Raw genomic sequence first — 72,089 nt, 5'->3', positions numbered from 1 at the left:
TCATAGCAGAAGTGAATAAGGTAAATTGCTGAGAGTCTCTAGAGCGAAGATAAGCACCACAGATTGTCTCCTTTTGAGAGAAGAATATTGGGGTGAGAAGGTCACAGTGATCAAGCCCCATCAGGTGATTGACTATTAAATTCAGTAAACTCTGCCATTTTCTTATCAACTTCTCAGATCTCCATTAAGGAAATGTCTCAAGGGAGAGAGACAAATAAACCACAGGGAAAGTGACTTGAAATAAGGCCAGCTCCAGGAATAAATGTCCACTTACCAATGAATCTGAAAATAAGAACTAGCCCTACAATATAAAAACAGTTTATACAAAATACAAGCAGGTTTAGTGTTGTTTAAATTGTTAAAAATGCATATAAATACACACACATACAGACACACATCAAAGCATATAAATTTAATAACAATGAAAGGTGTGCGTATGACAAAGATGTTCCAGTCAGAACTAACTTGACTCCAGTTTAATAATTTACAGTAGTACAAAAATATCCTCATGATTGAAAAAATGTCTGAATGGAGATTGCTAATTTTTTCCATTTTGCCACACCTTATATCCCTAAACTTAATTTGGAAATACGTAAGCAGACTTTTCAACATTTGGAAGATTTTCAATTTCATGGAGCATCTTTAATACAGCAGCATTCTAATGATCTATGAAACAAAATAATTCTACACTGTTTTATTCTAACATTTTCAATGTAAAGATTTTAGAGAACTAGAAAAGAGCTCTCATAAAGAAAAAATAGTTTTTGGTTTTAATCATTTGCAACATTTTACAGTTACTGTCATATAATCTAAAAACTAAAATTTGGTAAATGTAATAATGTTTCATAATTAAAGTGTATAAATTGGATATTACATTATTTATCAGTGGATTGATTTCTAAAGAGAGGTATTACTTAATAAACTCAATAGTCTTCTTTACACTAACCTAAAACTATACTAAAATCTAACCAGCTGTCAGTAAATGTGCAGCTTTCTCATGTTTTTGTAGCTTCATTATATTTTGAAAGATATATGGTGTATAGCTCTTATATGTATGTATGGAATATCCTTCTACTTTTCTATTGCTCACTCTACATGAGGGTTTATGATAGTTTTTAATTTATAATTATACTCCATGTGCATATAGTAATCCAGTTACAAATATTTTCATGTATTTTGAGATCCTGATTTCCTATTTGAGAAAATAATTGTAAATACAGGTTCTTGTAATGAAATTAACTTTTACGAATCATTTTAAACAATTTAATTAATGGAATGGTGAGATAAAACATTTCTAATTGCTGGGAAAATTTGAATGACTCTTATATCCATTATTTTGAGCAAAAGATGCCAGATTAAAATAATACATTTTATATGATTTCATCTCTATTTAAAAATTTAAAAAACAGTGCTGTTAGATATTAGAGTAGTATTTGTCTTGTAGGCTTGTGAAGTCTGCTGAGAATTCCCCTGTGAGCTCTGAATCATGGTCATAGTGGCAGAGTCTCATTGAATTTAAGAGTAAGGGCCCAGAGGCAGCATCTTAGCTCTTATCAGTCCCAGTTTTTACTTAAAGAGGTTTACAAAGCTCTCTTCTTCCACTGAAGCCAATTTACCTGTCCTGGATAGAGGTCAGCAGGCCCACTAATTTCATCTACTAGCACCACCATCTTTTGCCCCTGGCTTTCATTCTAATTGTTTGGTAGCATTCTGATTATTTTTATGAAAGTTAGTTACAAATATTCAGAATTAGCTTCAGAGAGTCAAAATTCAGTAAGCGCTGCATTTATAAGGCATGCTCTTATTTTCATGTATATTTAATAAAGTTAAAAATTTAAGTATCAAGAATAAATCTATTAAATAACTTATAAGACTTCTACATCAAAAATGACAAATCATAATTGAAAGAAATTAAAGAATGCCAAAGTAAGTGGAAGGTTATATACAACTGTCATGGCTTGGAAGATAAAGTAATGGAAAGATGCCAGTTCTCTCCAAATTGACATTTCACCCAATAAAAATCCTAGCAGGTTTTTCTATTGAAAGTGACATATTTTAACATTTATGTAGAAATGCAAATGTCTGAGAATAGTCAAGACAACAAAATGTAAACTTGTAGATGTTAGAAAACTATAATAATAAAAAGTGTGGATTTGACACAAGAATAAAAAGATAGGCAAATGGAACAGAATAGAGATTTCAGAAAAAGGTACAGCAATATACTTGGTCTTGATATGTGACAATGCTGGCAACCATTCAGGAAAAAAAAATTACAAACATGTCTAAACAATAAAAATAATTTTTAAAAATTACTATTCCTGAGAGGTGGAGCTAAGATGGCGGCGTGAGTAGAGCAGAAGAAATCTCCACCCAAAACCACATATATCAATGAAAATATAAGAAAGACAACTCTTCCTAGAATAGAGACCAGAGGACACAGGACAACATCCAGACCACATCCACACCTGCAAGAACCCAGCGCCTCATGAAGGGGGTAAGATACAAGCCCCAGCCCCCCGGGACCCGAGCACCCCTCACCCCAGCTCACGGCAGGAGGAGAGGAGTCGGAGCAGGAGGGAGAGGGAGCCCAGGACTGCCAAACACCCAGCCCCAGCCATCCGGACCACAGTGCAGACACAGTGCATGCATGGGGTCCTGGATACTAGGGAAACAGAGCAGGAAGACCAGTGAGCGGGTGCCTGAGGCTGGTGACAGAGAACAAAGAAACAAGAGTGGCCATTTTTTTTTTTTTTTTTTTGGTGAATGCTTTTTGGAAGTCTTAAAGGGACAGGGACCACAATAGTAGGGAAAAAGGGCAGCAAGACCGGTGAGAGGGTGCCTGAGGCTGGCACCTGAGGAAAAAGAAAAGCGAGTGGTTTTTTTTTTGTTGTTGTTGTTTTGTTTTGGTGAGTGCCTTTTGGAAGTCTTAAAGGGGCAGGGTGGGACACTTAGTCCAGAAGTAGGGAATCTGGGTATCTCTAGGCACCCTAACCCCCTGCATAGCAGGGAGCAGGGAGGCCCCTTACTGAGATAAATAGCCTCTGGCAGCTCCCCCTCCAACAGGGCTCCACCACTTTGAAGCAGTGGCCGGAGACAGGCCATGCCCACAGAAACAGAGGAGATAAACTCCATAGCAGCCGGGCAGGAAGCAGAAGCCCTGTATGCTCACAGCTGCCCAGCACAAGCCACTAGAGGTCGCTGTTCTCCCAGGAGAGGAAGGCCACAAACCAACAAGAAGGGAAGTTCTTCCAGCTGTCACTCATTCTAGCTCTGCAAACTATTTCTATCACCATGAAAAGGCAAAATTACAGGCAAACCAAGATCACAGAGATCACACCAGAGAAGGAGACAGACCTAACCATTCTTCCTGAAAAAGAATTCAAAATAAAAATCATAAACATGCTGACGGAGATGCAGAGAAAAATGCAAGAGCAATGGGATGAAGTTCGGAGGGAGATCACAGATGCCAGGAAGGAGATTACAGAAGTGAAACAAACTCTGGAAGGATTGGTAAGCAGAATAGATAAGATGCAAGAGGCCACTGAAGGAATAGAAACCAGAGAACAGGAAAGCATAGAAGTTGACATAGAGAGAGATAAAAGGATCTCCAGGAATGAAACAATATTAAGAGAGCTGTGTGACCAATCCAAAAGGAACAATATCTGTATTATAGGGGTACCAGAAGAAGAAGAGAGAGAAAAAGGGATAGAAAGTGTCTTTGAATAAATAATTGCTAAAAACTTCCCCAAACGGGGGAGGAAATAATCGAACAGACCACGGAAATACACAGAACCCCCAACAGAAAGGATCCAAGGAGGACAAAACCAAGACACATAATAATTAAAATGGCAAAGATCAAGGAAAAGGAAAGAGTTTTAAAAGCAGCCAGAGAGAAAAAGGTCACCTATAAAGGGAAACTCATCAGACTATCGTTAAACTTCTCGACAGAAACCCTACAGGCCAGAAGAGAATGGCATGATATATTTAATGCAATGAAACAGAAGGGCCTTGAACCAAGGATACTGTATCCAGCACGACTATCATTTAAATATGGTGGCGGGATTAAACAATTCCCAGACAAGCAACAGCTGAGGGAATTTGCTTCCCACAAACCACCTCTACAGGGCATCTTACAGGGACTGCTCTAGATGGGAGCACTCCTAGAAAGAGCACAGAACAAAACACCCAACATATGAAGAATGGAGGAGGAGGAATAAGAAGGGAGAGAAGAAAAGAATCTTCAGACAGTGTATATAACAGCTCAATAAGTGAGCTAAGTTAGGCAGTAAGATACTAAAGAGGCTAACCTTGAACCTTTGGTAACCATGAATTTAAAGCCTGCAATGGTAATAAGTACATATCTCTCAATAGTCACCCAAAATGTAAATGGACTTAATGCACCAATCAAGAGACACAGAGTAATAGAATGGATAAAAAAGCAAGACCCATCTGTATGCTGCTTACAAGAAACTCACCTCAAACCCAAAGACATGCACAGACTAAAAGTCAAGGGATGGAAAAACATATTTCAGGCAAACAACAGCGAGAAGAAAGCAGGGGTTACAGTACTAATATCAGACGAAATAGACTTCAAAAAAAGAAAGTAACAAGGGATAAAGAAGGACACTACATAATGACAAAGGGTTCAGTCCAACAAGAGGATATAACCATTCTAAATATATATGCACCCAACACAGGAGCACCAGCATATGTGAAACAAATACTAACAGAACTAAAGGGGGAAATAGATGGCAATGCATTCATTTTAGGAGACTTCAACACACCACTAACCACAAAGGATAGATCCACTGGGCAGAAAATAAGTAAGGACAAGGAGGCACTGAACAACACAGTAGAACAGATGGACCTAATAGACATCTATAGAACTCTACATCCAAAAGCAGCAGGATATACATTCTTCTCAAGTGCACATGCAACATTCTCCAGCATAGACCACATACTAGCCCACAAAAAGAGCCTCAGTAAATTCCAAAATATTGAAATTCTACCAACCAACTTTTCAGACCACAAAGGTATAAAACTAGAAATAAATTGTAGAAAGAAAACAAAAAGGCACACAAACACATGGAGGCTGAACAACATGCTCCTAAATAATCAATGGATCAATGAACCAATTAAACTAGAGATCAAGGAATATATGGAAACAAAAGACAACAACAACAACACAAAGCCCCAACTTCTGTGGGACGCAGCGAAAGCAGTCTTAAGAGGAAAGTATATAGCGATCCAGGCACACTTGGAGAAGGAAGAACAATCCCAAATGAATAGTCTAACATCACAATTATCGAAACTGGAAAAAGAAGAACAAATGAGGCCTAAAGTCAGCAGAAGGAAGCGCATAATAAAGATCAGAGAAGAAATAAACAAAATTGAGAAGAATAAAACAATAGCGAAAATCAATGAAACCAAGAGCTGGTTCTTTGAGAAAATAAAAACATAGATAAGTCTCTAGCCAAACTTATTAAGAGAAAAAGAGAAACAACACAAATCAACAGAATCAGAAATGAGAAAGGAAAAATCACGACAGACTCCACAGAAATACAAAGAATTATTAGAGACTACTATGAAAACCTATATGCCAACAAGCTAAAAAACCTAGAAGAAATGGACAACTTCCTAGAAAATTACAACCTTCCAAGACTGACCAAGGAAGAAACACAAAAGTTAAACAAACCAATTACGAGCAAAGACATTGAAACGGTAATCAAAAAAGTACCCAAGAACAAAACCCCAGAGCCAGATGGATTTACCTCGGAATTTTATCAAATACCCATTCTCCTTAAAGTTTTCCAAAAAATAGAAAAGGAGGGAATACTCCTAAACTCATTCTATGAAGCCAACATCACCCTAATACCAAAACCAGGCAAAGACCCCACCAAAAAAGAAAATTACAGACCAATATCCCTGATGAATGTAGATGCAAAAATACTCAATAAAATATTAGCAAACCGAATTCAAAAGTATATCAAAAGGATCATGCACCATGACCAAGTGGGAATTCATCCCAGAGATGCAAGGATGGTACAACATTCAAAAATCCATCAACATCATCCACCACATCAACAAAAAGAAAGACAAAAACCACATGATCATCTCCATAGATGCTGAAAAAGCATTTGACAAAGTTCAACATCCATTCATGATAAAAACTCCCAGCAAATTCGGAATAGAGGGCAAGTACCTCAACATAATAAAGGCCATCTATGATAAACCCACAGCCAACATTATACTGAACAGCGAGAAGCTGAAAGCTTTTCCTCTGAGATTGGGAACTAGACAGGGAAGCCCACTCTCCCCACTGTTATTTAACATAGTACTGGAGGTCCTAGCCATGGCAATCAGACAAAACAAAGAAATATAAGGAATTCAGACTGGTAAAGAAGAAGTTAAACTGTCACTATTTACAGATGACATGATATTGTACATAAAAAACCCTAAAGACTCCACTCCAAAACTACTAGAACTGATATCGGAATACAGCAAAGTTGCAGGATACAAAATTAACAGATGGAAATCTGTAGCTTTCCTATACACTAACAATGAACCAATAGAAAGTGAAATCAGGAAAACAATTCCATTCACAATTGCATCCAAAAGAATAAAATACCTAGGAATAAACCTAACCAAAGAAGTGAAAGACCTATACCCTGAAAACTACAAGTCACTCTTAAGAGAAATTAAAGGGGACACTAACAAATGGAAACTGATCTCATGCTCATGGCTAGGAAGAATTAATATAGTTAAACTGGCCATCCTGCTGAAAGCAATATACAGATTTGATGCAATTCCTATCAAATTACCAGCAACATTCTTCAATGAACTGGAACAAATAATTTAAAAATTCATATGAAAACACCAAAAACCCCAAATAGCCAAAGCAATCCTGAGAAAGAACAGTAATGTAGGGGGGATCTCACTCCCCCACCTCAAGCTCTTCTACAAAGCCATAGTAATCAAGACAATTTGGTACTGGCACAAGAACAGAGCCACAGACCAGTGGAACAGATTAGAGACTCCAGACATTAACCTAAACATATATGGTCAATTAATATTTGATAAAGGAGCCATGGACATACAGTGGTGAAATGACAGTCTCTTCAACAGATGGTGCTGGCAAAACTGGAAAGCTACATGTAGGAGAATGAAACTGGACTATTGTCTAACCCCATACACAAATGTAAACTCAAAATGGATCAAAGACCTGAATGTAAGTCATGAAACCATAAACTCTTAGAAAAAAACATAGGCAAAAACCTCTTAGACATAAACATGAGCGATCTCTTCTTGAACATATCTCCCCGGGCAAGGAAAACAACAGCAAAAATGAACAAGTGGGACTATATTAAGCTGAAAAGCTTCTGTACAGCAAAAGACACCATCAATAGAACAAAAAGGAACCCTACAGTATGGGAGAATATATTTGAAAATGACAGATCCGATAAAGGCTTGACGCCCAGAACATATAAAGATCTCACCCGCCTCAACAAACAAAAAACAAACAATCCACTTAAAAAATGGGCAGAGGAACTGAACAGACAGTTCTCCAATAACGAAATACAGATGGCCAACAGACACATGGAAAGATGTTCCACATCGCTAATTATCAGAGAAATTCAAATTAAAACTACAATGAGATATCACCTCACACCAGTAAGGATGGCTGCCATCCAAAAGACAAACAACAACAAATGTTGGTGAGGCTGTGGAGAAAGAGGAACCCTCCTACACTGCCAGTGGGAATATAAATTAGTTAAACCATTGTGGAAAGCAGTATGGAGGTTCCTCAAAATGCTCAAAATAAACTTACCATTTGACCCAGGCATTCCACTCCTAGGAATTTACCCTAAGAACGCAGCACTAAAGTTTGAAAAAGACAGATGCTCCCCTATGTTTATCACAGCACTATTTACAATAGCCAAGAATTGGAAGAAACCTAAGTGTCCATCAGTAGATGAATGGATAAAGAGGATGTGGTACATATACACAATGGAATATTACTCAGCCATAAGAAGAAAACAAATCCCACCATTTGCAACAAAATGGATGGAGCTAGAGGGTATTATGCTCAGTGAAATAAGTCAAGTGGAGAAAGAAATACCAAATGATTTCACTCATCTGTGGAGTATAAGAACAAAGGAAAAAATGAAGGAACAAACAGCAGCAGAATGACAGAACCCAAGAAAGGCCTAACCGGTACCAAAGGGAAAGGGACTTGGGAGGATGGGTGGGTAGGGAGGGATAAGTAGGGGGGAAGATGATGGGGGTATTTAGATTAGCATGCATAAAGGTGGGGTGGGAGAAAGGGGAGGGCTGTACAACACGGAGAAGACAAGTAGTGATTCTACAGCATTTTTCTATGCTGATGGACAGAGACTGTAAAGGGGTTTATAGGGGGCACCTGGTATAGGGGAGAGTCTAGTGAACATAATATTCTTCATGTAATTGTAGATTAATGATAACAAAAACAAAAAAAAAAGCAGTTGCTGTGTGGGACCTCCAATAAGTTCTTCACAATGGTATAGAGGGCATATGAATGGGTGGGCAAAGGGTCTCTTTTTGTTTATACAGAGGATCAAAGCCTAGTTTGGCTTCCCAGAAAATGAACTAGGTTACAATATGAAGAAGAAGTTCCAACATCAACATACTCTGGAAGAGTCATTCCAGAAGATGATCATCAAAAAACTTCAACAAAGATCCTGGCGCTGTTGCAGTCGTAGCTGCATTCATCCCACTGGTTCCTGGAATTTCCATTGGAATGAAGAAGGAGATATCTAAGCTGGCCTGTGCATACAGTAAAAAACAAATTTGACTGGATCTATACTGCTGGAACTCAACCAAGAATTAGGAGAAGTGCAATTGCCTTGCTCCAAAATCTTGAGATTACAGACTATCTACAGTTAAAAGAATGTATGGGATGTGAACAGTTCCCAGGAATGTGTTGTTTTAAAATTGTCTGATTTCTCAAACTATTCAAATTCAGTTAGACAATATCCATCATATCATAGATAAGTTTTCACAAATGATTAGGGTGCCTAACTGGTTTTCTTGGTTTCACTGGAGATGGCTGGTAATTGTAGGTCTGCTTTGGTTATGTATCTGTATTCCTATTATGTTAATGTGGGTGCGCAATTTAATTACTAGTTTAAAACCTATACATGCTTAAATTACTCTACAAGAAGATATGTCAAAGAAATAACCAATCTTCCCATGTTTTCTTCCGTCTGCTACTTCTATAGTTTTTCTTCTTCCTTCCTAATTAAAATCCTTAAATAGAATTCATGCCTCATATCAAATTTACCAAGTATCATAATTCTTCCAAGTGGTAAAGATACCTCAAGACAAATGTTGGGCATACAACCCACAGGGCATAAATCTTCAAAGAAATAAAAAGCCAACCTTTTCAAACAATAAGGCTTCTCTCTCACTTACCAACTTTACATTTCCCTGTATGGCCCCGGAAGATGACTGGTTAGCCAGAGACGGGTAAGATTCCTCAAGGGAGGAACAATATAAGACAGGCACAGTCGCAGGGGTACCAACAGGTGAGAAATTGGGGATCAACGGAGGTGAGGCTTAGAACCTCACCCCCCCTGTTTTGAGAGAAATCATCTGCATCTGTGGATGTTTTGTTGCCCTTGTCCAGCTTGGATTAATACTTAGCCTATAGGCACACACCTGATCATCTACACTTGCTTTCTTACAGCACTAAACTATGTTTTCTACCTTTATCTACCTACCACTTCAGCATTTTATTAAAAAAAAAAAAATAATAATAAATAATAATAATAATAATAATAATAAAAATAAGAGAGAAATGTGGGATTCACATATAAATCAAGTGTAAAAATCAAACGAATATTCATATTTGACCTGATTGTTTATAGTTCATGATGCGTGGTCAAAACCGAAAGTTTCTGTGATGACTGCCCTTGTGCTGTTCACCATGTGGGAACTTATTCACTATGTGGGAATTTGTTCACCATGTAAGAACTTGTTTGTTGTGCTTCAGAAGATTGGAGACTGATGAGAATTGGACTTGGGGTGGATTAATGATTGTGCATCGAGTCCCCTGTACAGAATTTTATTGTTGTTAACTGTTAACAACCATTTGATCAATAAATATGAGAGATGCCCTCTCAAAAAAAAAAATTACTATTCCTTTCCTCATTCCATAGTGATACAAAGTATGATTTAAAAAAAGATTGTCTGGCATTATATCACAACTGCATGAGAACATGCTTTCATTAAGTGTACAATTTATATCATTTTTTACTGATGTTAGTTTTCAGGGCAGAATTATTTTATTTTAGTATTTTTTATGCCTTAATTGCAAACATAGTTTCTTCAATTCAGAATAACCTACATTATAACTTTAATTTCTTACTCTGCTGAATTTAGAGAAAGTAACTTTAATTTGATGAGATAAACAAACGACAATAAAAATAAATACATAAGGTATATTTATGTTACCTTAAACTCCAGTATATCTGAGTTTATAATTTGAAGGAAGTATCAGATCACATATCCAGTCACTCTACGAATAACTTTTTCAATGTATATCTTGTAGGAAACCTAGGATTTTCTCTCCCCCAAGTGCCCTCAATGCTCCTTAACACTACATTTCATCTCTAAATTACCAAAATCATAAGTTGAATAAAAGAAAAAATTACTAAGTACTGAGTATGAACTTATGAACAAGACATAATTTAATGACTAAAATGAGCAAGATTAAGTTAGTGTTCATGTCATGTTTTGCTTTGATGCAGACCCATAAAGCCTTTTCAGCAAACATGCTTTTATTTTTAGTGCTGTTTGTTAAGTATATGATGACTTTGAACTTCTAACGGATTCAAATTACTATATCTGGCCAGTGTTTTTTTTATCTCTTAATGAATTTTTTCAGTACTCTTGCTATAATCTTAAGTGCATATTTTCTTTAAAGAGGTACTGTTGAAATGTTAAAAAAATGTATTTTCATCATTGAATAGCTTATTGATTTTACTTTATGACTAGTATTTAAGCAAAACGGAAAAAATAAATCTATGTGCTAAGTAAATTTGACTAATCTATGTTTTTAAAGCAAAGGTAAAAGACAATTAAATATTTGTATGTACTAAAGGTTTTACATCATACAAGTGACACTAAAGAGATAATGTTACTCAGAGTGATCTCCCCACACTTTGTCCTTAAACTGAGGAAAATTTCCAAGTGTATTTATTTATGTTTTCAGATGGTCCTGCCCAAGCAAGACACAGTAGAAAAAAGCTTATTTGTTTGCCAGATGCCTAAGATCGTAGTAATTGACTGGAAATAGTACCCTGTCATACCTTACTAAGCAGAAATGTCTGTACATCCCAGGCAAAAAATGTAATATGTGAAATGATGTAGTTTTGGAAGGAAGTCTGATATTTTGGGTAATAAAGTTTAATACCACATGTAAAAAGGCATGGGGAAGGGGAGAGAGGGGAGGAAAAAGAGGGAAGAAGGCCAAATTTCATGGGTACAAATTTTTAAAGAACTTCTTGATGTGTCATTCTAAGAAACGAAGACATCTTCCATACGCAATAGGGACCTATGCAAGATTTCTACTAGAGAAAGAAGTTGACCAGGTTACAACTTCTGAAAGTTAATTTGTAGAGTTGCAAAGAAATCTGCATCATGCTAGAAGATGGCTAAATACACTCTGTACCCTTTTCACCCATTTTTTTCTAGGAAATGGCTATGTAGTATAATTTTTATCTAGAATCCCTACAATATCCTTAAATTGACTTGAGCTTACTAGAGTCTGTAAATAATTTACCAGCCCTATGTGCCTAAATATAATTAAAATGCCTAAGTTTCCTACGAAATGTATTTCCTCTGTAAAATGCATCCAAATGGTATCCCCAGCATTTCATAATATTATATCCCCTTGTAATCATTTTGTACCATCTTCCTACATCATCCCAAGGTTAACTCCTTTTGTTATAAAAATTCTGCAGTTCACTGAACTAATCCTCTTTATTCCCCATATAAAGTGGGATTAAAGTCCCATATATTTTCCTAGTAAAAGATAGTATTTGCTTTTGCTGTGCCTCAGCAAGGATATACTAGAACTGTCCAATTCTGGCAATGTTTGTAAATCAGCAGCTATAGAAGCACACAACTGCAAAAGTTTCAAAAGAAAAGCAGTGACATTTAATCTGGCCCTGTGTGTTCCAATATAGCTAAACATTCTGTCATTAGAAATGGCATAACGAGTTAAAAAATTAGAAATAACCTAACATAATCTTGCATATCATAGTTAGCACTATTATTTTAGGAGAGAATAATTTATTTTAAAAAATTCTGTTCACTTGATGAAAACATATTGGCAATAGAAGCCTAGTCACAAGAATGATGGTAAAAACCAGAAAATTATTTCTTTTTTATTTGGTTTGAAAAAGAATTCATTTTGTCAATTTTCCTTACCTATTCAGTAACACAGACCTTATTTTAAAACATACATCTCTCAGCTAAAGTTCCATATGCTCTCATTAAAGAGTTGCACTTAGTAAGATTTTGAAATTTATACTTTAAAAGCAATATCATCTGTGATAATCCCTGGAATTTCTAAGTGATTGTAGCTGATTATTACAACTGTGACAATCAAAATGTGAGTAGTCCTATAAAGTTTTCTTTCTTTATTGTGGTAAAATATACATACTGTAAAATTTTACCAGATGACTAGTTTTAAGTGTACAGTTCAGTGGCATTTAATACCTTCACATTGTACAAACATCACCACTGTTTATCCCCCAAATTTTTTCATCATCCCAGATTGAAACTGTGTACTCATTATATAATAATTCTCCATTCATTCCCTTCCCCAGCCCCTGATAACTACCCTCTAACTTCTGTCTCTATGAATTTGATTATTTTAGGCACCTTCTGTAAGTGCAATCAAACATTATTTGTCCTTTTGTGAATGGCTTATTTGACTTGGCATAATGTCTTCAATATCATTCATGTTGTAGAATGAAGCAGAATTTCATTTATTTTTAAAGCTGAATAATATTCCATTGTATGCATATACCACATTTTGTTTATCCATTCATCGGCTGATAGGCACTTAGGTTGTTTCCAGCTTTTGGTTATTGTGAATGATGCTGCTATGACCATCAGTATACAAATATCTGTTTGTATGCAAACATACAAATATCTGCTTTCAGTTCTTTTAGGTATATGCCAAAAAGTGTAATTTCTGATTCTAGGTTTAATTTTTTAGGAATTGCCATATCATAATTCTATGTTCAATTTTTTAGGAATTGCCATACTGTTTTGACAGTAGCTGCACTTTTTTACATTCTTATGAACATTGTACACAGGTTCCATTTTCTTTTCTCCACACCCTCACAAATACATGTTATTTTCTGTTGTTTTTTAGTGACTGTCTAATGAGTGTGCAGTGGTGTCTCATTTTGGCTGCTTTAGAGTTCTTAATATATTTGCTCTTTCAAAACAAAAGCAATACTATAGGTATCAAATATTTCCACAAAAGTCCCTTTATTTGTCACAGTGGTTCAAAAGACTGAGATACCATTATGGGATTGTATATCACCATTTCCTATAAACTCAGTAATATAGAGTTTTATGGAATTCTGGGGATATATGTGAAAGGAAAAAGTAAGAAACTTTACTGATTCTAACTTTGTTTGTATTTCTTCAAAAGAGAGTACTTAATCATCAGCATTCCCCTACATTTTAACATTTGAGAGATGAATGTTATAGATATCATTATATGTTTTCTCTTTTTTAAAAAAATTTTTTATTAAGGTATGATTGATATACACTCTTATGAAGGTTTCACATGAAATAACAATGTGGTTACTACATTTATCTGCATTAACAAGTTCCCACCCATACCCCAATGCAGTCACTGTCCATCAGTGTAGCAAGATGCCACAAATCCACTATGTGCTTTCTCTGTGTTACACTGTTCTCCCCGTGATCACCCACACCATGTATACTAAACATAATATCCCTCATTCTCCTTCTCCCTCCCTCCCTCCCCACCTGTCCTCCCACACCCATTCCCTTTGGTAACCACTAGTTCATTCTTGGAGTCTCTGAGTCTGCTGCTATTTTGTTCCTTCAGTTTTGCTTCATTGTTATACTCCACAAATGAAAGAAATAATTTGGCATTTGTCTTTCTCCACCTGGCTTATTTCACTGCGTATAATGTCCTCCAACTCCATCCATACTGCTGCAAATGGTAGGATTTGTTTTTTTCTTATGGCCTAATAGTATTCCATTGTGCATATGTACCACATCTTCTTCATTCATTCATCTACTGATGGACACTTAGGTTGCTTCCACATCTTGGCTATTGTAAAAAGTGCTGCAATAAACATAGAGGTGCATGTGTCTTTTTGAAAATGAGGAATTGTATTCTTTGGGTAAATTCCTAGAAGTGGGATTTCCAGGTCAAATAGTATTTCTATTTCTAGTTTTTTGAGGAACCTCCATATTGCTTTCCACAATGGTTGAACTAGCTTACATTCCCACCAGCAGTGTAGGAGGGTTCCCCTTTCTCTGTATCCTCACCAGCATTTGTTGTTCTTAGTCTTTTCGATGCAGGCCATCCTTACAGGTGTGAGGTGATATCTCATTGTGGTTTTAATTTGCATTTCCCTGATTATTAGTGATGAGGAGCATCTTTTCAGATGTCTGTTGGCCATCTGAATTTCTTCTTTGGAGAACTGTCTCTACATATTCTCTGCCCATTTTTTAATCGGGTTATTTGCTTTTTGGGTGTTGAGGCATGTATGTTCTTTATATATTTTTGATGTTAGTCCCTTGTCGGATATGTCATTTACAAATATATTCTCCCCTACTGTAGGATGCCTTTTTGTCCTTTGCTGTACAGAAAATTTTTAGATTGATGTAGTCCCATGAGTTCATTTTTGCTTTTATTTCCCTTTCTCAAGGAGATGGGTTCAGGAAGAAGTTGCTCATTCTTATATTCAGGAGATGTTTGCCTATGTTGTCTTCTAAGAGTTTTATGGTTTCATGACCTTCATTCAAGTCTTTGATCCATTTCGAGTTTACTTTTGTGTATGGGGAAATAATCCAGTTTCATTCTCTTGCCTATAGCTTTCCAGTTTTGCCAACACCAGCTGTTGGAGAGGATGTCATTTCCCCATTGTATATTCATGGCTCCTTTATCGTATATTAATTGACCATATATTGTTGGGTTTATATCAGGGCTCTCTTGTCTTTTCCATTGGTCTATGGGTCTGTTCTTGTGCCAGTACCAAATTGTCTTGATTACGGTAGCTTTGTAGTAGAGCTTAAAGTCAGGGAGCTTAATGCCCCCAGCTTTATTCTTCCTTCTCAGTATTGCTTTGGCTATTTGGAGTCTTTTGTGGTTCCATATGAATTTTATACGATTTTCTCTAGTTCATTGAAGAATGCTATTGGTATTTTGATAGGAATTGCATTGAATGTATAGATTGCTTTAGGCAGGATGGACATTTTGACAATATTAATTCTTCCTATCCATGAGCACAGATGTGTTTCCATTTATTGATATCTTCTTTAATTTATCTTAAGAGTGTCCTGTAGTTTTCAGGCTATAAGTCTTTCACTTCCTTGGTTATGTTTATTCCTAGGTATTTTATTCTTTTTTGATGCAATTGTGAATGGAATTGTTTTCCTGATTTCTCTCTCTACTAGCTCATGGCTAGTGTATAGGAATGCCACAGATGTCTTTGTATTAATTTTGTATCCAGCAACCTTGCTGAATTCAGATATAAGACCTAGTAATTTTGGAGTGGATTCTTTGGGGCTTTTTATGTACAATATCATGTCATCTGCAAATAGTGACAGTTTACCTTCTTCTTTACCAATCTGGATGCCTTGTATTTCTTTATTTTGTCTGATTGCTGTGGCTAGGACTACCAGTACTATGTTGAATAACAGTGGGGAGAGTGGGCATCCTTTTCTTGTTCCTGATCTTAGAGGAAAAGCTTTCAGCTTCTTGCTGTTGAGTATGATGTTGGCTGTGGGTTTGTCATATATGGCCTTTATTATGTTGAGGTACTAGCCCTCTATACCCATTTTATTGAGAGTTTTTATCATGAATGGATGTTGAATTTTGTCAGATGCTTTTTCAGCATCTATGGAGATGACCATGTGGTTTTTGTCCTTCTTTTTGTTGATGTTGTGGATGATGTTGATGGATTTTCGAATGTTGTACCATTCTTGCATCCCTGGAATAAATCCTAATTAATCATGATGGATGGTCTTTTTGATGTATTTTTGAATTCAGTTTGCTAATACTTTGTTGAGTATTTTTGCATCTTTGTTCATTAGGGATATTTGTCTGTAATTTTCTTCTTTTGTGGTTTCTTTGCCTGGTTTTCATATTAGACTGATGCCTGCCTCATAGAATGATTTTGGAAGTATTCCCTCTTCTTCTACTCTTTGGAAAACTTTAAGAAGAATGGGTATTAGGTCTTCATTAAATGTTTGATAAAATTCAGCAGTGAAGCCATCTGATCCAGGGTTTTGTTCTTAGGTAGTTTTATGATTACCAGTTCAATTTCGTTGTTGGTAATTGGTCTGTTCAGATTTTCTGTTTCTTCCTTGGTCAGCCTTGGAAGGTTGTATTTTTCTAGAAAGCTGTCCTTTTCTTTCAGGTTATCCAGTTTGTTAGCATATAATTTTTCATAGTATTCTCTAATAATTCTTTGTATTTCTTAGGTGTCCATAGTGATTTTTCCTTTCTCGTATCTGATTCTGTTAATGTGTGTAGACTCTCTTTTTCTTAATAAGTTTGGCTAGGGGGTTATCTATTTTGTTTATTTTCTTGAAGAACCAGCTCTTGCTTCCATTGATTCTTTCTATTGTTTAATTCTTCTCGATTTTATTTACTTCTGCTCTCTAATCTTTATTATGTCCCTCCTTCTACTGACTTTGGGCCTCATTTCTTCTTTTTTAGTTTCATTAATTGTGAATTTAGACTGCTTATATGGAATTGTTCTTCTTTCTTGAGGTAGGCCTGTATTGAAATGTACTTTCCTCTTAGCACAGCCTTGACTGTGTCCCACAGATTTTGCAGTGTTGAATTATTGTTGTCTTTTGTCTCCATGTATTGCTTGATCTCTGTTTTTTTTTGGTCATTGATCCATTGGTTATTTAGGAGCATGTTGTGAAGCCTCCATGTATTTGTGGGTCTTTTCATTTTCTTTGCATGACTTATTTCTTGTTTCATACCCTTGTGGTCTGAGAAACCGTTTGGTACAATTTCAGTCTTTTTAAATTTACTGAGGCTCTTTTTGTGGCCTAGTATATGATCTAGTCTTGAAAATGTTCCATGTGCACTTGAGAAGAATGTGTATTCTGCTGCTTTTGGGTGTGGAGTTCTGTAGATGTCTGTTAGGTCCATCTTTTCTAATCTGTTGTTCAGTGCCTCTGTCTCCTTACTTACTTTCTGTCTGGTTGTTCTGTCCTTCAGAGTTAGTATAATGTTGAAGTCTCCTAGAATGAGTGCACTGCATTCTACTTCCTCTTTTAATTCAGTTAGTATTTGTTTCATATGTGTAGGTGATCCTGTGTTGGGAGCATGGATATTTATAATGGTTATATCTTCTTGTTGGATTGACCCCTTTATCATTATGTAACGTCCTTCTTTGTCTCTTGTGACTTTCTTTGTTTTGAAGTCTCTTTTGTCTGATACAAGTACTGAAACTCCTGCTTTTTTCTCCCTACTTTTAGTTGCATGAAATGTCTTTCCATCCCTTCACTTTTAGTCTGTGTATGTCTTTGGGTTTAAAGTGAGTCTCTCATAGGCAGCAAATAGATGGGTCTTGTCTCTTTATCCATTCAGTGACTCTATATCTTTTGATTGGTGCATTCATTCCATTTACATTTAGGGTGATTATCGATAGGTATGTACTTATTGCCATCACAGACTTTAGATTCGTGATTACCAAAGGTTCAAGGTTAACTTCCTTACTAAGAGTCTAATTTAACTCACTTAATATGATATTACAAACACAATCTAAAGGTTCTTTTCTTTTTCTACTCCTTTTTCTTCCTTCTCCATTCTTCATATATTAGGTATCATATTCTGCACTGTTTGTCTATCCCTTGATTGACTTTGGGGATACTTAATTTTATTTTGCAATTGCTTAGTAATTAGCTGTTCTACTTTCTTTACCGTGTTTTTATTACCTCTGTTGAAAGCCACTTTCATCTATAGCAGTCCCTCCAAAATAGGCTGTAGAGATGGTTTGTGGGAGGTAAAATTCTCTCAGCTTTTGCTTATCTGGAAATTGTTTAATCCTGCCTTCTAATTTAAATGATAATCTTGCCAGTTAAAGTAATCTTGGTTCCAGGCCCTTCTGCTTCATGGCTTTAAATACATCATGCCACTCCCTTCTGGCCTGTAAGGTTTCTGCTGAGAAGTCTGATGTTAGTCTGATGGGCTTTCCTTTGTATGTGATCTTATTTCTCTATCTGCCTGCTTTTAATAGTCTGTCCTTATTCTTGATCTTTGCCATTTTAATTACTATATGTCTTGGTGTTGTCTTCCTTGGGTCCCTTCTGTTGGGAGATCTGTGGATTTCCATGACCTGAGAGACTATCTCCTTCCCCAGATAGGGGAAGTTTTCAGAAATTTCCTCCTCAAAGACACTTTCTGTCCCTTTCTCTCTCTCTTCTTCTGTTATCCTTATAATGTGAACATTGTTCCGTTTGGGTTGGTCACAGAATTCTCTCAATATTCTTTCATTTTTAGAGATCCTTTTTCTCTCTCTGTGCTTCAGCTTCTTTGTATTCCTCTTCTCTAGTTTCTATTTCATTTATTATCTCCTCCACTGTATCCAATCTGATTTTAATACCCTCCATTGTGCTTTTCAATGATTGAAACTCTGACCAGAATTCATTTCTGAGTTGAGTATCTTTCTGTACCTCTATTAGCATGTGAATTATTTTTATTTTGAACTCCCTTTCAGGAAGAGTCATGAGGTCCATGTCATTTAAAGCTTTCTCCGGAGTTGTAATAATTTTACTCTGGACCAGTTCCTTTGGTGTTTCATATTTGTATATGGTGCCCTCTAGTGTCCAGAAGCTCTACTCTCTGGAGCTTCTCAGTCCCTGAGGCAATGTCAGGGTCGCAGTTAAGTGGGATTGGTGCCTGAGGGGGATGAAAGAGCTGTTTCCTGCTTCCCGGCTGCTATGCCTGTCTTCACTGCCTGAACCAGTGGGCCAAGCACACAGGTATAAGCTTTTGTCTGAGAGCAGCCAGATATGGATCCCTGCTTTCCACAAGCAGCTGAAATCTCAGTCTCTTCAAGAATTCTGCCTGTCTTAGCTTTCCAACCCTGTAATCATGAGTGTATCATGCAAGTATCATGCAATGTAGGTTTGTGCTTCCAGAACAGATCTCTGAAGTTAGGTATTCAGCAGTCCCAGGCCTCCACTCCCTCCCTGCTCTGTTTCTCTTCCTCCCACTGGGGAGCTGGAGTGGGGGAAGGGCTTGGTACCTGCCAGGCACAGCTTTGGTTCATTACCCTGTTCTGTGAGGTCTGCTGTTTTCTCCAGGTGTATGCTGTCTGGAGCAGTCCTCTTTCCTGTTGCTCTCTCAGGATTAGTTGTATTAATTATATTTTCATATTATATGCAGTTTTAAGAGGAAGCCTCTGTCTCACCTCTGATGCCACCATCTTTTCCTATGTTATCTCTTTAATCTTTTTTACCATATATGTAAATAAGCACATGTAACGGGTAGCAAAGTCAATGATGGAGCTTAATGATACACAGCGAGAGTTCCAAATAACAAAAATAGCCTTCTGTGGACCAGAGAGAAAGCAAAAGTATTGCCTGGGTGACTTCTAGAAGTATTTTCTCTGTTCAGTAAAAATATTACACAGTGTAAATAATCTGTGTTATAATAATAGCACATAACAGCAAGTAGCACATAAAATCTAGTATATCAAAATATAATGAATAAAATCTGTGACATCTGAACAGATGTGTGATTATCAGTACTTATTTTGATAAAAAATGCTGGGAAACCAATAAATCTGATATAGACAGCAAGACAGTTTCTTTAATTAAAAACATAAGAACTTAAACGATATGTGTCAAAAGTATGTATAAAAATAAACGCATTTTTTAAAACAGATATTGTACTTCTCAGTGAAAGACTGTAGGCCTGGACATCAAGAATAATACCATGGGCACCTTATTGGGAGACACAGATACTTATGAAGGAAATTTAGAAATAAATCTGGGACATATATTTTTACTGACTTCTGAATCCTGAGATATTCACCTTTCAATTTTTGGTTTCTAGATGTCTCAGTATCAAGCATAGAGTAATCTTTTGATTATAGTAAATCTGATTTATCATTAAATTGAAAACATAGCCACAGGGAAAACTGTCAAAAATTATTTAAATCCTTCTGAATCTTGAAATATATCCTTTGAAAAATTATTCATTTAAATAGCTCAGAGATTATTCCCTTTAAGATTAAGATTTAATTTGTTCATCTTGTCTACAAGGAAATAGATATACAATGAATTATAAATATAATGAAATACATATAATAATATATAGAGAGAGATACAGATATAGACACAGTGATCCTAACTAGACATGTCAAAACATTGTGAGTTTTTTTTCTTAATAAACAGATATTTTGAAGCCGAATATAATATTTTACAAGGGAAATTATCATTCTTTATGCACCATTATTTTCTTATTGATTGTTTTTACACCTTATTCCTCTAACTGCAAATATAATTATATCATATGAATACAATTTATACAAAGTATTAGTCTGTTGACAATTTCTGACTCTAAACAGACTTTGCCTGTAGGATAATTTTTATATGATCTTAATGGAAATTCTTCAACAATACAAACTAATAAATCAAAGAAGGTAGAACCAGCAAAGGTCACTCATGTTTATCCATGATTTCCATTGCTAGCCAATATGAAATAATATGGGGATAGATTTAACCTCTTGCCTGAAATAACTGAATATCCAGACAAAATATATGAAACAATAATTTTCAATACATTGAACATCAGGCAACTAAGGATGGTGATCCTTGAAAGACGAGACACAAAGTGAGACTTACGATTGCCTAAACTTACTGCCTTGAGTTTCCAGGTAGCAGTGTGATGGGAGTGGGGGGAGGGATTTAGGCAAAGATGACTTGCTGAATCAAGGAAGTGAACTTGAGATTCCGGGAGATGAAGGAAACTAGAATTTGTGGGTTATTTTACCAGAGAAGAGAGAGCTTTACAGAGAACTCCAAAGATCTGCAGAAGGTATCCCTTTAAGTATTCAACAGGGTATTTGATTAGCACATAGGCTAGAGAAAATTATCCAATGTTGGGGAATGAACTATCTGAAAGGATTAAAAATAATAGTATCTGGCAGTCACACAGGGCTGAAAATAATACCTATCTTAAGTGGACTGGACTCTTAAATCATGGAGCACTTGATAGAGCACAGAGAAGAGTTTTGCCTTAGATGTGAAGAATAGTAAGTTCTAGACTAAACACTGATTTTTTCCCCTCTAGCAAAACCTAAAAGCAAGGCCTGAAAGGATCTCTTTCCAATTATATTAGATGCCTTCTAGAGCAAAGCTGAAGATTATTTATAGGAATACAAAAATATCTGGTACCCAACAAGGTAAACGATATCCAGGATACAATATAAAATTACCAAGAAGCAGGAAAATATAACCCATAATGCATGGAAAATCAATTAATCAAAATGGTCTAGTGCCGGAGTCCAGCTCCAGTGGCGGGGGTGGTGAAGCCCGAAAGGATGAGACTGAGTCGGCGTATGGAGAGACAGGACACAGAGTCAGATGGCGGTGGTCTCTCCATACGCCGACTCCGTCTCATCCTTTCGGGCTTCACCACCCCCGCCGCTGGAGCTGGACTCCGGCAGTCTAGGAATTAACATCGATGTTAGGATTAGCAGACTTATAGATATTAAAACTATATTTCATATATTCATAAAAGATAAGTAGAGAAATAGAAGATATGAATATGAACAAAATTGAGGTTGTGGAAATAAAAACTATACGGTATGTGGTGAAAAACACACTAGATGGGATTGATGGCAGAAAAGACACCACATTAGAAACTATCCAAAATGAAAAACAAAAAAGAAAAAAGGGACTAAAAGATTAAATAGAGCATCAATTGACTGCCAGAAAACTTGAAACACCCTAATATATGACTACTAGGAAGATGGGGTAGAGGAACTGAAAAGGAAATTTGAAGAAATTAAAGTAGAAAACTTTTTATACTTCATACAGATTATAAACCAAAAGACCTAATAGTTCAAAACATTCCAGGCACAATAAACAAGACATATCATAATAAAATTAATCAAAAATGATGATAAATCCTTAAAAGCAGCCAGCAGAGGGAAAAAAAAAACATGTTATGTACAGATTTTTTTATTAAGTTATCATTGATATAGACTCTTATGAAGGTTTCACATGAAAAGCAATGTGGTTACTACATTCACCCATATTATCAAGTCCCCCCCAAACCGCATTGCAGTCGCTGTCCATCAGTGTAGTAAGATGTCACAGAGTCACTACTTGTCTTTTCTGTGCTACACTGTCTTCCCCATGATCCCCCCCACACCATATGTACCTATCATAGTACCCCTCAATCCCCTTCTCCCTTCCTTCCCACCTGCCCCCCATACACACCTCTCCTTTGGTAACTGCTAGTCCCTTCTTGGAGTTTGTGAGTTTGCTGTTGTTTTGTTCCTTCAGTTTTGATTCATTGCTATATTCCACAAATGAGGGAAATCATTTGGTACTTGTCTTTCTCTGCCTGACTTATTTCACTGAGCATAATACCCTCTAGCTTTATCCATGTTGTTGCAAATGGTAGGATTTGTTTCTTTCTTATGGATGAACAGTATTTCATTGTACATGTACATATTGAAGATTAAAATGTGTGACAGCAGGTTTTTCATTGGAAATAGTGCAAGTGAAAAGACAGTGAAGTGACATATTTAAAGCAATAGAAAGAAATAATGTCCCTGCATACTACAAACAAGAACTTTTTTCAAAAGGAAATGAGAATTAAAGACTGTTTCAAATATACAAAAGCTAAAATAATTCATAATTAGTAGAATCACACCATAAAAAATGTTGGTACCCCTCTGTACAAGGAAAATTATGCCAAGTGGAAATATAGATTTACACAAAAAAATAGAATTACAGGCAGTATTCTCATTGATTTTAGAGTAAAATAATTACATAATAGCCAAGAAACCAACATTAGTTTATTTGATGCTAATATTTTTTAATAATAAATTATTATAATAAATTATAATTAATAAATTAATTATTTATAAGTAAAAAATAGTAATTGAATATCACATTAATTTTGAGTCTATTATGATGTTAGAAGGACCAAGATAAAAAGGCAGATAATTTGGAAGATTATAAAGGAGATATCAGAGGATTAAGAAAAGATTTCTCCAACATTAAATATATGTTGTCAGATTACAAAATGAAATTGGTTTAATAAATAATAAAGTTGGCTGTTCTAACAAGCATTTATCTGTAAGTATTAAGGAGGAATAATATATTTTTATCTCATCCAAATGAGCATTTGTGTGGACATTCAAGTGTTATTTTTGGATGTAAAAGACCTGTATTTTTGGACATACAAAGTCTACTGTTTATATAAGAAACATATATAATATTTAAGGAAGTACTCCACAAAATAAGAACATATGTATATAAAAGAGAACAGACAAAAGAAACATTGAAAGCTAATATAACCCTCGGTTTCTTATTCTTTGAACATAGTCCATTATAAGACATGAGTTAATGATATGAATTCATTTATTTTTCTCTTCACTCCATTATAATACATAATTCCAAAGGGTAATACTATTTTTAGAAATATAGTCAGTAAACACAGCTACTAAAGACATATGTTTCTAGAATCAATGAACTGTCAAATTGCAGACTTGCATGGTTTCAGAACTGAATGTGAGCATGTAAACACTAACAATAAAAACTGGGATGAAGAGGTAGAGAGGTGGGAAAGAGAGAGAAAAAAATTGAGGAAACTTTGTACTCAATATTAACCATTTAAAGAAATATCAGGCACACCTGTCTACAAATGGAGCATACTATAATCTCAGCACTAAACTCCTCAACTTTCATGGCAAGGAAGCAACAGGCCTCTTTACATGGTGAAATCTTCCTTCTATTTCTAAATAATAGTTCTCTTTATTCATGTATGTATGTTTGCTTTAAAGCCTATTTACTGGTATTTACTGGTATTACATTAGCTTTGTGTAGCCTAATACCTGTCTGGTGTTCTCTTCCCATCCCTTTTGCATCCCTTTGGTTTTATTCTTTATGTATTACTATGTTTTAGGATTTATAAAAATAGTACTTAGAATTTCTTGCATTAATTCAATAACATATTTTAAGTGGCAAAAACATATGTGAGTTAACAAAATCTCCAGTTAATTAATATTTATATTCTCTTCTCAATCTCCCTCCCATCTATATTCCAAGTCAATTTTCCATCAATTTGCTCCTGTGCTATACTTACCCAAATGCCCTCAGACCAAGTAATGTTGGGAAAACACTCCTTACAACCATGAAATTTGTAGGGTTGTTGCACAGTTCTTTTACCAACAACTTTTTTAAGAGTAAAAATAATTCTAACCTCTAGTTCAAGTCTGACTATGTGGAAATAGATTAAAAAATATATTTATGCATTTTTATTTTATGTTTTAGGTAGATTGAGGACCTGAATTGGACTTTAAATTTAGAGTTACTTTAAATTTAAATTTAGATTCACTGTATTTTATCTTTGGAATTTTAAAAACATAAAGGAAGGCCTATTTTAATCAGTTTTCTAAATTTGAGAAATTCTGAGTAGTCCTTTTATATAGGTTGAGTTCAGGAGAACTACAATCATTAGGCAGTAAGACAGATATGAGCGGGATGAAAAGAGGGAGGGACCTACCAAGAACTCAAGGTGTTAATCAGATAAAGCCAGAGAGCAAGAAAGGACTCACAAAGTCAAAGCCCTTTGCAATGTAAGTTCTTTTCACATGCTCTGAATCTGGGATGACCTTGAGACTTGCTCCAGATAATGCAGGTGAGATAGGACGGAGACATGGGACAAGCACCATTATTAACTTTTCCTTTCTATGACAAAAAATGCCAAGAAATAAATAGTATAGTATAGAATAGGAGGGACTCCATCTGAAGGCTAAGATTCCATTTTAAAAACCAGGGAGTTAGGAGGTAAGATTCCCAACATATTCTTTGGTAATCAGCCAACAACCTTTCTTAAGACAGGACATGCAGTCTTAACTGATACATTTCCAGTGCTTGAGGGAAATCACTATCTTGGAGAGGAACCAGATCAATAAATTCCTGTGTTAAGTTTGTCTTATAGAATTATCTAGAGGAATAACTGTGGATAGTGACATAATATATCTCACCAGAGAGAGACATCATGAGACCACAAGTCAAGCCTACACCTAACAACCTCCATGCCCACCCTTTGCTCCATACTTGAAAACCTTAAAAGAAAGAATCCTAAGCCCTTAAGTGTGCCTCTTCTCTGAGGTTGCCCACACTTGCATTCTTTAAGTGTGTCACTCTATCTGTCCTACTTCAGATAAGTAGGGAGGGGCTGCTGAGAGCTCTGATTTCCAAGTTCCTGTTGCCTGGGTGACCTGGATGGAACTGCAGCTATACTATCATGCTCCTTAGAGGCCTCCCTGAAAATCTCCTTTCTTTGTCTTTGGGAAGGTCTCAGAACATATTCTCACTCTATCCATAGCTCTGTGGCTGTCCCAAATCCTGGGGAGGTAAGGGACGTAGTTCTCACACCATATAGATTCAAGAGGACACTAGGCACCAGGTAGCACTGGCTTTAGGAGTTGGCAGGGGATGTGCCTTATGCCAAACAGCAGTTTAATAAGCGTCCCTTATTATTATTCAAATAAACCTGCATTTGTGTGCCTTGACTCCTGCCCTTGGAGTGTATTCAAATAAAACTTTTGTTCTGCTTCACTACTGTGTCTCTGTCCTTCAGTACTTTGTTGTGGTGCGGACAAAAACCAAGAACAAGCTCAATCCCCCAACACAATGGGGCTCAAAATTAGTTAATACTTAAAGTTAGTTCATTAAATCCTGTATATAGATAATTATAGAGTTCTATGCAGAGAAATATATGTTATAAATTTTGAGTGAATGAATATATTTCCTCCACAAATATTTTAACAAAAGTATTTTTACTTACCAGGCATATTAGTTATGAAGTATAAATCCAGTGATGCCAGGGTTCTTGTCCACGAAGTCAAATAATGAGCTTCACAAACACTCAAGGTAGGAGAGCAAGGTACAGGCATTTATTTAGAAATAAAGTGAGAGGAAAGAGCTCCTGGCTCATGCTAAGAGGGGACAAGGGAGCCCAGGGTGGTGCATTGTCAAGGGGATTTATAGGCAGTTGAGGATTTTGGGGAATTGAGGGCTTAGGGTGTGGACTTGTACCACCTGCCCTGCCCTCAAGGTGGGCTGGGTTATTGTCTGTTTGCTAGGGCTGTTTACAGTGGAGTCACGATTTATGCTGAGATACCCTTGCAGAACACTCAAACATTCCAGGCCAAGTTGCTCCTGGCCTTTTGACCTTTAACTGATCTCACTGAAGATGTCTGTATTCTTAGTCTGGTATCTTTACCCCAGAGAATTAGTGTGATCTTGACTTTGCATAATGCTGAAATCAGAGTTTCAATAGGGACTTTATTTACATTGTTACATTGCTTTGACTGTAAATATCTTGTCTTGCTTTTTCCGGAGGCCTTCACCCTACTCTGTCTAAGCCCATGGTCCCTGTGTTATTCCCCTCTCTACAGATAGCGACCCTAGCTGCTGCTAGGGAAAGGGGGCGATGACCACTCTGGCTGCTCCATGCTGAGAAGGGGTGCAGTAAAGGGTGCAGTTAGGTCTCCATCAATGGTCAGTTGAGAGGGCCTCAAAACATGGGCACTTCTATTCCAGGTTCATTTCTATTACTATTTGTAGTTTTATGGCTTATAGGCAAGATAGAACAAATCATGTTATTAGGTTAAGTAGCAACATCTGGAGTCAGATTTTCCATTCTGGAAGGACAAACTTGATGAGATTAAGAATGCATGGCTGAATATGAGGACCAGAAATAGTAAAACATTAATTGAAATGATAGGAGAAAACTAAAACATCTGGAAAAATCATAGCCAGATATTTTGAAGAAACTAGAATTCTGGATCCAGTTTATGTCCCAACGACTATTAGGATTTAGTAAAGATAAAGCTGCATTATTGAAACAATACTTTTCTCTAAAATCACTCTCATTTTTATTAGAAGTAACAAGATTAAGAAAATATTTAACACTTGGCTTTATTATTTGCATAAGTGCAGCAAGAAGAGCAATTGATTACATAGGCTCTTTTAAATATGCTTTGCTGGAACTTTTTAAAAGGAATTTCAGATTGGACTTTTAAAGGCCTCTCAGGACCAGAAATCCAAGCCAGACTTGCCATCAGGTTTTGCCTGCAGTACGTGTAGATTTGTGTGAATTCCTCTCTTCTTGAGGTCTCCAAGACATCCTGAGGTTCCTGCACCTGCCAGGAAGTGACCTTCCTTACTCACCTGGTAAGGCTGCTGGGAACCCTGTAAGCAAGATACCAGACTGATTCTTCCAAGGAGCTTTGTTGGCTCTATAAAGTCAATCTTAGTTCCTTAAAACTGTTTGTCCATATCTGAGTTTACATACCTGTCTCTCAGGTATGACATTCCAGTCAAAGCCTTGGTAATATAACCTGTGTTTTTAATTGGTCATCTTACAAGGAAAGCAGATTCTTATTGAACTTATGCAAATAAACATACTGCCATGAAATATAAAAAAACAGTCACTGAGAGTTTTTAATTCTGGAGGGATCAGGTTAGAGAGAAAGATAAATGTATCAATTCTGCTTATAAAGATATTGTCATTTACTAAACTGTTGTCAGCTTAAAAGAAAAAGCTTAAAACACTTTATCAGCAACATTTGAAACAAAAAGCCACAAAATCATCTTCCTTAGTTTACTTAATCCTACATAACCAATACTGAAATCTAGTTCTTTACTAGTTTAGGAATAATAAAACAGTGACTATAAATGACAAAAGACTTACACATGACAATGGTTAAAGATCTGATGAGAGGTTACTGTAAGACAGTGACATAAGGAAATTCAGATATTTCTGTAACACAAAACATTCAGTAACAAAGTTTGGCATCTTTCCCTTTGACAGTGCTTTCCAGGTAATTAAGCAGGTAATTATATATCAGATAAATAAGCCAAATACTTTCCCCAATGAGAAAAAATTCCTCTGACATGTTCCAGGGGTCCTCTGGAAAATTTCAGAGTTAACTAGAAGTAAAAGCACCTTTTTGAAATTGATTTTGGGAAGTTGTCAGAAGAAAGTTTCTTTGGCTCTTGCTTAAATAGGATCATAGGTTGCCATGAAGCAATACTTATCCATTTAATCAGAATTACAATAAAATATTAAAGACAAATACAGAAGGTTACACAGTACTTAGACAACTCATTGAGACTTTAAGCATGAGAAACTGCTTTGACAAAACAATTAGAGAACACTTTGCAATCTTTCAACATTAAGAGCAGACTAACAGTTTAAGAAAACTGTTTTTTAACTGAAAACAAAATTCTAATTTTGTTGTGTACTTGATATCAAGACTGATTTGCTTTAATTTCATATAGCATGACCATATTAAATTCTTCCACAAATTCTACATCCTTTTACATTCAGAGTTCTCCCTCTTTAAATAAACAGCTGTACTTTAGAAAAAAGTTACTTTCTTTTATCAAAAGACACATTCTTTAGCATGCAGAAATGCTTTCTTTATTACTTTAAGTAGCTTTAATTAGAGCTTAAAACCATTAGGTACCTTAATTTTCAGTGAACACTGAGAAGTAGGCTGTTGTACACTGTTATACTAGCATTCTTTAGATTGACAAATTTATGAACACATTTTATAATTTCTGGAACCATGTGCTTTACAGCACAATCTCTCACTAAGCACAAACTATGTCTAAACTTAGCAAAGCTTTAAGGTTTTAGGTTACTACAAAAATTCTTAGGCTGTACGTAGGTATACACACTGTAACACACAATTATAAAGATGTTCACTTGTTACACTTAGTTCACTCATTTCTAACAATTATGCTAGATTACTTACAAAACCTTTACTGAACATTAGACAAAGTCAAGCCTCTAAGTATTTTATTCTTGAAACAAGTAACAGATAAAATCAACTTAAATGACTTCAGGTAAACTTTAGGCAGCTGAAAACCATAAGGACAGATCCATTTCAGTTCAACTTAAAATAGCATTAATGCTTAATATCTTTTATTACAATTTTCTGGAAGTTTTAGAATGCCCAATTATCATAAGTGCTTGTCTTTAAATAAATTTTTATTAATACCATCCGGAGGTAGAAAAATCTTTCATTTGCGCACTTAGACACACAAACATACAGATTGGGACATAATAACTACAGTTAGCAATACTTTTCAAAGAACATTTACACAAACAGATAAACTGATACAAAGATTTGAGTTACTGATATCCAATTGCCTTCTTTCCTTTTAGCTTATTTGACTGAAAGTATCTCAGTTTTCAAGAATATACTCTAATGGAGAGCAGTTTACCTAACTGGGTTAAGGTCTTAGATGGCCCCAGACTAACAGGGCCAATGAAGGCTCTGAACTGATAAAGACTGTGTGTGTCCAGGGGGCTGGAAATGAAATGCAAGTACAACTCAAGCACCAGTCATTTAAAGCCAGGCTGTATTGTAAAAGATAAATTTATTCTCTTTCAGGGAGTTTAGTTTGAAAACTTCCCAATTTTAAGGATAATGATGAACCCAGTAAGTAGAATAGATTTTCACCAAAAAAAATTAGAAAACTAGTCCTATATTGTAGTAGTTCATGGGACTTTTGACTATTTTCCTTCCTTGCATTAAAATAAATTTAGCTGCATAACCTTATTATATTGTATACTTCTCTCAGGGGCCAGGCCTCTCCATTAGAGAGTTTGTTTTGAGGCCAGGCTGGTGTGCAGAAGCTAAGGCATTTTTTTTGGGTTTAGGGATTGAATTGCTCCCCATTCCTCAGAATGCATGCCAGAGGTGTGTCTGGCTTTAAACTTGAAGAGGATGCTCCCACCTGGGAGAGAGAGAAGGACAGATGTGCGACACCTGGTCAGCCTTTGTCTGTGAGGGTGTCCCCTTGCCTTGGAGCCTGGGTGACAGTGGTCAATCACCTCCTCTGCCAGGCCTACTGGATTTAACCACTCCTTACCAGAGTGCCCTGCACCTTGCCTTGATTCCCCTCTTGCCTTCCTACTCAGCAAGAGTCACCTCGGAGCTTTGGATTTAGTGGGACCTTACCAGTGTGCTCCTACTTTAACACCTTCCAGGAGTCCTGATCCAGACTCTAGTTTCTCTGCATGGGCTTTAGCATAGTACACTCAGGATCATTCCTTGAGAGCCCCCTGCCTGTCCGCTAAGTGCAGGAACCGTATGACCTCTGGCTGCCAGAGCCTTGGTCAGAGTCACAAGCCTGTTTTGCTTCCCTAGGAACAAAGAAAAGGAAATACCTAGCTCCAGGATGACTGCCTCTAAGGAAGGGAGATCAATAGAATAGAGCCATTTACATGTTGGGCTCAGGGTTCAGTTTGATTACTTCACAGACTTCATTTACATTACACAGAAGAAGTTGGCACAGGCCTAGGAGGACTGATTTGAATGGGGAGCAGGTGAACATTTTCCAAGGCCAGAGATGGTTCAGAGCCTGCCACGGACACTTAAGGGAGGGGGTGTCTATACTCTTAATCACCAGTTTCTGCCACTGCATGGAAATTATCCTGCTACTCACTCACTGTAAGAAATCTGATCTGTGAGATAAGAGGTCAGGGGTCATCTGCAACTCTCGCATAGGCAGCAGCCTAGCTGGAGGTTCGCTCAGTGCCATCAAATGAATTGGCCTGAGCTGAGATCCGGGACCACTGTCTACTAGTCCAGTCTGCCCTCGGAGTTCACGGATTAGGATAGAAAAGTAGGAAACTGACTCAGCCACTCCCCAACATTCCCGTCCATCTGGAGTGGGGGATCAAGGAGTGGAAGAAACCGGGAAACCTTTCACCAGAGGCTTAAGACTGGTAGCTGATGATAATCATCTTTTAAGTGGCTGATAAGTGCCCAGACATATTTTGTGAGATAAAGAGTACAGCATTAAGTCAGGAATAAGAGCAAAGCAGAGATCTCCTACCTTGCAGTGGTGAGCATCGGGGTTCATGAAATTGACAAAATTAGAGGCACACATAGGAAGTGTAAAGGAAATAAAGAGCATCCTTGCCTCAACTAGTGGCCAGGGTGGTCCAAAAAAGCAGGCTGGAAGTCAGAGACAGAGACAGAGACAGAGAGGCGCTCTATACAGATACCCAGTTGGGCTGTCGGAGTCTGATTCCAGACACGCAGACCTTTGAGAAGCCCCTGAAGTGTAGCCTCAGCCTAGACTCTCTCAGTTGCCCATGGCTTTCCTCAGTCCCTCACATCCAAGGAGATGCCTCTGAAAGGGAATCCTGGCCTCCACTCAGTTGACATTCCTGGCTCCCAAGAGAGATGGGGGATCCACTGAGGGAGATGCAGGGGAGCCTGTCACTCGAGACTTTGAGATTGGTAGCTGGGCTAGTCTCACTCAAGTGGCTGATGAGTGCCTGATGTTGTGCGCCATATAAGGCTTCCTTCTATAACGACAGTGAAAGAAAAGGCAGGCTTGGATTCTGATACTCTCCTCTGAAGTTACCCCGGAGGAGCCCCCAAAGATGATGGTGGGGTTCTTGTTCACGAAGCCAAAAAGTGAGCTTCACAAACACTCAAGGTAGGAGAACAAGGTACAGGCTTTTATTTAGAAATAAAGTGAGAGGAAAGAGCTCCTGGCTTACACCAGGAGGGGACAAGAGAGCCTGGGGTGATGCATTGTCTAGGGGATTTATGGGCAGTTGAGGATTTTTGGGAATTGAGGGCTTAGGGTGTGGACTTGTACCACCTGCCCTGCCCTCAAGGTGGGCTGGGTTGTTCTCTGTTTACTAGGGCTGTTTACAGTGAAGTCATGGGTTATGCTGAGATACACTTGCAGAACACTCAAACATTCCAGGCCAAATTGCTCCTGGCCTTTTGAACTTTAACTGATCTTACTGAAGATGTCTATATTCCTAGTCTGGTATCTTTTCCCTAGAGAATTAGTGTGATCTTGACTGCATAATGCTGAACAGAGAGTTTCGATAGGGACTTTACACTGTTACATTGCTTTGATTGCAAATATCTTGCCTTACTTTTTCCGGAGGCCCTCACCCTACTCTGTCTAAGCCCATGTTCCATGTATCACCAGTACTTATTTGAGTTCTTGAAAACAAACCTCTCATTATTACAAGAAACTTTGCTTCCATTGTTAGCAAATAGATTTTGACACTTACATATCTTTAGTATAATATTTGAGTGTTATTGTTTTTATATTCCATTTTTTTATTCTAGGTCTAACTTGCTGAAGACGATTCTTCCAAAAATCTTTCATCAAGGGCCCAGTATGGTTAAATTATACTACTTTTCTTGCCTCACAATCACCTATTCCCTGTTCTTCATGCATAATTTAGGTTAACACCTCCACCCCTTGGAAATTTGGATATGTTATACCACTGATTTCTTGCCCTTATGTGGCTGTTGTGATATATACTGAAAGTGTAAGTCTTATTTTTGGAGGTAATTTGCAGCTTCCTTTTTATCTCTAAAGATTTTAATATTTTGTTTTTCATTTTGTGATTTAGAATTTTCAAAATATTTTGAGTATTATATCTGAAGACTAATGTCTTTTGTCATTTCTAGAAAGTTTTATACCATTTTATCTTTGAAAAATAATTCCTCCAAATTCTCTTTATTCTTTTCTTGTTGTTATTTGAAGAAAATTATGTTTACTAGGCTCCCCCCTTCACCAAGTCCCCCCCACACAGACCCCATTACAGTCACTGTCCATCAGCATAGTAAGATGCTGTAGAACCACTACTTGTCTTCACTGTGTTGCACAGCCCTCCTCATGCCACCCCCTACATGCTAATTATACATGCTAATCATAATGCCCCCTTTCTTTTCCCCTCCCTTCCCACCCATCCTCCCTAGTCCCTTTCCCTTTGGTAACTGTTAGTCCATTCTTGGGTTCCATGATTCTGCTGCTGTTTTGTTCCTTCAGTTTTTCTTTATTTTTATACTCCACATATGAGTTAAACCATTTGATACGTGTCTTTCTCCACCTGGCTTATTTCACTGAGCATTATACCCTCTAGCTCCATCCATGTTGTTGCAAATGGTAGGGTTTGTTTTCTTCTTATGGCTGAATAATATTCCATTGTATATATGTACCACATCTTCTTTGTACATTCATCTACTGATGGACATTTAGGTTGCTTCCATTTCTTGGCTACTGTAAATAGTGCTGCAATAAACATAGGGTCACATCTGTCTTTTTGAAACTGGGCTGCTGCATTCTTAGGGTAAATTCCTCGAAGTGGAATTCCTGGGTCAAATGGTATGTCTATTTTGAGCTCTTTGAGGAACCTCCAAACTTCTTTCCAAAATGGTTGAACTAATTTACATTCCCACCAGCAGTGTAGAAGGTTCCCCTTTCTCCACAACCTCGCCAACATGTGTTGTTGTTTGTCTTTTGGATGGTGGCGATCCTTACTGGTGTGAGGTGATATCTCATTGTTGTTTTAATTTGCATTTCTCTGATAACTAGTGATGTGGAGCATCTTTTCATGTGTCTGTTGGCCATCTGAATTTCTTCTATGGAGAACTGTCTGTTCAGCTTCTCTGCCCATTTTTTAATTGGATTATTTGCTTTTTGTTTGTTGAGGTGCATGAGCCCTTTATGTATTTTGGGTGTCAACCATTTATCGGATCTGCCATTTATGAATATATTCTCCCATACTGTAGGATACCTTTTGTTCCATTGATGGTGTCCTTTGATGTACAGAAGCTTTTCAGGTTGATATAGTCCCACTTGTTCATTTTAGCTTTTGTATCCCTTGCACAGGGAGATATGTTCATGAAGAAGTCACTCATGTTTATGTCTAAGAGATTTTTGCATATGTTTTTTTCTAAGAGTTTTATGGTTTCATGACTTACATTTAGGTCTTTAATTCATTTTGAATTTACTTTTGTTTATGGGGTTAGACAGTGATCCAGTTTCATTCTTTTCAATATAGCTGTCCAGTTTTGCAAGCACCATCTGTTGAAGAGACTGTCATTTCCCCATTGTATGTCCATGGATCTTTTATCATATATTAATGGACCATATATGTTTGGGATAATGTCTGGAGTCTTTATTCTGTTCCACTGGTCTGTGGCTCTGTTCTTATGCCAGCACCAAATTGTCTTGATTACTGTGACTTTGTAGTAGAGCTTAAAGTTGGGGAGTGAGATCCCTCCCCACTTTATTCTTCTTTCTCAGGATTGCTTTGGCTATTTGGGGTCTTTGGTGGTTCCATATGAATTTTTGAACTATTTGTTCCAGTTCACTGACGAATGCTGTTGGTAATTTGATAGGGATTGCATTGAATCTGTATATAGCTTTAGGCAGGATGGCCATTTTGATGATATTAATTCTTCCTAACCAGGTGCATGGGATGAATTTCCATTTGTTAGTGACCTCTTTAATTTCTCTTAAAAGTGTCTTATTGTTTTCAGGGTATAGGTCTTTCATGTCCTTGGCTAGGTTTATTCCTAGGTATTTAATTATTTTTGATGCTATTGTGAATGGAATTGTTTTCCTGATTTCCCTTTCTATTAGTTCATTGTTAGTGTATAGGAAACCACATATTTCTGTGTGTTAATTTTGTGTCCTGCAACTTTGCTGTATTCTGATATCAGTTCTAGTAGTTTTGGAGTGAAGTCTTTAGAGTTTTTATGTACAGTATGCTGTCATCTGCAAATAGTGAGAGTTTAACTTTTTCTTTATCAATTTGGATTCCTTGTATTTCTTTGTTTTGTCTGATTGCCATGGCTAGGACCTCCAGTACTTTGTTGAACAACAGTGGTGAGAGTGGGCATCCCTGTCTAGTTCCCGATCTCAGAGGAAAAGCTTTCAGCTTCTCGCTGTTCAGTATGATGTTGGCTGTGGGCTTATCATATGCAGCCTTTATTACATTGAGGTACTTGCCCAGTATACCCTTTTTTCTGAGAATTTTTATCATGTATTGATGTTGAATTCTGTCAAATGCTTTTTCAGCATCTATGGAGATGATCATGTGGTTTTTGTCTTTCTTTTTGTTTATGTGGTGGAAGTTGTTGATGGATTTTCGAATGTTGTGCCATCCTTGCATCCCTGGGATGAATTCCACTTGGTCATGTTGTATGATCCTTTTGATGTATTTTTGAATTCTATTTGCTAATATTTTGTTGAGTATTTTTGCATCTACGTTCATGAGGGATATTTGTCTGTAATTTTCTTTTTGGTGTGGTCTTTGCCTGGTTTTGGTATTAGGGTGATGCTGGCTTCATGGAATCAGTTTGAGAGTATTCCCTCCTCTACTATTTTTTGGAAAACTTTAAGGAGAATGGGTATTATGTCTTCTCTGTATGTCTGATAAAATTCCAAGGTGAATCCGTCTGGCCCTGGGAGTTTTGTTCCTGGGTAGTTTTTTGATTACTGCTTCAATTTCTTTGCTGGTAATTGGTTTGTTTAGATTTTGTGTTTCTTCCTTGGTCAGTCTTGGAAGGTTGTATTTTTCTAGGAAGTTGTCCATTTCTTCTAGGTTTTCCAGCTTGTTAGCATGTAGGTTTTCATAGTATTCTCTAATAGTTCTTTGTATTTCTGTGGGGTCCATCATTATTTTTCCTTTCTCGATTCTGATTCTGTTGATTTGTGTTGACTCTCTTTTTCTCTTAATAAGTCTGGCTAGAGGCTTATCTATTTTGTTTATTTTCTCAAAGAACCAGCTCTTGGTTTCATTGGTTTTTTCTATTGTTTTATTCTTCTCAATTTTGTTTATTTCTTCTCTGATCTTTATTATGTCTCTCCTTCTGCTGACCTTAGGCCTCATTTGTTCTTCTTTTTCCAATTTCAATAATTGTGAAATTAGACTATTCATTATAGATTGTTCTTCCTTCTTTAAATATGCCTGGATTGCTATATATTTTCCTCCTAAGACTGCTTTTGCTGCATCCCACAGAAGTTGTTGCTTTGTGTCATTTTTGTCATTTGTTTCCATATCTTGCTGGATTTCCATTTAATTTGGTTATTGATTCATTGATTATTTAGGAGCATGTTGTTAAGCCTCCATGTGTTTGTGAGTTTTTTTTCTTACTTTGTACAATTTATTTCTAGATTTATACCTTTGTGGTCTGAAAAGTTGGTTGGTAGAATTCCCATCTTTTTTAATTTACTGAGGCTCTTTTTGTGGCCTAGTATGTGGTCTATTCTGGAGAATGTTCCATGTGCACTTGAGAAGAATGTGTATCCTGTTCTTTTGGATGTAGAGTTCTATAGATATCTACTAGGTCCATCTGTTCTAGTGTGTTGCTCAGTGCCTCTGTGTCCTTACTTATTTTCTGTTTTGTGGATCTATTCTTTGTAGTGAGTGGTGTGTTGAAGTCTCCTAAAATGAATGCATTGCATTCTATTTCTTCCTTTAGTTCTGTTAGTATTTGTTTCACATATACTGGTGCTCCTGTGTTGGGTGCATATATATTTATAATGGTAATATCCTGTTGTTGGACTGAGCCCTTTATCATTATGTAATATCCCTCTTTATCTCTTGTTACTTTCTTTGTTTTGAAGTCTATTTTGTCTGATACTTGTACTTCAACACCTGCTTTTTTCTCCCTATTGTTTGCATGTAATATCTTTTTCCATCCTTGACTTTTTGTCTGTGCATGTCTTTGGGTTTTAGGTGGGTCTCTGGTAAGCGACATATAGATGGGTCTTGCTTTTATTATCCATTCTATTACTCTGTGTCTGTGTCATTTGATTGGTGCATTCAGTCCATTTACATTTAGGGTGATTATTGAAAGATATGTACTTATTGCCATTGTAGGCTTTAGATTCATGTTTACCAAAGGTTCAAGGTTAGCTTCTTTAGTATCTTACTGCCTAACTTAAATCACTTATTGAGCTATTATACACACGACTGGTGATTCTTTATTTCTCTCCCTTCTTATTCCTCCTCCTTCATTCTTTATATGTTGGGTGTTTTATTTTGTGATCTTTTGTGTTTCCTTTAAGTGCTTTTGTGGGTATTTGATTTTATTTTTTGCCTTTAGTTAGTATTTTTTGGTCTTCTTTCTTTGCTGTGATTTTATTTTCTCTGGTGACATCTATTTAGCCTTAGGAGTGCTCTCATCTAGAGCAGTCCCTCTAAAATACCCTATAGAGGTGGTTTGTGGGAGGCAAATTCCCTCAACTTTTGCTTGTCTGGGAAATGTTTAATCCCTCCTTCTTTTTTAAATGATAATCGTGCTGGATACAGTATTCTTTGTTCAAGGCCCTTCTGTTTCATTGCATTAAATATATCATGCCATTCTCTTCTTGCCTGTAAGGTTTCTATTGGGAAATCTGATGTTAACCTGATGGGTTTTCCTTTGTAGGTGACCTTTTTCCTCTCTCTAGCTGCCTTTAAAACTATGTCCTTGTCCTTGAACTTTGCCATTTTTTAATTATGTGTCTTGGTGTTGTCCTCCTCGGGTCCCTTCTGTTGTGATTTCTGTGTACTTCTGTGGTCTTAGTGATTATTTCCTCCCCCAGTTTTGGGAAGTTTTCAGCAATTATTTCTTCAATACACTTTCTATCCCTTTTTTTCTCTCTTCTTCTTCTAGTACCCCTATAATGTGAATATTTTTTTCTGTTTGGATTGGTCATAGAATTCTCTTAATATTGTTTCATTCCTGGAGATCCTTTTATCTCTCTGTGCATCAGCTTCTATGCATTCCTGTTCTCTGGTTTCTGTTCCATCAATGGCCTCTTGCATCTTATCCATTCTGCTTATAAATCCTTCCAGAGATTGTTCCATTTCTGTAATCTCCTTCTGGATGTCATCCCTTAGGTCTTGCATATTTTTCTTCATCTCCATCACCATGGTTATGACCTTTATTTTGAATTCTTTTTCAGGGAGATTGGTTAGGTCTATTTCCCCAGATTCCTTCTCAGGGGTGGCTGTCTGGGTTAGTCTGGTATGTATCAAATTCTTGTGCCTTTCCATGGCTATAGAGGTAGTTGTGAGGAGCTGGTGTGTGCATCAGCTGGGAGAATGTCCCTTCCTACTCTTTTGTGGCCTTCCTCTCCTGGGAGAATGGCAAGCCCTAGTGGCTTGTGCTGAGCAGCTTCGTACAGGCAGGGTCTCCAATTCTTGCCTGGCCACTGTGGAGTTAAGCTCCATGGTTGCTGTGGTTGTGGCCAGCCTCAGGCTGCTGCTCCACTTTGGTGTAGTGGTGGCAATGGGGAAATGTGAGGGAGGCTATTTGTCTCCATGAGGGTCTTCTGAGCTGCACTGCCACCCAGAGGGTTAGGGCACCCAGAGTTCCCCAGGAATCCAAGCTGCTGGGCTAAGTGTCCCGGGATGTTTCTGTCCAGCTGTTGGGTCCCTGTCCCTTTAAGACTTTCAAAAAGCACTCACTTTTATTTGTCCCAGGGGCACTGGCTGTGGGGACCCACTGGCAGATTTTACTTTCCCATTTCCCTAGTATCCAGCACCCCATGCACTGTGTGTCTGTGCTCTGGAGTGGATGACCAGTGCTGGGTCTTTAGCAGTCCTGGGCTCCCTCTCCCTCCCCTCTCTGACTCCTCTCCTCCTGCTGGGAGCTGGAGTGAGGGGTGCTTGTGTCCTGTCAGCTGTGGCTTGTATCCTACCCCCTTTGCGAGGCGCTGGTTTCTCGCAGGTGTAGATGTAGCCTGGCTGTTGTCCTGTACCTTCTGGTCTCTCTTTTAGGGATAGTTGTATTTGTTGAATTTTCAAAAATATATATGTTTTTGGGAGGAGATTTCTGCTGCTCTACTCACGCTGCCATCTTGGCTCCACCTCTCATTCTCTTTATTCTTTAATTCCACCTAAATGTTTAAGCTTGTTTGTTGTGCTTTGATTTCAGCAACCATTGTATCCTGTGAAATATAGTATCTACATTTCAAGGTTTTTGAAGTTAGAGGAATAGATACAAAAAACAATATCAAGAATGAGAGTTTAGGCAAGTGCAGAATGGGACAGGAAAGTGCCACAACATTTAACATTGGGAAGAGGAAGGGTGTGATATTGTGACTGATATTAAGGAGTAGTTTGTTCTTCATCCCCTTTTGTGGCACGGACCTAGGCAACTTGGAATTTCCTAAGTGATGTGAGCTATAGAGGTGTCTTTTATTGTGTTAATGAGGTGAACTTTGAAAGGCCTCCAGTGATAATAATCATACTATTATAGAAATCAGTCACTAGGTGTAAGCTGGCCAGGAAAAAAAGTGTCAATGGTGATGATATATTAATTCAAACTGATGGAATTTGAATTCTTATAGAGGTTTGTCAGAGTCTGTACTGTTGTAGGTTGTGTTGCATGTGTGTTAATCACTTCAGGTATTATGGGTTGAGGATGTTCTCAATTCTTTTCCTCACTGCAACAAGGAATTGAAAGACAGAGACACAGTAGCAAAGCAGAGTGAAAGTTTTATTTCAATACACTCCAAGGGGGGAGCGGTCCAGAGTAAAGGTAAACAAAGACAGCAAACTTTTAGGCAGGAGGCTTTTATATTGCATTATGGTGAAGAGACACCTCTTTGACAAGTGGGGTTATTTGACTTACAGGTCCATCTATACAGTCATCCCTCTCAGTAAGCATGTCCTTTTGTTAGGAATATTAGGTAGAAAGATGGACATGAGTATCCAGAAAAGGGAAGATAAGGTTCAAAGGAAAAGCCCTCCAGAAAAGGTTCAAAGAAAAAGCTGCCCACACTCTGCCCAGTTGGGGGTCCCATATGAAGACAACAAGGGCTTTGCAGGGAGATAACTCCCTCCCCACCTAGATCCCAGTGGGGACACAATTGAACAGAACTAAGAACTGCCCAAATCACACCTCAGCGTGGGGAAAGGACATGCTCACTGATTGGGATGACTATCTAGAAAGACCTGTAAATCAAGTAACCCCACCTTGTCAGTCAAAGTCTTGCCCCCTAGCCAGAATGCAATATATAAGCTTCCCTCCTGCTCCTCCTTGGAGTGTATTCAAATGCAATTCCACTCTGCTTCACTACTGTGTCTCTGCCTTTCAGTTCCTTGTTGCAGTGGGGACCAGCCCATAACACTTTCCCCATGATGAAGTCTGATTTGGGCAGTTTTTGGTTCTCTTAGATTATGCCCCACTGGGATCTGGTCAGGAAAGAAGTCTTTCTGCAAAGCCTTTGTTATCATCACATGGACCCCTACCTGGTCAGAGTGTGGGCAGCTTTTTCTCTGAATTTTATCTGGGGACTTTCTCTTTTGTTGGGAGCTGGTCCAACCTGCCAGCCTGATGACACAGTCCAGGCAGTCAGATGGAAGGGACTGCACAGCAGCCTTCCCAGAGGAGCAACCCCAATTTCCCTCCTGCTCAAAATATTCCTCCAAATAAATTTGTTATTATCTTTTCAATCCAACTGTCCCTTCAGGGAAGAGGCCATATCTAATTCTCCCTGAAAATTTTAGGTACTAGTCATAAAGGAAACTAGAGAAAAACACTACTGTCCCTGTGGCTACCCCCGGTGATGGGAAAGTGAGACCCCATGAGAACTGAACCCAAGTTTATGGGAAAAACATATGGGAAATTTACCTGGGTCGAGGTTCCTTTCCCCGCCCCTACATGGCCTCCACATAACATATTCAATGATTAATGGCAACAGGTAGGTACAGAGAACAAATGATATTCTGTGGTTAGCCAGCCAGAGAACAACCTGGCAAACTATAAAACAAATGAGAACAGGGCATTACCTAACTCCAGATCAGAAAAATCCCCACTGTAAGTCTTAGTGAAAATGGGTCCAAGGCACAGTCCATAAAATTTGTCCCTGCCTGCCAAAAGGTCATAGTGTTCTTTTTGAGAGAGCCTCTTTGTTTCCTACCAGAGATGAAGAATGGGACTATAACTATGAAAGAATGAGGGCCCTACATAAAAATAATAAAATAGTGAACTTTAGATAGTCATCTGTAAAGAAACCAAGAGTCTGGCACCTACTTAACCTTTGTAAGATTTTCTGGCCGCAATAACTAAAAACAAAAGCTTACTTAGAAACAAATTAACTGCTAAAACCTGCCAAATGACTTAATCTCATTCTCCAAACTCATGTAACCATGCTATGTGTCAATTAAATCATTAATATCTGTACTTTACTTTATGTAATCAAAGAGTATATAATCAAGCTGCTACTTTTCAGTAAAGGCCAGGCTCAGCTTTTGCTAGTGTCTGTGTCCTCACTCATTCATTCAGTCGCCGACGCCGTTCATCCTTCAGGGACCCCTGGACTCGCTGGAGCTGTACTCCAGCACTCTTTGAACCTTATCTTCCCTTTTCTGGCTGCTCATGTCTATCTTTCTATCTAACATTCCTAACACAGGCAGCCTAATGTAACTGGAAAAGTGCATGTACCTAAAAAAAAATGGAAAAATAAGAAAGAGAAGTAAATAAGGGCTAAACAGGAACATGATTACTGATTTTTCAAAAATAACTTATTTGCATATATAAAGTCATATGTAGACATAGTAATAGTACTAATCATGAGAAATAAAAATAAGGTTTACATATTTTCTGGTTTACTTTTCTTCATTTCCATTAATTGTTAATAAACTGCATAGCATTTATATGTATATCTCAACATTCCTTTGACCTTATCTTACTGGAAAGAAATGGTGGGAAATTTCCACTGGCTTGAGCCTCCACCTATAGAATGCTGGATTGTGGATCTATAAGAAATTTGCTCAGAGCTTATCTTGGACTTTGTGGGGAGTGCTTTACAAGTGTTTCCATATGAATGGACCTTAACTGCCATTATTACAGCTTTTCTTATTGAGTGTGGTTACAGCTCTGTGGCAAAAAGCAAAGTCAGTGTCATCTCTTCACTGTTACCTCAGTGCTGCCAGACTCACCTGGGCTTGACAGGACCTGATGGTCTCCACTGTTTTCTGTTTTGCGTGATCATTTGCCTGCTCTGCTATTCAGTTCCCACTTTGGCTGCTGCTGACTTTGCATTAAAGACCAGTATGCAGGGATGGGATGAATTTCCCTTTATCTTCAGCTTGGGCTTTATTAGAGGACTCCTAAAGAAGGGCAACATGTGCCCCCATTCTTCATGAATTACTCATATCATTCTCTTGCCCTAGGACCCACATGAGGCTCTGACCCTGGAGACAATTGCTGTGACAGACAGTATTTTCTATGATAAATTATTACTTCCAGTAATGAGTAAGGGTTCACATTAGGTTAAGCTTCTGATGCCTGGATCCTTCCCTCAGAATGATGTATATGTTCAGTCTTCCTATAAAAGGGCCTGGGTCTTAAGTATCTCAGATAACTAAAAAATATGTCTGAATATGTGTGATATGTGACTGCTTGTGTATGTGCATTTGTGTATAGCATAGTCAGCTGTCTTATGATGGTCTTTAAATGTAAATAAAGAGATGCCTTGATGTGGTTAAATTATAGAAATTCAACACTGCTATAAGTCTTTACCAGTCAAAAGACACTTAAATTCTCCTTGATTCGGCATAGAGATAACAATTAGCAGTACATTTGGGTAATGGCATCTATAATGCCATCCATAGTCACAGACATTCTGCCAGAATGTGGGTGGCTTGATTGGAGCCATTCATTGCCTGGCTCCATCTACACCCTCCAGAGCAATTTGGTTCCTTAAATAACCATCCCTCCTGCTAAAAGCAAGATGTGCCATGCAAAGTAAATCAATATATAAATCATTTGCTTATATCAACAAATCCTTAATTTGCCTCATCATAAGAAATTTCTAAGAAATCTTGATTGAGATCTTATTAAGACAGAATTTTATCTACCTTAAGATAAGAATATTCCCAAAGAATATGTCATAAATGACATATATACTAGCATCATAAAATAGAAATGCTAATTGAATTCTTTATAGAAACTGCTTTTTAATCCATTTTAGGAGAAAAAAAACTTTAGTCAGGATCTAATTTATAAGAGCTTCCTGTGGAATCCAGTCAGTGAATAATTTATCTTTCTAGCCTACTCATGAAAGCTTCAAATTGTTATTGTAATTTGTAAGGTAATGGGATTTACCCATTTGTTTTGTGTTTGTGCTTGAATTCAAATACTTTGATCGGAAAGCTTGCATGTTAATTTATTTACCATTCAAGTATGAAGATTTCAGTTAAATTTTTTAAATTTTGCTCTTTATTTATCCTACATGTTCCCTTACCATAAAATCAACTGACACCAAAGCATCATCCAGAATTAACATGATAGGAGTGAACACTGGTTTGTACTAAGATAATCTTGATAGTTAGTTAGCTCAAACTGCATCAGAGGTACAATATTACTAATAATTTAATATTTATTTAGTAAATGGATTTCAAAAGGAGATAAATGCATTAAAATAATATGTATATTAGGTTCTTCAATGAGACTCAATGGATAGCATCTCTTTTCGCCAGGGTCAAAAATAAGTAAAAACAATACAAAGCAATGGTAGGAGATCAACATATTCAATGTTGTTTATACTAAATGTTAGGTTAGATAAAGTAGCAGTTTTAATACCAAACTCCAGAAATATGCTGATTTGCCTGCACAGTTATAGGCAGCACTAGAAGGACAGACCTCTCAATGCTAGATAAGATATGGAAAAGATAAAGAAGCATCCCTGAAGAATAAGTACAGTAATTTAACAACTACATGTGTCATTTTACTATGAAATGAATAAGAAGCTGAAAGGTGTCATAACTGTGCTTAGAAAGTACCATATTTGATAACCAGGGATAGGAAAATGGCAATTCCTCAAACATTTTGGTTCCCAAGTCACTTTTTTCTCTTTAACAAAATAAAAATCCCAGTAAGGTATCACATGATTCACCATAATGAAATTTCTGTTTTTATTATTTCACAATCTAATTATATCTAATATTATTCAAATTTCTTGAAAAATTGGTCAAATGATCATTTCTCAAAATCTTTTATCTGCCTATAGTCATTAAAGTCATTAACTGATTAATAATTCATAACTTTCATTATAATATTATTGAGTCAACATTTATCTTTCAATCCTGAAAACTTGATAGCTTATAGATAAACTAGAATTGCTACAATAGGGAGATCATCAACACCCTCCTCAGAATAATTTTTGAGGAAGAATAGAGTTCATTCCATATAAACAACTTAAACAATGTCAGCTACATCATAAGTGCTCTTTAAATATTTGCCATAATTGTTATAACAACTATAACCATAGTAGTATTGCATTTGAGATCTATTTGCTTAGAGAGTACAGACTATTATGACATAGCACAAAAGAACATGAAAAAATTATTTTTATTATTCTGTGAAGTATTATTTATTCAAAAATAGAGACTGATTCAGAAAGTATTCATATATGTTTTTCTTAAGAAATATTCTTTCAAATGAATCCATTTGCCCTGTCATCATAAAACTCAGCATATTTGAAAAACCTTTTTTAATGACTATATTCTTCAGGAGACCATCCATGAGGACAGATCTTGTTCATTCTTATAATCCAGCATTATATAATGCTGGCAGTAGGATGTATTTAATAATTGTCTGTTGAATAAATGACTGTATTACTGAAAATAGTAGTAAACTTTTTAGGTGAATTAAGTCTATTATGTCATCTGAAACAAGGAAGAATCCTTTTAATGATCCTATCCATTTATATAATCTTTGGAACATACGTCTCTGATGCACATAAGAGCATGGACAGCCAGAGGGAGCCTGAATCCTTGACTGACAGTCCCTTCAGAGATTGTAGTGCACTGGCTATGTTCCAATTCTAGTGTGGGGATGGCAGCTCTCCCCCAAAAGGCCAGCCAGGTAAAGCCTTTCTAATTGCCTATGGTTGGTCCTAAAAAATTATACATAGGTTTTCGGCCAGGAATGTATTTCCACCAGTGCTCTATTTGCATTTGTATTCCCCTAATAACTAATAATACATAATACTTCTTTATATACTTATTGACAAAATGTATAACTTCCTTTTCAAAGTCTTTATTAAAATATTTTCCACAATTATGATTTGTGGGAAGACTTCATATATTATGGAAACAAGCTTTGCCAAACATATGTACTGTGGGGGGGGCATTTATTTCCTCCAGCTCTGTGCCTTGCCTTTTCATTTCCATACCTGTGTATTTGTTTAACTTTATTTTTTAATAAGGGTCTCTATTGTTAATGTTTCCTGGGTCTTCTCTAAGAAATCTTGACTATGTCAGGCTTGCAAAGATATTTTATTATGAATTCTTGTAGAAAATGTCGAGTTTTAGCTTTCAGATCTATCTCAAGTTGTATGTGTTGTGAAATACATATGAATAAACAATTGTAATAGAAAATGTGTTGAGAAGACTTCCTTTCTCTATTAAATGGACTTGGTGCATTTGAAAAAAATCCTTTAGGCATATAAATGTATATTTATATCTGGACACCTTATTTAGTCCAGTTGATCTACTAATCTATCACTATATAAATATCACAATATATCTTTTTTCTTTTTGCATTAGATTTTTTTTTAGTTATATACAGTAAAATGCACAAAGCTTCATGCATACCTTAATAAGTTTTGCATGTATACACTCATATAACCATTGCTTTGATCAAAATACCAAACTTTCTCACTATTTTTCCCCTTCACCTCTTTCACCCATCCACCCTACCACCCCTCCCCTGTGAATTCATTGTAACAGCACTACATTTTTAACTCCCCCTCCTCCATGTTCAATGTATATGATTTTTTTAACAGTTTTTATTTTAGGTCTGGTAAGGCTAGTTTAGTGATGCTGAAATCCTTTAAGCTGTGTTTATCTGAGAAACTCTTTATCTCTCCTTCAATTCTGAATGACCTTGATGGGTATTCTTGGTTGTACATATTTCTCTTCCAGAAATTTGAATATATCATACCACTCCCTTCTGGCCTATAGAGTTTCTGTTGAAATATCAGCTGATAGCCTTAGGGGTTTCCCTTATGGGTAACTTGATGCTTTTCTCTTGCTACTCTTAATATTCTTTTTATGTCTTTGATCTTTGACATTTTAATTACTACATGTCTTGGTGTAGACCTCCTTGGATTCATCTTATTTGGAACTCTCTTGTGATTTCTGGATCTGGATGTCTATTTTCTTCCCCAGGTCATGGAAGTTTTCAGCTATTATTTCTTTAAATAATCTTCCCACCCCTTTCTCTCCTCTCCTTCTGGAACTCTATGATGCAAATATTAGGATGTTTGATGCTGTTCCAGAGTTCCCTTAAGCTATTTTCATTTCTCTCTATTCTTTCTTTCTCTCTGCTGTTCAACTGGAGTGCTTTCCATTACTGTGCCTTCCAAGTCACTGATCCATTCTTCTGCCTCCTCTACTCTGCTGACAATTCCTTCTAATTTATTTTTTATTTCATTCATTGTATTTTTCCATCTCTGATCCTTTTTTGGATTTTCTATCTATTTTTTGAAGTCCTCCCTTAGCTCATCCATTCTTCTCTCAAGACTAGTGAGCATCTTTACAACCACTGTTTCCAACCCTTTATCAGGCAGATTGTTAACTCTGTTTCACTTAGGTTTGTGTGTGTGTGTGTGTGTATGTGTGTGTGTGTGTGTGTGTGTGACTTTCTGTGTTTGAGTCTATTAATTAATCAAATGAGCTACTTTCCCAGTCTTTGAGTATTGGTCTTGTTGTGTAGGAAGCTCTCCTATGTAGACTGCATGTATCTGGTGGTTTTGGCTAGCTGGAGGCCAAGTGAGCATGATTTGGGCATGTCCTGGTGCTGGGGCTCCCAGGACATGGGCTGGCAGTCTCTTGTGTGGTTGCCATCCAGGTCCATGCTGGCAGAATAGCCAGTTTCAAGGATACATAGTCTAGGGGGCTCCCAGGTGGGCAATGTGCTGGGCCCTCTGTGACAGAGTGATTAAGAGTGGAGAGGCACTGTCCAGGGATCTCCTGGGTGGGTGCTGTCCAAGGTCATGCTAAGTGGATGGCTAGGGGTGGATGGATGCAGTTCAGGAGTTTTCTGGGTTGGCATCTGACTGGGACCATACAAATGGGGTAGCCAGGGACAGAAGGTTGAATCCATGTAAGCATGCTCCTAGTACCACCTTGGTGGGACTGCTGGATATATTTCACTGTGTTTGGGTGTGTCAGGGGCCATAAAGCCACCTCCATCAAGTCTGAAGCTGGTGTGTGCACTCTGACCCCTCTCTTGTCTGCACTGTCAGCTTGTGTGGGGACTATAAACAATGCTGCTCAGCCTGCTCCCATCCTCATTAGCAGTGTCTAGGAGGAACATAAACAACACTGCTCACCCTGCTTCCATTTTCTCTAGTAGTGTCCAAGAAGACTCAATATATGATTATGAAATAAAGTGGTACAGTTTCTCATAATGTATAAAACATTTCTTTGAAATTATTTTGGCTATTTTAAATCCTCTGAATTTCTACATGAATTTTAGAATCATGTTGCAACTTCTTTAAACAGTTTTGCAGAAATCTGTTAGGATTTGTATTAATTCTAAATATAATTTCTGGGATAACTGATATTGTAACAATATTTAGTCTTTGAATCTATAATCATTATATAAATCTAATTTACTTAAGTTTTCTTTGACTTCTATCACCAAAGCTTTGTAGGTATTACTGTAGAGGTCTTACACATATTTTGTTACATTTATCCATACATGTTTTATATTCTTCAGTGCTTTTGTAAATGATATTTTCATTTTAGTATAATTTCATAGTTGTTTGTTGATACTATATAGATGTACAATTGATTTTTTAGTTGTGATATTATAACAAGTGAAACTACCAAATTAATTCTAGCAGTATATTTTTATATTCCCAGGCTTTCATATGTAGCATATTGTCTTTCCTGTGAATAAAACTGCTTTATTCTTTTTTTTGTGAATTGTATACATTTTATTTCATTTTTTCCCATTGTTGAACTTGCTAAATCAAACATCATGTTGAATAAGAAAGAGTGAAGTTGAAAATCCCTGCCTAATTTTCAACCTTATGGGAAAAGCTTCATGTTTTCACTAACAAGAGCATCAACTATGTTTATTATAGAATTTACATAAATGGGCTTTATAGGATGAGAAAGTTACCGACTATCCTTAGTTTACTTCAGACTCATACTATTTTATTTTGCATACTATATTTCTGAAGTCTAAAACATATTCAAATATTTTGGCTAAACAAGAACACATAGGGTGACATAAGACTGTAAGGGTGAGTAGCTGAAAATAGTATAGATAGTAAGATAAAGAATAGCTACCATGGAACACTGAGTCTTCTCCTGAGTATGTGTTTATATCCAATATGGAAAACAGACACATGTCCATAAAACTGGCTTCTATCTCATCTCCCCAACCAAGGTCTGTATTCCTGATTTCATGTTTTAGAATCAGATGGCTACTTACATTCTTTGCATAACTGCTCATTTTCTTACTACGCAAAATATAATACTTAGAGTTGTACAATAAATAAATGAAAAAAGAATGTATGTATATCTTCAATTCATCCACTGGTACATAGCAACATTTAATTTCTTTGTAATTGCTCTGGTGGTAATATTTCAGATGAGGAAGGTGTAATTATGATCATGAAGATGATGGTGATCAAATAATACAGAATTGTGTTTAATACCCATGGTAGACTAATAAAAGGAGAACTACTGAACCCAATAAGGAATAAATAACTACTTAAAAATAAAATACATTGCCCTAGTGGGAAAGTAGCTGCAAGATCCAAGCTACTTTTAATACAAGATGTCTAAAGATAATAGTAACTGACATTTTAAATCATCAATGCAAAACTTGAGTCTGCAATGAAAACTGCTTAGACCATTCTTATAATTTTACTCTATGGTTATATAAACTGCCAAACATATCAATCTAGTGCTTTTTATTCTGTTTTTTTCATTTATTCCTGCCTCATATCAAATAAGTAATTTATTACACACATTTCAAGTTGAAATGAATCTAACTTGGGAGAAAAAGAAGAAAAAGTAAAATAAGTTGAGTAAGGTTAGTGCACATTGTGCATGAGCTAAGGTTCTGTGATCTTGCTGGAAGAGGCCCACTTTCAGTCAAAGCTATTATATAGCAACTAAGAGCCACACAGTTAAACAGTTCAGTGAACTTGTAAGATAAAGCACAAACCAGGATATTTTTAGAAAACCCTGAAAAACATTACGAAACCTAGTGACATCTAAAAAAGAAAATAGTACTGTAAGATAAGCTTATATGATAAATGCTCTTATATTACAAAATTATAGTAATATATTACAAAATAATTGTCTAAAGTGTTCACACCACATCCAAGCAGAGCTAAGTTGAAACATTCTACAGTGAATCAATGTGTTGAGATTCAACTACCTGATTCTGTTTAATTTTATAAAAGTTAAGCATACTTGGTTATCTCCTTTTACCTTTGAAATTTTCCTCATGCATCTGTTATTGGAGATGTGATCAAATTCAAAAACTAGATCTATACTTTGTTCTCAAATAATAGGTTATTTTTATCAAAGATAACTACATAATTTCTTCATAGGATACCAACTGTTTCATGCTTTTTGATAATCAAAGATCATTATTTACACAACTGTAATTTTTTTTTGCACTGAGGAACTGATGTAAGGATGTAATTGTTCATCCTGTCTGTGATAAAATCCATCAAAGTTGCCTATGATTTGATTTGAAAAAAAATGATGTTAAACTTTTGACATGATTTGCCTGTATCAAAATTGTTACAAAAATTTGTTCAAGAAAGATATTTAATTTAAAGAAAATACTCTACAAAACTATGCCAGATTTGTAGGTAAAAGTCTCAAATAATGGAAGTATTATGTTATTTTTCAATAAAAATCGATGATGTTAGCATGTGGTATTTGAATTCACAATTAGCATGATTGGTGAGAGAACCAGTAAAAAATGCTGCCTAGAAAATATTTTCCAGGATGCCTCTCTTCTTTGGTGTGAATTAATAATTTATTCTTTTTCTATACAGACTTTCTCAATTTAACTGTCCATTTCTCATTCTTGAAGGATTCTGGCTGATAAATTATTTTCCAGTAATCTTGATTCCTCAGCAATGCTGAATTGGCAAAATATAAACAAACTCTAAATATTTTTCAAATTTGTACCTATATCATTGCCTGCTATATAAATTCAGGTTGTATAAAGCACATTTACTATGCTGCTACATACTGGCTATTCAAACTCCTTGTAACATAATGAGAGAAAAACTAAAACTATTAAGTTCCCTTTGTTTTATGCAGAAAATATAACATTGGTGGCAATAACAGAATAATTACTAAAAACAGGATTAGCTGAAAACTGGTTAATATTGGATAGAGTGCATAGACATTAGTTACATTTCAGATATAAAGCCCTTTAACTTCTATTGTAGTATTGATGTTTTACTTTTATACTGTATATGAAGAGTATGTACGGAATGGTTTCAGAAGGGACTTTAAATAAGAGAGAATACATTTGTATTTAGGTAATACATATTTCACTATTTCCCTCCCTAAAAAGACAAGTTACTTTCCAAGTTACACTTCAGTGATAACCAAGTTAAAATTAAAATATTCTTTTAGAAATGGCAATAAAATGGCTGTATATTTCTTGCAAGAAAAAACATTGCATTCTAAAAAGAATTTTTCCTACAAAGATTCAAACCGTATGAATATTACATATTTATGTTTGAATTCAATCAATTTCAAAACCAAGTAATATAATATATATATATATTCCATGTGTTTCCACACTTCCACATTTCACTTGATGTAAAGACCATGCCTCCACAAAATGCATGCAGGTGACATAATGATGAAGCCAAATTCAACTTGTAGATCCTGCCAGAGAGCAATTTTAAGTAAGAGAGCAAAAATGGAAACACCAAGAAGGAAGTAGAGCTGCATCACTGGAAGTGACAAATGATCTGGCCACTGGAAATGACAAATGAGCTGGCAAGGGGAGCCACTGCTGTTGGGTCCAAGCCCCTAAGGCCAAGCCACAACTGCTGCAGTGAAGGTCAGCTGCATGAAGCAGTTGGCCAACCAGTGGATGAGACTGAGAAAACAAGTCTTCTGTAAACATATGTTATAGCTCAAGCTTCACATGGACTGGGGCAGTCAATGTGCCACTGTTCCCACAAGCACCTCATAGTGCTTCCAGGGCCAGCATGACTATGGTGCCAGAGGAGGCAAAGAAAAAGAATGTTAATAGCTCTCACCAGGAATGTGCAAGAAGCATCAGCTGAACTAGAAGACTTTCTCTTGGGGAAGTGCTGCACATATGTAGAGAATGATATGAATCAACTGACTCCAGCCAGGTGGAGAAAGACAAGTATCCAATGATTTCACTCATCTGTGAAGTATAAGAACAAAGAAAAAACTGAAGGAAAAAAACAGCAGCAGATTCAAAGAACTCAAGAATGGACTAACAGTTACCAAAGGGAAAGGGACTGGGGAGGATGGGTGGGAAGGGAGGGATAAGGGGGAAAAAGGGGCATTACGATTAGTGCACATAATGTAATGGGGCGGGACACAGGAAAGGCAGTGTAGTACCAAGAAGATAAGTAATGATCCTATAGAATCTTATTACGCTGATGGACAGTGACTGTAATGGGGTATGTGGGGGATATTTCATAATAAGGGGAGTCTGGTAACCATAATGTTCAAGTAATTGTACATTAATGATATAAAAAAAATCAACTGACTCTAGAAATCTCTTGGCATCGAGTCTTTGTTCAGGAAAAGATTGTGGACTTTCTATATGGCATAGCAGAGAGAGAGAGATCTCTAAACATCCAGAAACAGAGTAAACAGCTTGCTAAATAGGTGTTAGACCGGGATTCTGTCAGAGCCAGATGGACCTAAACTCACAAATATTCAGGAATCAATTTTCCGGGGCTTCCAACAAAAATAGATACCTTAAAGAACAAAATGGATAGAGCTAGAAGAGTGCAAGTATCAATTTGTAGCAGACATGTGCTATTGTATGGCTAAAGAAGGGCTGTATAGCACATTCTTTGTTTCATAAATCCAAGCAGATTACTATAGATAAACATTACCAGTCTCAGGAGTGGCCCTTCCTGAAAAGTGAGCTGATTAAGGTAAGTTGGTGGAAAAACCAGCTTTGAGACTCTTTTGAAAGAAAATTTTAGGTAAGTCTTTAGCCTGTGTCGTGCTGCTCCTGGAGACCAACATGAAAGAAAATAACATTTTTTTAATTAAGGTATCATTGATATACAATCTTATGAAGGTTACACATGAGCAGCATTGTGGTTACTACATTCACCCATATTATCAAGTCCCCCCCTACACACCCACTGCAGTCACTCTCCATCAGCATAGTAAGATGCTATAGAGTCATAGAGTCATTACTTGCCTTCTCTGTGCTATACTATCTTCCCTGTGACCCCCATACATTATGTGTGTTAATCATAATGCCCCTTAATCCCCTTCTCCCTCCCTCCCACTCACTTCCCTCTGATAACTGCTAATTTCTTCTTGAAGTCTGTGAGTCTGCTGCTGTTTTGTTCCTTCAGTTTTGCTTCATTGTTATACTCCAAGAATGAGGGAAATCATTTGGTACTTGTCTTTCTCCGCCTGACTTATTTCACTGAGCATAATACCCTCTAGCTCCATCCATGTTGTTGTAAATGGTAGGATTTGTTTTCTTCTTATGGCTGAATAATATTCCATGTTTATGTACCACCTCTTCTTTATCCATTCATCTACTGATGGATACTCAGGTTGCTTCCATATCTCAGATAGTGTAAATAGTGCTGTGATAAACATAAGGGTGCATATGACTTTTTGAATCTAGGATCTTGTTTTCTTTGGGTAAATTCCTAGGAGTGGAGTTCCTAGGTAGGAAAAGAACATCTTTTAAATTGGGGCTGGGGCCAAGAAACTGAAAGCTACCTTAGATTATTCTGCTTCTTACCTAGATGAATTCTACTCAGGCTTCCATGCTGTAGCAGTTGCTTTAAAGTCTTAATTACAGAAATTACCTGAAATTTTGATGATTTTTAATCTGTATGAATAATGAACACAAATTGAAATTGTGCAGCATTAAAATAGAAAGCACTTAGATTTAGAGAAAGCATGTCAGAAGTTGCCACCACAAAAGGTTGTTAACGTTAGGTACTTAAGTTCCTTGCAGAGCTTAGTCATGCCAGCAGCATTAGTAAGATGCTCCTGGCAACACTGATCATTTTAATACCTAACTTGGTGCCAATGAAAGAATACTTGCCGGGATGTCTCTATCCACATCCATGCACATGGTTAAAATGATTGAATTCATCCAGCATGAGGTGATTCTTTCCTAAAAAAAAGGTGAAATGTAATGTATCAGAAACATTTGTACCTCTCACCACCAAAATTGAATCACTCATCCCACACGGGGAATGACTTTAACCAGGGGACCCTGGAGAAGAAGTGACCTGCCAATATGGTAGTAATGGAAATGAACTTGATTAAGAAGAAGAGTTTCAGATGTGAAGCTTGAGGACTTCTAGGGTGGCACTCCTGAGAACATATATCTCCTACTTCCCTGCTGTCACTCCCTACAGATCACAGCACTTTGGCTTCCGTGGGCCCAGAGCACACTCCCAGAGCACTAGGGCTGAAAGTAGTGTATGGGATAGGACTGTCTCCAGCTCTGTGGACACACTGGAGCAGGGACTGAGCCTGGGCTATAGCAGTCTTCCAAATCCCAAGGGACAATATCTGTAGCTGTACCTACACCCAGAAGAAACCGGAGTCGGACGACTATTGGCTAAAACCAGGCTAAGGCAGCTATTGGCTCCCATCAGCTTTCTTCTGGCCCAGCTCACAATTCCTCTGTTCTTAGTATTCATACATTGCTCTGAACTATTAAAAATCCTGGTTCAGCACCCCTGAAACCAGGAAAAACACCTTCTGGCCATCCTGGGAGCCAGAGTTGTCCAAGAATATCTTAGCATTCATCTACTTGCTCACCAGACATTCACCAGAAGTCCTCACACTCAGCACACAGGACAGGTTCAAGGCCAGCCCTCCGCTACCTTCCCGCTCTCTGTGCCATGGAGGTACTCCAACAACCTGTTCCCTGTGCAAACTCACATTGCTGACACAGCCTTAACCTGGGCAAGCCTGTAATATATACCATATTGGGTAGCCAGGACCCTCCCAATACCATTGCATTACCCAGTGTGCATGTACTGGAGTGGCCATCCCATACTTCTCGCTGGAGTTCAGTGCCCCATTTATTCCACCCAAAGAGGACAATCCTGGACTTCTATCTTCTTAGACACAAGCTCTCAGTAACCTTGACCCTATGCAACTCATTAGCAGAACTTTACCAAGACCAAGACCAGTACCAAAGCCAAGATACAGACCCAGCATTCCTTCGCACCCTCATCCTCCTGATGCCCGCTCAGCTAGGGATGGGAACCTCACCTGCACAGCACTGTCAGCTCTCAAAGCAGTAATGGATATATGATCTGCTACATTTAGTAAGAACTGAAGTTATAATGTTTCGTGACACCAATTCTAGGTTTTCAGAACCACTTGGCAGCATCTTTTCTATAAACTCAATAATATACTGTTTTATCTAATTCTGAGGATAAATGTGAAAGGAAAAAGTAAGAGAGAAACTTTACTGATTCTAACTTTGTTAGTATTTCTTCAAAAGAAAGCACTTTATCATCAGCATACCCCTACATTTTAACATTTGTGAGATGATTGCCATAGATATCATTATAAGTTATCTCTTTAAAATATTTTTACCATGTATGTAAGTAAGCACATGTAACTGGTGAACAAAGTCAGCAATGGAGCTTAATGATACACAGTGAGAGTTCCAAGTAACAAAAATAACAACAAAAAAAGCCTTCTGTGGACCAAAAAGAAAGCAAAAGTGTTGCCTGGGTGAAGCACATTCATATGCAGTAGGCAAAGATGGCCTGGCTGCATTTTGGTGGATATAGACACTGATTCAGACAGCACAACCTCATGAAGAAAGCCACCTCCCAGTTCTCTACCTCTCCTATTCTGGTGACTGGAACAGGAGAAAACAAACATCTACCTTACAGACCATTAGTGAAAAGCTTTCACTAGAGGGAAAAAGAAGACCTTACCATGCAGGGTTCTGCCTTTTTCCCAGCTGGAGGAGAGAATGAAGGCTGACACTTAATGCTGAATGACCTGTCTTGAAAAAGTTAATTTTCTTTAAATGATAAAGAAAGCATGCCAAAACAAAAGCAAAGCAAAACAAAACAAAACAAAATAACTAGACTAGAAAGACATTATTGTTGAGATGTATACAGGAAGATTAGCCATGGCTGTTAATGCAGGTAGTACCAACAGCAATTTGAAATGAATAAAAAGCAATGTGTTAGCTATTTACTTAATAAAATACACTAAGTCATCTACTTCCTGCTACCTGGATTTTCATTCTTACATACTAAGAAAGAGATTCCTCTCCTTCATGCTTGCTGTAAAATCATGTTGTATTATGTATGGGTTGACTTGTTGTTGACTTGGCTTTCACTATTTGGTCCTTAGTTGGAAGCAAGGAAAAGCAACTGGGAACCCTGCAGTCTTTGACTGCTCTGGGTCCATTTCTGCACAACTTATGTTTTGTCTTCCTGGGCTAGTTCCTTTGAAGTTGTGGGTCAGAGTTCTAGTTGTCATATCTGATCTGGCCATTGTTCACATATATATTCAGCCTCTCAGTCCACTTTTTGATCATGCTGTCGTTTGCAAGAAGTTGACCAAGTGAAGAAAGGCTAGATTCAGAGCTCTACTACTTGAAGATTGTTTACTTGTGTCTTTATGTAACTGCATGACAAACTCTTCTTGGCTTTTTTGTTGTATCATTGTGGTAATTATCTCACAAGAGAGCAGCTACACAGAAGTATTTAAAATTTTATGTAGAATGTAACTGAACAGCATAATGATGACTATAATAAAAACAGTACATTATAGTCCATGTAAGCTTCTTTGGAACCAGGAACCCAATCTTCTCATTCTAGGTAAAAGAACAAATTTCATAAGCCATAAGTTTCAAACTTAGTTATCCAAGTAATTTCTTCCTGAAAACAATATATATCCCGTTCTACCTTGCTTTCATCCAAACACAGCAACAAGTATTGCAATGGCACAGACATTGTTTTGATTTGTCAACAATAAATTCAGTTCCATGCAACTGTCCATGTCATTTCATGTCAATGAATTGAGACTGACTTATATTCTATCTAGAGCAGAGGTGATATCTTTAATAACTTCTGTCAGAGTTACTGATAAATTTCTTTCAATCTTTTCTCTTTGTATGATTAACACCAATGGTATTGCTCTGATTTTTCCTATTATATAAAATGAATCAGTGATTTGTGTGAGTAGAATGTTTGAATAATCAACAGTGTCCTTAGTTTGGATATTGTGCCTGGGTCAGAATTTCCAGACATGGTTATTTGTAGAATAAGGGGTGTCTGTGTACAGACAAACCTTCAAATATTAATCTTAAATTTCATGAGGTATTTTTCTGTGGCAAACAAGACCAAGAACTGGCTACAAATGAAGCAGTATCTGCTAGTGGCACTTAGAGATGTAGGGTTTATTCATAAGACAAAAATATAGGAGTTGTTCACAGCACAAAGTCTGAACCAAAACCTTACATTAACTTGGTTACATATTTCAATCTCTCTTAGTTTCTTTCAGGTGGCATATAGTTGGCCTTTGCCCCATGAATGTTGTTGAATTCAAATTTAAAATTACCAGTTATCTGATCAATAGATTTGCAATAAATTTTTCCTTTTTCTAGGAAGGAATGGCCCTAGCAAAGTCACAGGATATTTGTTTATGGTCATTTGTCCATATAGTTGCAAATGGTAATCCAGTTGTAATTCCCTAAAGTACTATTTAATGAGAGCAGAATTGGCCAAAAATGTTTATCATGGGGATCTAGTGATGGATGACACATTTAATAGTCTGTAAAATTAAGAGCAGTAACTGTGTTTGTAATAATTTAGAAATTGTGTGTGTGTGTGTGTTTTGTTCTAAAAATATAATAAAGATGAAATGAAGGAGAGAAAGGGTCATTATAGATACACAATAACCAGAGGCCTATACAAAATGGGAAAAAATGATTATAACTAACAAGGAACAAAACAGGCTTTAAATACAGGTCTAGGTTTGATGTCTTAAGTGGAGGTCCACTACCTAACATCTGCTTGTTCTGAAGGTCTTGGGTCAGCTGTGTTCTTAAGATGATGAACTACTGCTTCTTTAGGACATCTGAGAATCCTCACTTTGAGATCTTCTGTTGGACTTTCCTTCCAATTCTGTACAATTTTGAATTGCTTTTTTAGTTATGAAATATAAATCCAAGGATTGGCTGAAATGTGCTATATCTGTTGTTAACAGGACCTGATGAAGGTGCTTCCAAGAAGGTTCAAGAGCAGTTTTTCTCTAATGTCTATTCCAATAAATGAAATATCCTTGCTTAAGATCATGAAGAGGGAAGGTAACATTAATTTGTTGGTGATAGGACAGGGTATAATACATGAGTTCTTTGTAATATTTTGCCACATATGCATAGCAGAACATAGACTAGAATAAAAGATAAAAATCTCTAAATGCATAGACATAATGGTTACCATTTCCTACAGGATAATGGATGTGTCTGTGAGTGAGTGGATTGTATGACTATTAGGATTAACTGGAATACCCTTGGCCAAAGGAATTCAATGATTTCTGAAGGTTTTACTCATTTTAATTTGGGGATGCAAGGGGTTTTTCAATCTTTCCAGAAGATTGCGGGTAGTAAGGACAGTGTGATTTTTGAGTAAAGTGTAACAGCCTACAGAATTCTTTTATAATATACTGACTTCCATAAAGTATGTGCCTTGACCACATGCTATAAACATTGGAATGCCCCAGGTTGGAGCACAAAATCAAGCACTTTTTAGTGACTTTTTAGCAAAATAATTTTTCAATTGATTCTGAAAACAGATATAAGGTAAAACATATTCAAATTCCATGGAGAGGGAAAATTGTGTTAAATCCATTTCAAGTTGCTCAAACAAACTGAGGATTTGCTTCATGGCTGTGTCCCACTTTTTCAGGTTTTCCAGGATTATGTTATTGATAGGTGACATATTACACAAAAACAATCTCAGCTGTTTTTTAAAATGTCTCCATCATTGTTGATGAGACATTGTTGATACTATTTGAAATAGTAACCAATTTGTCTATACTATGATGAGTCCTTTCTTGGAGAAATATTTCTAATATTTACTACAACACATCTGGTGCCACCAAGTGGCTGATTTGGGAGTATGAGAGATTATTCAGTGAAGGGTACAATGTGAGAATGAAAAAACTCCAGGAGGCTTTAGTCTTGGGGTGGGGGGTGCCCTATTTTATGGGGACCACAATTGTTTGTGATTTTTTTTGCCCCTGAGAATCCCGCAGATTCTCATAGTGAGGATTTGAGAAAGATCTCTTCATGGTACTGGAGGAGGGGAAAAGCAACTATTGTGAAATAAAAGCAGGACCTCAGCAATGACAGAGGCCTATACTCCAAGGGAAAGAACTTCATCAGAATGCAATTCTGAAACCATATCTAACCTATAGGAAGAGAATTTCTTCTTGCTCCAGACCTCTAGTCTTCCTGGAGGGAAAACAAACAAACAAAAACAAAACAAAACAGTACCAACATTCTAATCAAAGAACAGGACTTTGAGGAAATAGATTGGGAATTCTACAGTTAGAGAAAGAAGTAGGGTATGAAGAGAAGCTCACGGCCCTGAGACACAGAGCCATTAAAAGACGGTATTAAATCTGAAGTTTATAGAATGCTTCTGCTAATTAATACTGTAGCACCATTCCAACAGGGCTCCAGTTTAGTTACAGCAGATTACAGCTTAAGGAGTTACAAAACAGATGCTTTCCTAGAGCAGCATACAAGAAAGCCCCAAAGCTAAGAAAGGAGACAAAAACAAAATATACCAGGAGAATAAGTTGAAGCTTCTTGTACCTGAAGCTAAAGTAAACACTAGACATATTAACCATTAAATAACACAACCTAAGTACTAGCTAAATTAGCACAACTTCTTACTAAAGATTCATGTACCTCAGGTCTATAACTGGTCCAGCTTTCAACAAAAAATTAAGAAGTATTCCAAAAGGCAAGGAAACACATAGTCTGAAAAGATGAAATAATCATCAGAACCATATTTGAATATAAAGTAGATATTAAGGTTGTAAGACAAGGAATTAAAAATAACTTTGATTGGCTGCTCCCTCTCTCTGGGGGCAGCCATTTCCTATTTCAGATAATAAAATCTCTTGCGTGGGAAATAAATAAATATATAACTAACTAAATAAATAAATAAATAACTTTGATTAATATTATAAAAGCTCTAATAAAGAGAAAACACAATGTGTAACAACAGAAAGATGGAAAGCTTTGAAAGACTCAAAAGGCAAGGCTCACACAAATAATTTTTAAAAGGCAATGGTAGGAATCAAATTAATACTAATAGAAATGAAGAATGACTTCAGTGGATTTATTGGTAGACTCAACATGGACAGAAAGAATCAGTGAAGAATAAGAAAAATAAAAATAAATTTTATAAACTGAAATACAAAGACAAAACATTGATTTAAAAAACAAAAACAAAAGAAAAAAAGGCATCTGAGAACTGCTTAACAATATCACAAGATATATACCTAAGTAGAATACAAGATATGTAAAGAAGGAATGGAGAAAGAGAAATATTTAAAGATACAATGGCCAAGAGCTTTCAAAAATTAATGACAGAAAACAAACCATCCATCAAGGACAATCAGAGAATATTAAATAGTCAAATATTTAAAATGTTTAAAAATATTAAAAATGCCAGAAATCTATACCTGGGTATATTATTTTCAATGCAGAAAACCAAATACAAAGAGATAGTCTTAAAAGAAGCCAGAGGTAAGATATGTGACACATTACTTTAGAGGTACGAGGATAGGAATTGCAGTGAAATTCTTGCACAAAGTATGAAAGCATTGAAGGAGTTAAATATTTAAAGTGTTGAAAGAAAAATAAAACAAAACTAGAATTCTGTCTCCAGGAAATTATCCTTCAGAAGTGAAAAAATAAAGACTAACTCATATGAATAGGAACAGAATTCCCTTCAGACCTGCCCTGTATGATATGCTAAAAGAAATTCTTTAGGGAAAAGAAAATTTTATTGATCTGACACTGGATCCAAATACAGGAAGGGCACCAGAGAGGGAATAAAGGTAAAACAAAATATTTTATTTTTCTTATTTTTAAATGTTCTAAAAGATAACTTTTTATTAAAATAATAGTATACATTCATTGGGCAATTAGGGCATATGGATAATGAAATGAATGAAAGCAATACTACAAAGGAGGGAAGAGAAGGATAGGAATACTCTATTATAAGATACTTGCATTACCTGTGTAGCAATACAGTAGCAGTATGTGTAACAGTATAGTGTTACTGGAAGGTGAATTTACATAGTTTCAAATTATGCATTGCAAACTCTAGAGCAACCACTTAATACTTTTAAAAATAAATATAAATGATATATATGCTAAGGGAGGAAAGAAATGGGGTATTCGATACTCAGTTAAAACCAGAGGGGGCAGAATAAAGGGGAGAGGGAAAACAATAAAAAATGCATTGAGTAGAACAAAGATATAATAGGTATTAATCCAACCAAATGAATAATCTCTTCAAATAGACATGTTCTAAATACACCAACAAAAAAACAGATGCCAAAGTGAATAAATAATTTAAGAACCAACTGTATGTTACAAATAAGAAGCCCACCTTAAATATAAAGACATTGATAAAAGTAAAAATCCAGAGAATGATATACCATGATAATATGAATTCATTAAAAAAACACCTAAGTACCTTCCTATTCAGCATGTATTTAATATTTACTTTAAAGCTTCATATTACAATAAAAATTCCTCTATTATTGCCCATTCAGAAACTATAATTACATAGCAAATTTATGTAACTAACTGCTACTGGACATTTCTCTTGAGGCTTTGTACATTTTTTAAGAGATTTGAAAACTTTGAGTAAAAATAGTCAATATCACTTTTAGGATTTGTGCTGTACTTTAAAAAATCTCACTACCTTATAATTACTTCAGTTTTTATTTAAAGACTAAAAGATACTAATATCGTTTAAAGGAGACGTTTTAAAAAATATTCAATTACTTTTAGATGTAACCCACCAAGTTAATTCTTCTAGGGCTATTTTGACTTAACAATTAAGATATTATAAGAATACTGAGAAGGAAAAATAAAGCTGTATGTACAATGCATTGAACACTAGTGTTCACATTCTATTTTAATATATTTTAAATCAGTTTTATGCTAATAACAGATTACATGCCTGAGGCAGAATATAATGTGTTTTATTCAAAGGTGAATTAAAATGCATACTAGAGAAATACTGTTTTTCAATTTTAGATATTGGCTCTACAAAGGAGGTTTTTGAAGAAAGAGTAAAGGAGAACAAAGCAACTTTTATCAGAATAGATTGATGTTTCCCTATTTTTTAATATTTACATCTTTACTCATTTTTAGTTTTTGTGCAACCCATGACAATTATATTAGGTTGTACTGACTGAGCACTTGACACATGCCCAGTTCTGTGAACCTTTACAAATGTGTAGTCTTACAGCTACCACTAAAATTAGGAAATGAGAAATACTGCATTCCAAAAAATTTCTCATGTCCTTTTGTGATAAATCCCTCCACTTTCCTCTAAATCCTGACAACCATTGATCTGCTATCTGTTCCTGAACTGGAAAGAATACCATATAAATAAAATTATATCATATGTAGCTTTTTGAGACTACATACTTTCACTTAGCAAAATGTGTGTTTATGATTCATATATATTGTCACATATAGCCATACCCCAATCCTTATTGTGGAAGAATAGTGTTCTATTGTTGGGATTTGGATATATAATAGTTTGTTTATTCATTTCACAGTTGAGGGACAGAATGTGGTTGATTCCAGTTCTTAGTAATTATTAATAAAGCTTCTAGGTACATTCATGTATGGGTTTGTATTATCATAGGTTTTCACATTTCATGGTCAAATTTCTGGAAGTGTGATTACTGGGTAATATAATGACCATATGTTTAAGTTTATCAGTAGCAACTCAACTTGTTCTGATGGGATGTACAATTTGCATTTCCCTAACAATATGAGAGTCCCATATCCTTTACCAGTACTTATTATTGCCTGCATTTTTAAAGATATTCTAATAAGGATGTTTTAGTTTACCTTTCATTAATGAATAATGATATGAGCATCTTTTAATATGATTACTTGCCATGCATATTTCTGCTATGGTAAAGTTTGATCAATTTTTTATAATTGGGTAAGTTGTTTACTTACTATTGAGTTTTTAGTGTTTTTATGTATTATGTATATACATGTTTTTTCTAAGATAGTTCATTTATAAATATTTTCTCCTAGTTTGTGCTAAAATTTGCATTTTCTTTAAAGTTTTGATTTCAGTGAAGTCCATTTTACTGACTTTATGTTTTATGGATTATGCTTCAAATAAACTTATGTCATGAAAATTTTCCCATATTTTCTTCTAGGAATTTTTATAGTTTTAACTCTTAACTTTAGTTCTTCATTATAATTTAAGTTAATTTTTAAATATATTTATATGTAAGTATTTATATGGGTGTCTATTCAGAATTATGTCATTAGTCAGTTTGTTGTACAAATAATGAACAAACCAGAATTTTCACAAATGTTTTCTATGGCAGTATCAGTAAATTTGACTGAATTTTAAATTTGATGAAATGTGATCTTGCATGCTTCTGAAAGTGTATTTATATTAAAATAAATGTAATTATGAATATAAATATATAAATATATAGCTGAATTCAGGAAGAATCTTCTAACTAAAAATATGACATTAATTATATCAAAGTTTAAGCATAAGAAATATAGTGATATTTATAATGTAAATATTTGAATACAAATAATGCAATTTGTAAAGAACACAATAAAATACAGATATAAATAATAGATAAAATTGCATATCCCAAAGTTAAATTCTGTGTAATTGTAATCTTGAAAAAATTCATCAGGTTGGTTAAGGCTATGCACAGTATATGTATTTGACTACTTAAAATGTTTCATAGTTGGATATCATAGCTAAAAACATTAGTTATATTTTTAAATGATATTCATTTATTTTTCTCACTTGAATTTATTAAAATATAGAAACATGTTAGAATTAATTAGTCTCAGTGAAGCCCACAGAAATCATTTTAGTAAGGTTTTTGTTTGTTTTAGCTACACATGGAATATCTCCTATTTGCTTTCTGAGGACAATTATTGCCAAATAAATATTATGTCAGTGACATTATATAAGGAAAGTAAAAAAGTGGCAACAGATGTACATTATTAAAAACTATTTACATTTGCCTTTAACATTTTTGTACAAGATTTTTCTGACTGATTTGTTTAAATGGTTACTTTGAATAAAATAATTATGAATTTGTATAGTCACAGCAGATAACTTTATGAAATTATATTTATTCTAAATGTATCCTACTAACTAAATACTGAAGTGTTTTTGTTCTTTCAAAAGATCTCAGTGTTATTCTCATACACACTTACATATACATTATCTTGATGAAGATAGATTCATATAACATCTCAGCTATCAGGATGTCTCCAGAGTGCACCAGTAGTTTTATAAATGTCAGCTCCTGAGTATTACTTGTGAAAGTGCAGCAGCGCAGTAAAGCATCAAACTGGCCTTTTGGCAATCACTGGAGTATTACATTTTAAAGGTCAGATGTCCGTGATTATTTCACCTGAGCCACTTTGTTGGGAGAAGGGGGGCTGAGTCACTCACATCTTGTTCAGATTTTCCTTAATGGTTCAAAAGTTAAAGGAAAGAAACATGGGAATACAAACTGAAAAATTTAAACATCAAAAATGGAAGATAAATTGCTTATTACAACACTACAGTTTATAAATATGAATACTAGGTGTTAAAAATAGGGAATGATATAAACAATTTGTTTGATTACAATATAAATGTGATATTCATTAAAAATTTTATATAGTTATCCTAAATAACTAGTTGTGAAAATAATAGCATCAGTATTTTTTCTTTATGTTATTCTATAGCTATATATTTTCTACATACATTTTGACTTGTACTTTCTATTCTCACCTTCACATAGGATTCTATCTGATTTATTTCTACTTCATTAGCTCTGTTAACTTGCCACAATTCTCCCTCAAAAAATTCCTGAAAGTACATTTTGAGATCCATCCACCATGAAAACATTAGTCTTCCATGAAATCGTGATTAAGAGATATGACACATAAATCCACTAAGCATCTATTTACATGTATAATATTCTAAATTAATATTGTAGAAAATAGTTCCATATAATTTAAAAAATATCCCTGAGAAACAATGATATCATTACCCCTAACAATTCTCACTTTACATGATCTACAGTACAGCTACATGACTATGACCAATGCCAATATGTTGGACCCCCAAATAAGTAGGGAAATATCCCCATGTATTTATGTGAAACAAGAAAAGAAGTAATTTTTTTGGAATCTATTAAGAAAAGATCCATATCCTGTGATGTATTTTTGCACTTTTTTCAAATACTCTGTTCACAAAACAAAGATGTCTGAAATCAAACCAAAAATGCTATCTTTTGAAAGATTTGAACAAAAATGAGGTAGATAATGAAGACTATGGCATCCCTTTAAATGTATTTGAGTGCAATGCTAATATATCTATTAAATGCTCTAACCCTTTCAAAGAATGTGAAATTGATGTCTTCAATTTGCATTTCACCATTATCTTGAAATCTTATGCAGTATTCATACTGTGTATATGTGAAAAGTTATATTAAAGGCTAATCCTAAAATAACCTGGTAGGCTCCTAAATCTAGAAAAGGATATGTATTGAAAGTACCAGTGTCCATTAAAAGTAAAGATTTCTTATGAGACACTTTGCTTTCAAAATAACATCCAAAAATATATACTTCCAGAATGGTGATATAAAACTTCCCAAATTAGTTTATTTATTAAAGTAACATTGTAAAAAAATTATTTTTAATTATCAAAATAAATTAGTAATCAAAAACTTTCCCATAAAAAAATTCAGACTCAGATGGGTTCATTTTTGAGTCCTAATAAATGTTTAAAGATTAACACTTATTTTTCACAAACTAATGCAAAAACAGAAGAGGAGATAATTCTTCTCAACTCATTCTATGAGACCAGTATCATCCAGATACAAAATCCAGACAGATACCACAAGAAATGAAAACTACAGTTAAATGTCCTATGCAAAAATATATATAAAAATCCTGAATAAAATTCTAGGAAACTGAATTGAGCAACATATGGAAAGAAGTAATAGTACTTATCTAAACAAAATTGATTTCTAAACAAAGAAAGTAACAAGAGACAAAGAAGGACATTACATATTAATCAGAAATCATGAATCAGTCTAACATGAAGGGATCAGTCCAACATGAAGACATAACCATTATAAATATCCATGTACCCAACATACAAGCACCTAATCTGTAAAACAAATACTAACAGAATTAAAGGGGGAAATAAACTGCAACGTATTCTTTTTAGGAGACTTTAACACACTACTAACATCAATAGACAGATCAACCAGACAAAATATAAATAAGGAAACAGATGCATTGAACAACAACACATTAGATCAGATGGACTTAACAGATGTCTACAGAACACTCCACCAAAAAGCAGTAGGATACACATTTTTCTCAAGTATACATGGAATGTTCTCCAGAATAGATCACATACTAAGCCAGAGAAGAACCTCAGTAAATTCAAAGAGATTGAAATTATATCAAGCAGCTTCTCAGATCACAACGGTATGAAACAAGAAGGAAATTATGCAAAGAGAACAGAAAGATTAACAAAAGCATGGAGGTTAAACAACATGCTTCTAAATAATCGATGGATCAATGACCAAATTAAAACAGAAATCAAGCAATGCAGGAGACAGATGAAAACAAAAACACATCAACACAATATCTGTGGGATGTGGCAAAGGCAGTTCTAAGAGGAAAACACTTTGCAATACAAGCCTACCTCAAGAAACAAGAACAGTCCCAAATAAAAAGTCTAAAATCACAATTAAGGAAACTAGAAAAAGAAGAAAAGTGAGGCCCAAGGCAGTAGAAGGAGGGACATAATAAGGACCAGAGCAGAAATAAATAAAATAGAGAAGATTAAAACAATAGAAAAAGAATCAGTGAAACCAGGTGCTAGTTTTTTGAGAAAATAAACAAAATAGATAAACCCCTAGCCAGACTCATCAAGAAAAAAAAGAGAGTATACACACATAAACAGAATCAGAAATGAAGAATAATCATAACAGATACTGCAGAAAGACAAAAAATGATTAGAGAACACTATGAAAAATTATATGCCAATAAACTGCACAATTTTGAAGAAATGCAAAAATTCCCAGAAAAGTACAACCTTCCAAAACAGACCCAGGAAGAAGCAGAATATCTGAAAAGACTAATACCAGTAATGAAATTTAATTGGTAATCAAAAAAAATCCCAACAAACAAAAGTCCTGAAACAGATGACTTTACAGATGAGTTCTATCAAACATTTAAAGAACATCATCCTTCTAAAAATATTCCGAAAGTAGAAGAGGGAATACTTCCAAACTCATATTATGAAGCCATCCTCACTCTAATACCAAAACCAGACAAAGATACTACCAAAAAGAAAATTATAGACCAATATCCCTGATGAATATAGATGCAAAAATTCTCATCAAAATATTAGCAAACTAAATTAAAAAATACATCAGAAGGATGATCTATCATGACCAAGATAGATTTATTCTCTGGATGCAAGAATGGTACAATATTCTAAAATCAATCAGTGTGATACATTACAATACCAAAAAGAAGGATAAAAACTACATGACCATCTCAATAAATGCTGAAAAAGCATTTGACGAAACTCAACATCCATTCATGATAAAAGATCTCAAGAAAATTGGGATACAGTGAACATACCTCAACATAATAAAGTCCATATAATGACAAACCAACAGCCAACATCATACTTATACGTGAAAAGCTGAAAGCTTTCTCTCTAAGATCAGGAACAAGAGAAGGATGTCCACTCTCACCACTTTTACTCAACATAGTATTGGAAGTACTGGCCACAAAAATCATATAAGGTAAAGAGATAAAAGGCTTCCAAATAGGTAAGGAAGAAGTAAAACTGTCACTATTTGCAGATGACATGATACTCTATACAGAAAACCCTAAAGACTCCATGAAAACACAAAAGAAGTAATAACTGGATTTAGTAAAGTTGCAGGATAAAAAATCAGCATACAGAAATCTGTCGCATTCCTATATATTAAAACCAAACTAGCAGAAAGAGAAATCAGGAAAACAACTCCATTCACAATTGCATCAAAAATAATAAAATAGCTAGGAATAAACCTAGTCAAGGGGGGTGAAAGACACAGATGAGAGAAATTAAAGAAGGCACAAATAAATGGAAATCTATTCCATACTTGTGGATAGGAAAAATTAATGTTGATATAGTCAAAATGGCCATCCTGCCCAAAGCAATTAACAAATTCAATGAATCCATATCAAAATAAATACAGCATTTTTCAATGAACTATAGAAAATAATTCTAAAATTCATATGGAACCACAAAAGACCCTGAACATCTGAAGCACTCCTGAGAAAGAAGAACAAAGCTGGGGGGGATTATGCTCCCTGACTTCAAGTTCCTCTACAAAGCCACATTAATCAAAACAATTTGGTACTGGCCCAAGAACAGACCCATAAGACAATGGAACAGAAAAGAGAATCCAGATATAAACCCCTGCATATACAGTCAATTCATATATGATAAAGGAGCCATGAATATACAATGGGGAAAAGACTCCCTCTTCAATAAATGGTGTTAGGAAAACTAGACAGCTACTTACTAGAGAATAAAACTGGATTACTCTTTAACTCCATACACAAAATGGATCAAAGACCTAAATGTACGACATCAAACCATAACACTTTTAGAAGAAAACATAGACAAAAATCTCTTGAACATAAGTATGTGCATTTTGGTCCTAGATACATTTCCTCAGGCAAGGGAAACAAAAGCAACAATGAACAAATTGGACTACATCAAACTAAAAAGTTTCTATACAGCAAAGGAAACCATCAAAAGAACAAAAAGGCATCCTACAGTATGGTAGAATATATTTGTAAATTATTTATGGTCAACATATTTGGAAAAATGATTTACAATATATTTGTAAATGATTTATGGTCAATATATTTGAAAAATGGGTGGAGCACCTGAACATTTTTCCAGTGAAGGAATACAGATAGCCAATAGGCATATGAAAAGCTGTTCCACTTCACTAATCATCAAGGAAATGCAAATAAAAAACACAATGAGATATCACCTCACTTTAGTCAGAATGGCTACAGAAGACAAGAAATAAGTGTTGGTGAGGATGTGGAGCAAAGGGAACCCTGCTTCACTCTTGATGAGAATGTAAACTGGTGCAACAGCTGTGGAAAGCAGTATGGAGGTTTCTTAGGAAACTGAAAATGGAAATACCATTTGGTCCAGTAATTCTACTTCTAGGAATTTACCTGAAGATAAAATCCCTGATTCAAAAAAAGCTCTATGTTTATTGCTATATTATTAACAATAGACAAGATGTGAAAGCAACTAAACTGTCCATCAATAGAGGAAAGGATATAGAAGTGGTACCTGTACACAGTAGAATATTATTCAGCCATAAAAAACAAAGAAATCCTGCCACTTGCAACATATAGGGTATTATACTCAGTGAAACAAGCCAGGTGGAGAAAGACAAATACTATATGACTTTACTTATTTGTGGAATCTTAAAACATAACAAAATTAATAAAACAGCAGTAGACTCATAGTCACTGATAAGTGACTGGTCGTTATAATGGGGGAGGAGTTTGTGGTGGGTGGGTGGGCCAGGTAAGGGTGACAAAGGGATACAAAAACTCAATCATTATATAAGTTGATCATGGGGTGGTAGTACAGCATGGGGAATATAGACAATGATTCTGTAACATCTTAGTATGTTGACAGTTACTGCACTAGTTGGAGTGAGGATTTAACAATGTAACTGTTGAACCACTATATACTTGAAACAAATATAAGATTATATATCAACTATACTTCAGTAGAAAAAAAAAAGGCTACACATGCTTCAACAACTTGAACTTCTTTTTACCAATTTTGACCTTGCTAATGTTACTGCTAAGTGGCTTTGGTCTCAAAAGGAGAGATCACTTAGCCCCAATCTGGCACCACTGACTTGAGAGGCAAGCACCTTCACTGGGACTTCACCAGGCCTATTTCCTCATAGAGGGGACTAACCTTCTTCCTCATGTGGTTAGACACATCCTGTATATCGATTTATCTTCCTGTTTATATTGGTTCTACCAACACTTTCCCTCATCATAGTATCTGCCATACCAATAACATCTAACAATGGGCTCATTTACAACAAAGAGTTTGAAACTATTATCCCCTCACGTAATTAAAAAATGGCTTACTGAAGATTTTGGTATGTTGCCAGTTAGGAGAAAACACCCTTAAACGATGGGGATCCATCTTACATGACAGAATATGTGCTGTGAATCAGAGGCCATTATTGCAGTGATATCTCCCCCATGGCCAGAATACATGGGTCCAGGAATCAAGAAGTAGAAGTAGAAGTGGCTCCTCTCACTAATTAAACTAAATTACTCACAGAACTTTTATGTCCCGTTCTAGCAAAATTAAACTCTTTATGGTGTAGAGTTCTTAATCCCCAAGATTGTAATGATTTAACAGGGGTACACAGCATCAATTTCATTTTAATTGGAAGATGAGACTACCCCCTGGCCTTTTGCATTTCTTATGCCACTAAACCAATAAGCAAAAATAGGAATTATTCTATAGGTTCACGTGATTGATCTCAGCTATCAAGGGTAATTGGGTTACTCCTACACAATGAGTGCATGGAGGACTATTTCTCTATAAGACAACTCTTAGTACTTCCATAGCCAAGTGTTAAAGGAAAACTACAGTTTAAAAACAACAACAACAATTGAGGACTAAGTGGCTTTGGTTGCTCTACCAAGTGAAAGAACTGACTCATTTGAGGTTTGGATGAGAGTAGAGAAATGTTTAATGGATAGTAGAAGGAAGCCTTAGATATCAATTATTGCCTGTGACTAATTACAAAAACAGGAATGTAGTCATTGAGCATATTTTCTCTTTAGTTATGTTTGTGTTTGTCTATGCTAAATACTCTTTTATCTTTCCTTCTTCCCTTATTTAATATACAAGTTATTGGAGGGTTTAGTCTTTAGATAACACAATATTCAGTGAGATTATAATGAATTTGATGAGTGATCAATATACAGTGATAATTACAATGACTTAAGATTGTGAATTTCCTCATTTGAGAGACATAGTGTTAGTGAGATTGTTGTATTTTCATTTGTTAGAAGGATAGTTGCATCTTACTGTGGAAATATAAATGTATTTTATTAATGTACAGAAATTTAAAAATATGTAGAAAAGTAGATGCCAAAGCTGATTTTCCAAATAGGTGGACAGTATCACTTCTCAATTTATTATTCTTTAGTCCTAATCCACCTTACATTGTTTGCTCTGAAAAAAAATGAGCTCTAAATAGTTCTACTTCGCTAGCTAGCACAATGTTAAGTTTTGTAAATAGAGGGAACTGAGTAGCATAGGATGAGATTTCCCTCCCAGGCTTTGGTGTGCTCTCTGCATCAGGCAGTGAGCACAGTTATTTTTTTTTCTGCTACAAAAAGCCACCCTATTCTGGTGGCTTTTTGTAGCAGAGTATGCTGGCGGGAACCTCCCTGTGACAGCTTCTCCAGGTACTTTCTTAGGCAGCTTTGTAGCAAAGTGCTACCTCAAGGACACCTGACTGGGACAGCTACTCCCAACAATCCAGTGGGAAAATTTCCAGTGAGTCCTACCAACCCAGAACTTCAGGAAATATCTTTGCTATCCATTGAACTATGTGCCCTTTCCAATTATCTGTATTTCAGTCTTAGGGTCTGTGTCTGTGCACTTTCTCAGTCCTAGAGGTAGATATACCTAGAGGATGAACTACTCTTTTATTCTTATACTTCTCTTTTCCTCATACTAGCCAATCTAACATTACTCTGATCTCTAGCTGATAACACTTGTGGTGGGTTGAATAATGGTCTTCCAAAGATAGACACATTTTAATCCCTGAAACCTGTGTATATGTTGCCTTTTACATCTAAAAGGACTCAGCAGATATGATTAAGTTAAAACTTGAGAGAGAGATTATTCTGGTCTATTCAGGTGGGACACAACTGTAATCACAAGTGTCCTTATATGAGGTAGGCAAAGGGATGTTTGACTACAGATAAGACAATGTGAGCGGGGAAACAGAGATAGGAATGATGCAGTCATAAATCACAGGATACCGAACAGTCTCCAGAAGGTACTAACTTTCCAACACCTTGATTTTAGCCCAGTGAAACTGAATTCTGGCTTCTAGAACTTTAAGAGAGTACATTTCTGTTGTTTATGACACTAAT

At 36.0% G+C, this 72,089-nt stretch overlaps 1 pseudogene; it reads left to right on the top strand.

The window, feature by feature from the left end:
• Positions 1-21,876: 21,876 nt before the first annotated feature.
• On the top strand, positions 21,877-53,882 carry LOC130679652 (rho GTPase-activating protein 17-like; annotated as a pseudogene).
• The last annotated feature ends 18,207 nt before the right edge of the window (positions 53,883-72,089 follow it).

This window comes from Manis pentadactyla, chromosome 11 (genome assembly GCF_030020395.1).
Source record: "Manis pentadactyla isolate mManPen7 chromosome 11, mManPen7.hap1, whole genome shotgun sequence".
Taxonomy (NCBI): Eukaryota; Metazoa; Chordata; class Mammalia; order Pholidota; family Manidae; genus Manis; species Manis pentadactyla.
The sequence above is the reverse complement of the archived record's forward strand: the minus strand, read 5'-3'. Positions and strand labels throughout refer to the sequence as shown.